General features: G+C 42.1%; 1 protein-coding gene across 3 annotated transcripts; it reads right to left on the bottom strand.

The window, feature by feature from the left end:
• Positions 1-13,928: 13,928 nt before the first annotated feature.
• On the bottom strand, positions 13,929-52,711 carry BDNF (brain derived neurotrophic factor). Of its 3 annotated transcripts, none has more exons than XM_066364105.1 (2): positions 52,480-52,711; positions 13,929-17,558 (listed from the first exon to the last, which is right to left on the bottom strand). In XM_066364105.1, the coding sequence occupies exon 2, from the start codon at positions 17,535-17,537 to the stop codon at positions 16,794-16,796; it is 744 nt and encodes a 247-aa protein (XP_066220202.1). In that variant the 5' UTR covers positions 17,538-17,558; positions 52,480-52,711; the 3' UTR covers positions 13,929-16,793. The 3 variants fall into 3 exon arrangements, with proteins under 3 accessions (XP_066220202.1, XP_066220196.1, XP_066220188.1); XM_066364099.1 differs by lacking the exon at positions 52,480-52,711 and adding an exon at positions 51,366-51,592; XM_066364091.1 differs by lacking the exon at positions 52,480-52,711 and adding an exon at positions 29,078-29,299.
• Between the last annotated feature and the right edge of the window lie 19,378 nt (positions 52,712-72,089).

Genomic DNA, 72,089 nt, shown 5'->3' with positions numbered 1-72,089 from the left:
GTCATGAAGGATTTATTTATGCAGAGGTAGGAGTGTGAGAGGACAGCAAAGGGCCAGCCGTGGGAAGGGCACAGAGTAGCTGGGAAGTGGGCAGTCGGTGGTTAATAAAAGTGGATCCTGGGGTACGTGCAGGGCAGCCTGAAGGTCTGAGGCCTGAAGCTCGAGGTGAAGCCACATCATAGGGAGCTCAAGTTTGAAGTTGTAGAGTGTGCATCTGAAACTGAAGGTTCCTAGCCCTGGCCAATGGTTCGGTTGGTTAGAACTTTGTCCTGAAGCACAGAAGGTGCCGTTTGACCCCCAGTCAGGGCACACACAGGAACAGATCAATGTTCCTGTCTCACTTTCTCCCCCTTTCCTTCTCTCTAAAATCAATAAAAATTAAAATTAAAGAAAAAAAAGAGTGAAATTGAAGGTCCCTAAAATGGCTCTTAAAAAGACCAAATAGAAAAGGAACAAATATGGTCTCTAAGACCTAAGAACTTGAGATATGGAGATTGCTTATCAGTAAGAATTAGCAAAGATGTGAGCTTATTTATCTAGTTAGCTCTCTTCTGAAAAAGTTACCCAGTTTTCAGAAAAAAAAAAGAGCTTTTATTTTAACCACGAAGGGAGCTGATTTTACAAACAACGTACTTGTTCATTTGAAGAGCTTTCTTTCTGAAATGTTATATAATTTTCATATCTGAATTAAAAAAATATATATATATATATTTTTCCCTGACTGAATAAAATATTCCTAGATGTTGAAATTTATTTGTGAATTCCTTCCCTCCTTCTCTCCCTTCCTTCCTTCTGCTCGCATTTGAGCTTGGATCACTCCTTTGCCCTAGACACTAGTGTCTTCTCAATCTTCAGTTCTAAATTTTCCTGCACGTTTTGAGTGTTGGCTTATGTGCAGATTTCATATTAATTGTGACACGAACTCTCAGCTGCTAGGGTGGCCAATGTGCCTAGAATGGCACAGCCAGTTCAAGGTAGACTGGGACCTGAGCTCGTCCCCTGCGCCCCATCCATTCATTCGTTTCAAGGCATCGTATGGGTATGTGTGTGGGCAGGACTTGGGGGAAGAATTTACTTTCTTAGGAGTGGTTCATAGAGACTCAACAGACTTCTCGTGTACTGCTTCAAGATTTGAAATCCATGGAGGGAACCTTAAAATCATCGCATCTAGGGTTCTCCTCTTGACAAGCAGATGACTAAGCTCGAAAGAGGTGAAGGGGATGTGCCCGGAGCACCCAGGCTGGAGAGGGGCAGAGCAAGGGGCCGAGAGCAGAGAGGGGTTCCTACCCGCTGATGCCCAGGTTCACATTTTCTCTCTGTACAAGTTCATTTTTGGTTTCCAAAGTCTCCTTTTCTAGAACACATCTCCTGACCGTCACAGACCCGGAAAGGAATTCAGCTTCACACTGGCTGGAAGAGCTTCAAGTGGATGCATCTAAACCAGGGGGAAGCCATTCGCTTGGTTTTCCTCTGGATGGTCAGTCCTGGTTGCTGCGTGGTGCAGGTAGAGGTGTGGAAAGCTGGCCAATTTGGCTTTAGCAAGTTTTTCGATCTTTTCCACCCAAAACATATCATAGTTATTGATTTCTTGGTGAAACCAGAACCCAAAAGAGTGAAAGTGGAATTGGAAACTGGTGGAGGAATGCCCGGTCCAGCCAAAACCAAGACTACTGATTTGCATAGCACTGTCACAGCCCCCTGTTCCTCATACAAAGCGAACACACGGCGGAAGCTCAGTGGTTAGACTCTGCTGTGGTGCGGCATGTGTGTGTCCACAAATGTGTGCACGTGTGTGTGAAAGCACCATGTAAACACAAACAAAAGGAAAAAATAAAAAGAAAGCCATAACGCTCCCTTTTCCTCTCTTTTCCTTTCCTCTGTTATTGATTAGAACCAGAGAAGAATATCGGCCCCAGCCCTGAACAACCATCCAGTTTTCAGCCTTGCCTGTCCAGCCAACTCACCCGGGAACTTTGAAAATAAGATACATGCCTGAGCTCCTCCCCTAAAGATTCGGATTCACTTGCTCTGTGGGATGCTGTGTGGACATAACGATTAGGAAAGAATTCCCCAGCTGGCTGACACACAGTGAGGATGAAGGAAGGATCGCTCAATTGGAATATCCAATAATGTTCCCGGACTGCTAGGATCCCTCCCTTGGGCTGCTAACTTTTTTCTAGTCACTTAGGGCTACCCGAACTTAACACATGGTGTTACACTGCATCCTTCAATTGAACAGACACTTGTTGAGTGCTTTCTGGCCCATGACCGAACGGACTGAGGTGGGTGCACAGATGAATGGACATGGTCATTGCCCTAGAAGAGTGTAGGGTGAGACAGGGGGCTCAATCACCTATGTAAATATCTGCTGCCTGGGAAGGGAGCAATTATTTTTTCCTGGGAAAATCCTAAAGGCCTCATGGAATTACCTTCAAGATTCAATAATGTGCAGGAACATTCTTCTTAGATTCTTTTGTATGGAGAGGCCCGCCTGATTGAAAAGTTGCTTTGGTAAGTCCACCATGGTGACCAAGGCAAAAGACCTTTAAGCCAATGTCTGGGTTGGGAAGATGGAGGCTTCTTTGCACAGTAGAGAGTGGGATCAGGGGAGTAGCCTGGATGACGTGTAGGGAAGAGGTAAAAAAACACTTGGTGTCCTTTTGACCAAGAACAGAGGCTCATAAGGCAATTTTTCATAAATATTTTTAGACAAAGTGTTAGGTATTATGGCAGGTAAATCCTATCTTCATATTTACAAAGAAACTTGCAGTTAAAATATACCCTGTTCATCACTGATTTGATAAGAATAAATTTGGTATGGAAAATACAAAGAATCGCCAAATCCCAATTTGGGATGGGCAGTCAGACCAGAGGATGCACATGGACAACAACTTATGGGAAGGGTTGCCAGATTTATCAAATAAATTACAAGACACCAAGTTAAATTTGAATTTAAATGAACACAAACATATATATGTATATATTTGTGTGTGTGTGTGTGTGTGCGCGCGCGCACGTATTTTTCTGAAGTGGGAAGCAGGGAGGCAGAGAGACAGACGCCTGCATGCACCCAACTGGGATTCACCCGGCATACCCACCAGGGGGCGATGCTCTGCCCATCTGGGGTGTTGCTCCATTGCAACCGGAGCCATTCTAGCACCTGAGGCAGAGGCCATGGAGCCATCCTCACTGCCCAGGCCAACCTTGTTCCAATGTAGCCTTGGCTGCAGGAGGGGAAGAGAGAGATAGAGAGGAAGGAGAGGGGGAGGGATGCAGAAGCAGATGGGCGCTTCTCCTGTGTGCCCTGGCCGGGAATTGAACCTGGGACTTCCACATGCAGGGCTGATGCTCTACCGCTGAGTCAACCAGTTAGGGCCAAATAATTTTTTTTTTTTTTACAGGAACAGAGAGAGTGATGGATAGGGAGGGACAGACAGACAGGAACGGAGAGAGATGAGAGGTATCAATCATCAGTTTTTTGTTGCGGTCCTTAGTTGTTCATTGATTGCTTTCTCATATGAGCCTTGACTGCGGGCCTTCAGCAGACTGAGTAACCGGTGACCTTGCTCGAGCCAGTGACCTTGGGTCCAAGCTGGTGACCTTTTTTTTTTTTTCGCTCAAGCCAGATGAGCTCGCACTCAAGCTGACGCCTCGGGGTCTCGAACCTGGGTCTTCCACATCCCAGTCCGACGCTCTATCCACTGCGCCACCACCTGGTCAGGTAGGGCCAAATAATTTTTTAATTTAAGTTTGCTGCAAGCAGTTTTTGAACATACTTACATTAAACAATTATTCACTGTTTATCTGAAACTCAAATAAAAGTGGATATCCTGTGTTTTATCTGGCACTCCTACTGTGGGTTAGGTCGGGTGGGGTTTTTATGATCAGAGAGGGAAACAGGAAGTGAACAAAAGTACAGAGGAGAGAGAGTTCAAGGTGTATTTGGGGAATAGGGAGGGGAAGGGAGGGAATGCAGTAGAGGGAGTGTTAGGAGTTGTCTGGACAATGAAGTAAAAAAAAAAAAAAATCTAAAACCACATCCTAGAGAGCCACAAATGCCAACCTCACTGATTTATGCTCTTTTGGAACTGGAGAGCCCTTCACCATGTGAAAGGGGGGGAAGTCATATGCTGCACCCACCCAGCCAACCATCCCTCTCTCCATTCTTCTACATCAATGCAGCACATTAGAGCACACGTCCTCTGAACTTATGTTCTGGTTCTTCTATGAACTCACTAAGTGATGTTCAGCAAATCACCTAGACTCTGTAAGCCTCCGTTCCCTGAGAAATGGGTATAAATAGGTCTTCATCTCATACTTCTCATCATGATTATCATTGAGTACTTATTTGAGGACTTATTTGAAGGGCCCAATGCTATGTGTAGCGACTCATTACCCTTGTTACTCTAAAACAGTCTTTCCAGTCTGTTCATTTCATCCTTTTGCGAAAGCAGCGGACTTCATCATGGTCCAGTGAGTAAACTTGCATCCTTGTCTCCTGCCAAGTCAGTGCATTTGTGTGTAGGTGGGTGTCGCTGTTTGTATAATGTGCCACAAAGCACTTTCGCATTCATTATTTCCATTGTCCCTTCAGGGAGCTCATTCTGCTGTCATGACAGATTCTGCCATCATAATGATGGGAGGACAGATGGGGGTGAGGGCAATAGATGGGACATAGTGAGCCCACCAGAAGACAGCTGTGAGAGTCCAGGCCAGGTGGAAGGACCGTCTGAGCCAGAGTAGTGGAAAGGTGAGCTAAAAATAGAAGGAGTGAATGAAAAGAAATAACAAAAATATAAACAAAGGGAAGTTCTGACACCTGCATTTTGGCCTCCTTGACATTGCTTCCATTTCCTCTAGGGACATGTCCTGGATAAGCGTGAAACCAGATGCTCCCTGGAAGTTTCAGGTGACGCCACCCCTAACTTTCCATTGGATAATGAAAGGCCCAAAATAGCCTCTGGTCCCACAGGCTAGCGATTACTGGGACTCAGATTCCAGTTTGGAAAACACGAGGAAGAAGCCAGGCACTTGCCCACTTACCCACTCACCAGCTGACCTGGGGCATTAGCAGTCTGGTGCCTGCTGACACAGAGCATTTGCCAACTTCGATTAGCCCCGTGGCCTGGCTAAGCCGGGCATGTCCTGCAATGCCGTGAAAAGAAGCCTCCAGGAAGGGGCCATGAGACTAGAGAAGTTTTTTTTTTTTTTTTTTCCTTGCTAAGCGTCAATCAGGACTGACTGTTTGGCAGTTTGAGGTAGGAGTGGGGAAGAGAGAAAAGTTTTAGAAGGAGTGGAAGACAAAACCAACTGTTCATCTAATGGTTACTTATAAAAATAGAGAAAGCATTCCAAACAATCCGTGTGGATGACTTGTTTTTCTTCTCTTTGTTTGAACGTGGTCAGGTCCTTTGAAGGCCCGCAGAATAAGCCACGCATTAGTGAGATGTGTGGAAGCTTGTCGCTGGCTCAGAGCCAGCTGGTTGGAAGATGGACAGGTGACGACCTGCCTGCTTTCTGGCCTCTGCAACTCTGTTCTTGGCCCCGCTGGAACACTGGACCCACCTCTATAGGCTGAGCCCTCCTATGGCAGGCAGCGCCTCTCTTGATCCAGGGAATTTAAAGGAATTGGAGAATCCTGGGTCAGGATTCACTGTTACATTGAGCTTTGTGCTCATCCCATTCTATCTCTGAATGTTTATGTTAGTATCTAGAATTTGTTTTTCTTGATGTGTGGAAATCAAATACTTCTTGTATTTGATTTTCTCTAGGACTAGGGTCCTGGCCGGTTAAGCCCCAGCATTAGAATCCAGTGCTCAAGTCCTGGCCACCTACATAGGACCCTGCTTCCCATGAGCAGAATTTCCTGTTGCCTCTGACTTGTGTTTACCTGGAAAAGGAGTCCAGGGCAGTGGTTCTACCCTGGCTGGTCAACAGAACCACTGGAAAGCTTTAAAAAATACAGACACCTGGACCCCACACTCAGAGATTTTGATTTAAGTCATCTGTGATGGAACCTGGGAATAACTTTTTTGTTTTTATAAATGTCCTAAATGATTTAAATGTATAGATCAGGATTGAGAGTCACTGCTCTAGTGGTTAAGATTGGGGACCTTGGTGTTTGCCACAACATGGATGGATCTTGAGGACATGATGCGAAGTGAAATCAATCAGACAGAGAAAGACAAATACTGATATCGCTTATATGTGAAATCCGAAAAAGCTGAAATGAACATAGACTAGAATGGCAGTTGCCAAAGGCCGGGGGTGGGGGTGGGGGAAATGGGGAGATACTGGTCAGAGTACAAACTTCCAGCTACAAGATGAATCAGGTCCAGCGCTCGACTGCACAGCATGGCAATTATTAATAACAGTGGATTGTGTACTTGAAAGTTGTTAAGGGAATAGCTCTTAAACGTCCTTACCACAAAAAGAAATGGTAATTATGTGACGTGACTCAAGTGTTAGCTAACATTATGGTGGGTGATAATTTTGCAATATAGAATATTAAATCAACATATTGTACACACCTTAAATGTATATGATGTTATATGTCAATTAAACCTCACTGAAACTGGGGGAGAGGGGGCAGTTGACAGGGCAGAAAATATAGTGTCCTGCTAAGAAAGTCTAGAGATTATTAACCTAGAAGCAACAGTAAATTTACTAAGGATTTTAGGTAGTATTTGAGCAATTTAAGGAAATAGAACAATGCTAGTTTTAAAAAAAGAGGTTGAGAACCTTGTGATTATACGGACGCAGCTTCAAATCTGACTTTACCATTTGCTAACCAGGTGACCTTGGGGCAAGTTATTTAGGTTTGTGCGTTGTCAGTTTCCTTGTCTCTATAATTACACCTGTCTCGTGGTTGACATGGATTTTAGGCAGCATGCGAAGCATCTAGCACGGCATCTGGGACAAAAAGAGATGTCATACTATTGACTGTTGCCAAACTGTTTTTCACGTGCTCCACGTGATTCCTAGAGCAATCGCCCCTTACAGGGCTTCTTAAATTGCATTATCTGCCTGTAGCCCTCAGATGCCTCTCTCTATGTACATGTCTGTAGAATATTCTTTAACCCTTCAGGCCAAAATTCTTATTGCATCCAGTCCTCAACACCTTGACTTTGCTGCTCGATCTAGCCCAATACCTATAGGGTGTCTTCTTGAGAAACTGGGGAAACTAGGGTAGCAAGCTGAGTTCTTCTTTTGGGTCAGTTCTAATCCATTGGCAGTGACTATACAGAGCGCAACCTTGAGGGTTCTGAGGCTGAACCTAAGCTCAGTTAGCATTTATTAGTGACGTCCGCCATCCACGGGACAGTGGAAAAGACAGCGTCCCTCTGTAAGTGCTGGTGTCCAGGACTATTGCAGACCCTGGGCACTGGGTCACTGCACTTTCTTTCCTCCACCAATTCCAAACACAAAATAATAAGGTAAATTTTTGACCTAGGGAGGATTGGGCAGTCCTGAATTTAGTAAGTAGTTCCAGAACACTCCGCCTGTCTACCCAATCCTAGCTGCTCACAGGAAGCCCTCGTGATCTGCTACGAGGCTGAAGGGGTGACAGCTGCCCCATTTCCAGGTATTGCAAACAGCTGGCACAAAGCTCTAGAAGCCCTGCCCTGGGATTGTTTGGCTTAGCAGTGTTGTGCCAGCTTTTGGAAGGGCCTCCCTGCAACATGAGCCTCTTTGCATGTTAACCCTTAAAAGAGCAAGCCAGTGTTCTCTAGAATGCTAGAAAGTGCAAGCACCCCGGGTGCTCCTTGGTTTTGATGGAAGCTCAAATCTTCTTGGACACGTAACCATTGTCCATTTCTTTTGTTTTCATATTTTTCCAATTTCCTACTTTTTCCATTTTGCAGTGGTTAACAAAGTGGTTTCATATCCAGACTGCACGGATCCCAGTCCTCTGCTACTCACTAGTACTAGAGCTTTGGCAACCTCATTGAACTCTGCCTTAGTTTGCTCATCTCTAAAATTGGAGTACAAAGACTGCTGTATAGACTATGGGTTGTTAGGATGATTAAGTGAGTAAATCTCTACGAGGTGCCTTGGACAGTACCCGTTCACAGTAAGCACTGGTCATTATTATTGTGTCATGGGCTGGGTGACACGCAGCTGAACGGGGAGGTAGAACCTTCCTGACGTGCCATGGCTATCTTTAGAAATGTGACTGAGACTCCCGGTTTCTCTTTCAGACTAAGTGGGTTCATCCATTCCACCCTGGCTTCAGTCACTCTTCCAGTCAGCTGGGAGGGACACTTAACGGATAATGGGCTTCATTGGAAATGTACAGTCTAGAAAGAGGTCTTTTGTTGTAGTGTATCTCCTTCTCCATTTGTCTAAGTGTGTGTAGCCACCACATCTTAACTGCCAAGGAGTATTACTAGTGGATAAACAGGAGTTGCCTCTTGGTGTCTTCCAGAGAAGACAATGTGGCCCTGGGTGCTGAGGAGACACAGATGAATGAGGTCCCCTCCAAGAGTCAGAGATGTTGGAGCAGAGTATCTGACTGGGTAAGCCCAGCTGCTCTCTGTCAGCAGAGTCAGAGTTTGTAGACACTTTTTGAGACTTGTCCGGGGGACCCATCACTTCTCTAAGTGCTTATGTGTATTAGTAACTCATTTGATGCTCACAAAATCCTATGAGGTAAGTGGTAATATTTTCTTACCTGTCCTTTACAAAGTGAGGAAAGTGGGGCACAGAGAAGTTAAGTAACTTTCCCATAGTCACACAGCTCTAGAGGCAGAGCTGGGGTTCAGATTCCAGCACCTATATACTCTTAACTACTACATTTGGCTGCCCTCTGAGAGGTGAGAAGTTGGATCCCTAAAAAAAAAAAAAAGGCTGAGGTCAGCGGGAAGCAAAGATGGGCATGAACTGGGCACCGAACTGCACCGAGCTGGAAAGAAAAGGCAGGTTTCTCAGGCGTTCAAGCCCAGAGGGCCAGGAGTAAGTCTAAGCCAGGTGGCTGGAATAAGAACCCCAGAATCTGCTACGCCAGCAAGGCCTGTGCCCTGAGCTGGCCGAAGCCATTCAGCACAGCCTTCCCTACAGGTCTGCTCTGAAGAAGTCCGCTGCTGGGTGTGGTGTTGCCATGACTTATTATGTGATACCCCTGTCTTCCAGGCTATTGTCTCGAGAAAGAGGATATATACAGTGTTGGGAATAGCAGTGAAGCAAGTTGAGAGCCGCATGTCATTGATGACAGTATGAATCAAAGAAACTGAGACACAGGGCCCCTTTATTTCAGATGGACAATGACTCTACAGGATGCAAGTCCCGTGGTTTGGTCCAGGCTTTCCTGACTCTGCGACTCAGCAACACACTGGATGGCCCTTTGCTGGACACCATGCAATATGGAGTGACATGAAACAAAGGCGAGTGGTGTCTGGCTTTGAAAGAAGGTTTAGAGCCAAGCAGAAAGAGTTTGCACTGAGAAACTTTGGACACTCCCCCAAGGCATTTTCTGCCTGATTGTCAAACAGCTGGTAACATTTTCATAGTTATAGAGGAAGGACACCCTTGGGCATGTCCTCTGCTTCCCCAATTCCCATGCTGACCCAAGTGCCTCCTGATTGCAACGCTGTGACAGTGCCCAGTAGTAAGAGCGTCGATGACAAAGGGAGGCAGAAGATGACCAGTGCATTCTCAAAATGTTCCCTAGACGTTAAGTGCTTGAGAAACCTCTTTCATCTCTATAGAATGACAGACTCTTCAAGCCGAAATTTACCTCCACCACCACCATTCAGTTTGGTCTCTTCCTATGACAGACAAGGGCTGGAGGCTAAGACCAGAAATGGCTTGGCCAACCTAGGTAATGCCTGAACTTTCAGGACTCCTGGCTCCTAAGGTAAGCTTGTCAGAAGTCAGGTTGCCATAGTCCCTAAGAGATGGGTAATTTGAACTCCCTCCATCCCAGCTTGTAAACAGAAAATCTTCAAATACAGTTTGCAGTGTCTAAAATGTACACACACACACACACACACACACACACACACACACGCACACAGAGATGAGATGGGGTGGGGTTAGATTATTCAACTGCCCTTCGTCCAGGCACCAGTTCCTCCAATCAGGAGGCCACAATCAGTTCCTCCAAGGTTGGCCACAAACACTGGAGAAGCCCTTTGCATTTACTATGTGGTCATCCTGGTGGGGTGAACATAGTACTCTTCCGCTGGACGTTAATGGCTGATTAATTCAGGAAGCTTATTTGATTTGTGACCAATATAGCTGTTTCACAGAGAGAGGGCTGTGCCGCCAGGTGCAGAGCCCAGCTCCCCAGATGGAGTAATCTTTTCCTTATTAATTTGCTGCATGTTGCTTCTCATTTCTCGCAGTTGTTCCAAATGTGTTACAAACGACTACATGCTCTGGGTCCTGAATCCACTACTGCAGCACTTTGAAAGGGAAGGGGGAAAAATGTAGACTACACACTGCAGTGCATTTCTCAGCACACACATTTCCACACCTGCCTTTAAATCATAGTGCACACTCGACGCTGAGCACGGTCCAGCTGGGGAACACCCATTGCTTCCTCTTGTGCCTTTTAGGAAATGGAAATCTAGATGGGTGGAATGTGTCAGGGCCTCAGAAGGAGATAGTGGCATGGTGAGAATTGGAATCACAGTCCCAATTTCTTGGGCTGCACTATCTTGCTATTACCTAGGGTACATGCAGGCTGATTGACTACTCTCCATAGTATGTTGATTCTTGAACTTGTGTGGGCATCAGGGTCCACCTGGAGGGCTTGCTTAAAAACAGCAGGTTGCTGGGCCCCCAACCCCAGAGCTTCTGTTTCCACAAGTCTAGCGCGGGGCCTTAGACTGTGCATTTTTAACAAGTATCCAGAGATGCCGTGAGAACTAGTGCATGAGTCCAGTTAGAGGAGAGTGAGGGTGCTGCTTCCACCAAGTAAACACTGCTTGGTATCTTTTGGAGAAGGTCTCTGTTTTGTTTGGTGTCTTTTTTCTCCCGCACCCCCATCTACATTAAATCTCAGTTTAGGAACTTTTAAAATATATACATATATATATTTGGGCTCAATGGAGAATGTATCTTGACTAAATACATTTGAATGTGTGCTGCAGTACTTGATACAAATTTTTCCAAAATGTGAGCACTTGAAGCTAGACAAAACTATTTCCCCGGGGTTCAGCCATTCTACACAGACCAGCCCCTGGTTTCTAAGGAACCATTTAAAGAGAACACAGACTGAGTGCAGCGTGCTGCAGAGACAACCTGAGGATGATTTCTAAATGTAGGGCATGCCCCTCCATCGCAGTCTCTCTACCAACATTTTTTCATCACTTACAGGTTTGAAGACATGCCCTGTCATCAACTACAGTTTTGTGGAGGGTATTTTAGGACAAAAGGGCTTGTTTTTCCAAAGAAGTACTTTTACTTTGTCAGATATAAGAAATTAGCAACCAACACTTAAATATATAATGAATGCAAAGATCTTATTTTGTGCGTGTGGTTGGAGGGGGGTTAATTCATTGGAAGAACAGTTTTCACAGTTCTATGCTACCGACATTTACCAGGTATATAGAACTGTTATTCAGACAAGCAAATGCCAGGTTGGGGAGCTCCTGATCTTGTGTTTTGTACCTAGTAAGTAATCAGAGGGGTTGAGGGAAAGGCCTATGGAAATCCTACAGTGTCACAGAAATGTTTTGTTTTCTTTTGTTTAATGGGGAATATAATGTGTTAAATCAATATTTTTATGTTACTATTTAAACATATTCCTCAGGCAATTTACTGCATCTATTCACATATCAAAAAAAGTAAAGAGGTTGCCTTCTTTTCCTTACAAAGAATTAAAATTGAGGAAATAGATGGAGATACCCAAATGACTCAGGATAGACATGCAGGTGGCTCGTGTATTAAGCAGGACGCACGTAAACACTGGCTGGTTGGGAGTGGCTACACCTGCTCTAGTCACTGAGTTTGGGTCTTTGGTGGGGATTCACAGAACCTACCATCACTTAGCTTAGTAGAGATAAGAGTCAGATTCCTCACTAACCAACCAACCAACCTACCTTTATAACAAGTGAAAACAACCCACAGCTTAAAAAAAAAAGCCCAGATATTCCACCACTAATTTTTCTGTTCAACATTTTGAGGCTGGATCAAATCCACAGATGACTTATAGAGAAGGCTTGGTGTGAGAATATGGAGAAGACACACGTTTTACTTCAGCCAGCAGCCCCAATACCGCCAGGTGCTGGCTGAATGGGGCCAGGTCGGAAGACTTTGGCTGCAGTTCATTAGGTATCTGACATCCAGTCTAGTGACCACCTAATTGAATAAGGGGTCATTTAACACTGATCCATTCTGAAATTTAGTTTCGCAGTCTCATCCAGAACTGTGATAGTATTCATAGAATTAGTACAGCTAATTATAAGAAAACTTCATAGACACTGCTAATGACCACAGTGGTGAAAAACAATAGGTCAAAGCAGCGGTCTGGGTTATTTGCAATCATCTTAATGATTGAACAGGTTTAACTGCTTGTACTGATGAACAGGGTACGAGTAGGCTGCTTCCATTAGCCTCATGTTGGCTAATTTTGTGGATGCCTCCATGTTTTTGTTTCTTTGACCTCATCTTCTAATGAACATTTATTATGTTTACTGAATTCCTCTAACTTCAAGTAATTCAAATGTCACATTTTAGGCTCATTTTTTTCTTACCCTTTCAACAGTGTTTTACTCTTCCTTGACAATGAAGATTGTTTAGCCTAAAGTTTACCAAAGTTCTAATTCTAGGGCTGGATTCCTGCTTTGATGGGTAGTCAAGGATTTGTCTTAAAGTTTAGAGTACGTTGCAAACTTACTGGACAGATTAGGATTGACTAGTTCATCTCATTAGATTTGCTCTTCCATGTATACAACACAAGTCAATGTTTGTTATGACTTTCTTGATCCTTATTTATAAGACAATACAAGAGGAAACCATGTGTGTATGTTTGAAATAGAATGATACATTGCACAGATATAGTTCACCACGTTCTGGGATGGGTTTACCGTTCAAATGGGGAGTCGGAAGAGTAGTAACAGATGCTGTTTCCCCTCCCCCTCAATGGCTCTTTCTTTAATTTAAAACCCTTCCATTTATTTCCCTGAGATTTAGTGATAACTTTAAAAACATTAACTAAATTACCCAGTGGCTTGGCAGCCATCACAGAGGCAAATCTTTTTAGAAATCCTAGCAATCTGTTAGTTCGTGGGTACTGTGATATAAAATCTGTGTGACTCCACGTACAGAACTTAAGTCAGGGCAATGGACAGAATGCAAACGGCACCACCTCCAAACTGAGGGTACGCAACCTGCCTCTAAATATTGAATTTCTCTATATTTTTTTCAGTCACTGACTTTCTAAATTTGGGCCAATTTATTCTCATTATCCCTAAGTAAACCTACTTTGACTTTTTTTTTTTTTTTTAACAGTTATCTTATAATTAAATAGAGCCAGCCCTGGATCCTGATGTTGCTAGGATACATAGTTTGCTACTTGATGAAAGCACATCACATCAAAGGAGAAAATTTTCAAGTGTCCTGGAAAATGACATTCCCGTCTTCCACTGTGGAAGACAGGCCCAATCCTGGAGCTTCTTGGAAGCTCACACTGCAGGATTGGCCTCCCATGCTTTGAAATAAGCATCCTTTCTGGAGGACTATGCAATTGCTAAAACCAGTCAGGATTGGTCTTAAAGCAAGGAACACACGTATTTATAATAAAACACGTTTTCATGTTTGTTTTACAGTGAAGAGAAAAAAACCCAGAACCCCCAGATTTTATGTACTTTGAAAATATATTTAAAAACATTAAAAATTCTATATTTAAAACATATATTATATGTTAATTAGTACACTTAAATAGAACTTGTATTTACAATAGGCTTCTGATGCGGTTAAGTTTTAATGCCAATTTTTTTTCAATAACATAATTATATAAATATACTAAAATACAATAAATATTTTTTTTTGTTTTACATGGTGAATAATATCTTTACCATAGAGAGAACAAGGCCACAGACATTTACTTACATTTTCAATGGGAATCACCATAAAAAAGCAACAGGCCCGCTGCCATGCATGAAACACTTCTGCCACAAAGAGACCACAGCAAGACTTCAAAATAAAAAAACAAAACAAAACAAAACAGAACAAAAATGAACAGCAACAGAGAAGGATCTTAACAAAATAAATCTTAGGTCAACGTAAACTACCAAGCGCGTGACTGTGATGCGTCTTATTGGGTAAGAGAGAGCCACTGACCACGCAATTGCTGAATGTCCCCTACTCAACCACTTCAACAGATCGGGTCTTTGCAGGCAGCACTTTGGGACTGTGTAAGGGACTTTTTATTTTTAATAATTTTGTCCCTCAAAATGGAGCTGCAAAAAGTTAACATACAGTGGATATTCCAAGTACTCATTACACGTTAAAAAATAATTACAAAGACAGTATTTTCAAACAGTATAAAACAAACCTATGCTACATAAATTCTTCTTTCTTTTAATGACAGGTATTCAGGTGGTACTGTAAAAGATAGGCTTATTCTAAATGAAAGACTGAACGAAGAGAAATTATTTGCTGATGGTATCTTCATTCCCTGGGTCTCGGTGGACATCCTCTTTTGCTTATCCCTTGCTCTGCTAAGATAGAGAGATTTCTTGAGGCTTTCTGATACTCAAGGACACTGGTCCAGGACACTTTCGGATTTGGACGGTGGGCTTGAATGGGTGAATAGGCTTAGCTCTAACTTTCACCAGGGGCCATTTTTCACAGGGCCACTGTACCAGGCTCCCAACTTGACTTCTCCTTACCCAAGATGGCAGAGGTGAGGCAGGGACTCTCTCCATAAACTGATAGGATGGGCAGGAAGTTGCTGTGGCCTTCACTGGGAAGCAAAACCTTGCTAGCTCTGTCCTGGCCTCTTCCATTGAGCAAGGCCCCTTTAAGTCTTTGGTGTCCTAGGTATGCAGACACCTTTCCCAAAGTCTTATCCCTGGACAAGTTTTTCTCTTGATAGCTTTGATCATTCAACCTGAGTTTGGGGATCTTTTCCTGTTCCCTTTCCCCTTACCAAAAATTCTCAAAAGACAAAACCCTGGTTTCCTCAAGTCTAATTTCAAAGCAATAAGTGTTCACGTAGCAAACATCTTATATCTTATTGCATCAATTTCATAATCACAATGCCATGGTTTGGTTCTGAACCTGCTCCAGGCTAATCCAGCTTTCTGCATTATCCAGGGGAGGAGGGCGTGGAGTCGGCTTGAGCATGGTCCTCCAGCGAGAACCTCTTAGCACAGTTAGATAATGTAGGCACTTAAAGCATGAGGTCCAAAGCAACTTGACACATGGCATTCCAGAGCCACCTCTGAAGGGTCCTTCAGAGGCCTCCCTTTTGGAATGTCTCAAGTACCATCCCCCATCCCCACCTTGACCTCAGGATGGCCACTCAGGAATTCCTCCTGCACCCCTCAAAAATGATACATCAGCTCCACACAGCCTCTGGCTGTTCAGTCTCATTTAACTGGCAGTGTGGGCTCCTGTTTGGATCTCGGCGTTTCTGGGTCCATACAGAGTTCTCTCTTTTGCTCGCAAGACATTTTTAAGCCTTACCATGATTATTCTTTTAAGCCTTACAATGATTTGCCCACATTGTTTACCTCTTATTAAAAAAAAAAATATTTTTTGGTTGTTCATTTCCTTGTCAGAAAAAGATATAAATCATTGTTCTCCATGCTTATGAGTGCCACGATGTGACAAAGTGTGTTCACTCATTCACAGCAGTGGTAAAATATTTCAGAGCACGAACTGAGTTTTCTTCCTTAAGAGAGAAAAAAACAAACAAAAACAAACAAATAGGGAATCAAAGGGGGAGGGGGAGAAAGAATGTGCTCTAAGTAAATGTAGATTTTTGCAACAAAAGCAGCTCTCCTTGACCCAGGACCAAAGGGTGAGTGAGAGCCTTGCAGGTGCATCATGGGAACTGAAGTGAGCACTTCATTTCGTTGCCTTAATTTTTATTCACTTTCCAGTCATCTGATTGATATTGCAAACATCTTTACAACATACAAATGAATCTTATATCAACCAGAATATATACTGATGAAATTCTTTCCCCATCCCTACTCCTTGTGGGAACTTAAAAGAAAAAGGAAAAAAAAAAAAAACAAAAACAAAAACTAACAAACAAAAAAAATAACACAAAACAAACAAAAATATACCCCTCCCATCCCCCATCCCCTAAGCCAGTAAAGCCATGACAACAGCACCTTGACATTGTTTTAATTCCAACGCTATCAGAAGTTTAAAAGCAGTAAAACAGATATAGTACTGACAAGAACGAAGATACTTACTGTCTAAAATGTAAACGGAATGTTTTGGTTCAAATTTTTGTTGTGTTTTTTTTTTTTTTGTCTGTTTTCTGAAAGAGGACAGTTTATTATCAATTCACAATTAAAGCAGCATGCAATTTATTATATTTTTAAAACTTTTTTTACGTTTTCAATTCTTGGCAACGGCAACAACCACAACATTATCGAGGAATGTAATGCAGACTTTTTAAAAGTTGTGCGCAAAATGACTGTTTCCCTTCTGGTCATGGATATGTCCAATAAATAGATTGTAGAACCACTGTACTGTATAAACTTCATTTATACATGCAGTTCATAAAATTATTTTTTTTTTCTTAACTGAATAATTTACCCTGTTATGTATATATACAAATAGATAATTTTTGTCTCAATATAATCTATACAACATTAAATCCACTATCTTCCCCTTTTAATGGTCAATGTACATACACAGGAAGTGTCTATCCTTATGAACCGCCAGCCGATTCGCTTTTTGCTATCCATGGTGAGGGCCCGCACGTACGACTGGGTAGTTCGGCACTGGGAATTCCAATGCCTCTTGTCTATGCCCCTGCAGCCCTCCTTTGTGTAACCCATGGGATTGCATTTGGTCTCGTAGAAGTACTGCTTCAGCTGGCCTTTCGATACCGGGACTTTTTCAAGGACCGTGACCGTCCCGCCCGACATGTCCACTGCCGTCTTCTTATCCGCGGCCGTCACCCACTCGCTGATGCTGTCGCACACGCTCAGCTCCCCGCGGCGGGCCGGGTCGGAGTGGCGCCGGACCCTCATAGACATGTTTGCAGCATCCAGGTAATTTTTGTATTCCTCCAGCAGAAAGAGAAGAGGCGGCTCCAAAGGCACTTGACTACTGAGCATCACCCTGGACGTGTACAAGTCCGCGTCCTTATTGTTTTCTTCGTGGGGCCGGACTTTCTGGTCCTCATCCAAGAGCTCTTCTATCACGTGTTCAAAAGTGTCAGCCAGTGACGTCAGGCCTCTTGAACCGGCCTTGGGCCCATTCACGCTCTCCAGAGTCCCATGGGTCCGAACACCTGGGTAGGCCAAGCTGCCTTGTCCTCGGACGTTGGCTTCTTTCATGGGGGCAGCCTTCATGCAACCGAAGTATGAAATAACCATAGTAAGGAAAAGGATGGTCATCACTCTTCTCACCTGGTGGAACTGTGGGGAGAAAGCAGAAACAGGACGTGAAACTGGTTAGGGCTTTCTTTTGAAGGGATACAATACAGCACATGTGCCTGTAATTCCAGGCCATTCTGCAGGGTCGGGTGTTTTATGTATGGGTGGTGATAAACGCCAGCTGCACCAGACACGAGTTAATGTCAGTAGTGTGCTGTATGTGGTTTAATATAAACCAGAGGCGTGCAGTGTTTTCTCCGAGATTTAGCACATAAACCTGAGATTAGAGGGCATCTAAGCAAGTGAAAAAAAATTATAGCTTTGAGTTTTCTTCCTTCCTCTCACTTTAGCAGCTTTGTAAGTTAAATTTTTAATGATCTCTGCTCAGGCTGTCACCAGAAACACAAAATCAGCAATGTTACTAAGCAACAACTGTATGTGTAATAGTAAATTTTTTTCAAGTTAGCAACATGGTCCTACTGCAGGAGTGTGTGGCCTGGGGGTGGAGGAAATCTGAGGGGGCCTTTCTAGCTTCATGATAAATAGACATGAATAACAGAATAAAACATGTCAGGGAGTTATAAGAAGCCTTTATATTGCCTTTTTCTTTCTCCCATAGAGATAATTTATTACAGCCAAGAAGATCCAGCATTCTGTTTTACAGATAAAGAAAACCAAAGGCCATAGAGGTCTTGTCTTCTGTCATGAAGAAAGATTATATCAGAATTCGGGGTTCCCAACCCCAGCTCCAGTGTTTTCCTAAGACACCTGGGTGGTCAGAACTAAAAATGTTTTGCTTATTCCCAAACAGTGATCGTTTTCTACACATTGATTTTAATGATGTGTCTGTGCCTGGGGCTGATATCATGAAAACAATGTGTCTGCTTAAGAGAGCACTGGGGAAGTCAGCATTCAAAAGGCACTCAAGTCACATTCAAATGCCTCCCATATGCGGATCCACATTTATCTCCATAACTCTCTGATCCCCTCACCCTTTGGCTTTTCTGGATCACATATAGAACCCATTTAAGAAAGCGCAGCTTCTCTTTTCATTGGAAATGAAGTCCTCCATGTGTGTGTGTGTGTATGTGTGTGTGTGTGTGTGTGTGTGTGTCTGAGTTTATCATACCTTTAAGAAGCTGAGTGGCATTTTGCACAGTTTGGAGAAAGCAGTCAGTGCTTCTTTCTGTGCTTTTGAAGTTTCCTGGGAAGTCCCTTAACAGCACACCACAGAATTAATCTTTTCCTGTTTGCCAGAGGGTTGCTATACTCTAAATTTGGCTCTGCATCTACAAGCATGCTCTGGGAAGCCAATTAGAATGAATGAACAAGCAAAATGAAAACATACCTATAGACCAACCCAAGGTTACTGTCGGATGGTGAAGGACTTTAGAACCACTTACCTGAAGCATTCGTCCCTTAGAAGTAAGAGAAGTATCCCCCCACCCCACACTCTAACTTTATTCCTACTTTCAGTTCCGAAGTATGGACTTACAAAAAGACACACATGCTACTCTTGGCGCGCGCACACACTGTGCCAATCTGTAGGAAAAAGATTTTTTCTGTCCATGAAGCATTACTGAATAGGAAGGCAACCTGCCTCCACTCAGTACGTCATAGTGCAGAAAAAGCTAAAAACTCTGGTCTTGAGGGCTAAATGTTTCTTTTCTCCACTTTTACAAGAGAGCACATTTTCTTCCACTTAACACTTTATTATCATCCCCACACACCACCAAATTTTCTTGTAGATTCATTCTCCCTTTGCCCAAAGAGCAACCATGCTCAGAACTGCTTGGAGTGCACAATAGTAAGTGATTAGAAAGGGTGCACTGGTTTGAATAAAACACTGATATCCATTCTGCTAATACTTGGACTTTTCTGAATGTTCTGGATTCTGCATCATCAAAGAAATGGATCCTCCAAGGAGGTTTCTATTCCTGGCAGGCAGTACTTACAGCGTTGAATGAAAATTCTTTCTCCTAATGTTCCCAGTCCAAATTAAAGTAGCCCAAGGGACACCTCTAATGTAGGTCGATGAAAGAATGCAAATTTAGAATATTTTACTCTAGCACACTGGTAGAGATTTGCTGTAATCAGCTATTTTTTAATATGATATTTCATTAAATCTTAAGATACTGTCATTATAAAACACCATTTTATGTACCACTAAGAAATAAAGAATGCAGCCAATTATACTGTTGTTTATTGTATCACTTAGAACTGTTGTCACATACTTACTCAAAAGAGTTCTTTGAGACTTATTTGGATACATTTATCTTATGTAACTTTTGTACATATGGAATACACAAAATTAAGCCAAATGAACAATAAAATGACATTGCTGTAAAATACAACAATCCAAATTCAGAAATGCTAAAGAAAAAGAAAATGTGCCTCTTAGAATGAATGAAGCAAAGTTTAATAAATGTTTACTAAGTGCCTACGCTAACTGCTTAAAATGGCACATAGTACTGAGGCATCTTACATGACAGACTTGTAAAATCAGTTTATCATCACTAACATAAGTAATGGGTCTTTTTCTTTATCATATTTTAACTTTTTTTGGAACGAGTCTTTTAATGATACCTTTTTTATATATATACTGGACTTAAGCTTATCCTGCCTTTCACTGATCTTGTTTTTCTTTGTATTAATAATTGTTTGATTAGAAAAAGGAGTACTTCATATATCATGTTCTCATCAGTCCCACAAGCAAATATTTTAGAGAGACAAATGGCATCTGAGTAAGTATTACTTGGCTTTCATCCTGAAGCCTAACACAGGCATTCCTCAAAGCAGAACATCTGCATAGATTTGGTAATTAACCACCAGGCGAAAAAGGCCAGCTCAGGCCCCCTCTGAGCCTCTGAGTGACACTTCAGTGCTAACTGCCTACTCACTCACAAGGCCTTGACGTCAAGAGCATCTGACACCAAGCTCACCCTTTTTATTAGAACAATGTTGCTTCCTAACTTTTCTGTTTCTGACAATGGTTTCTTGATACTTTTGACCACCCAGGCTAGAAATCTTGACATCAAGTCTGACGATACATTTCTTGTATAGCCTTCAAATCTAGTCAGTGGAGAGGTCCTGCTCATTTTCCCTGTAAAACATTTCTCCTGTCTTTCCATCCCACTGCCATTGTCTTGGCTCAGTCCTTACTGTCTCACTGTGTGACTGTCATGTCCCTCTGATGTACTTGACATCCTTTCTGTTCCATTCAACTCTCATCATCACTGCCTGACTAACCGCTCTCCTCTTTCTCTCACACAAAAATTTAGTATGCTTTCTTTTCTCTATCAGATCAAATCTAATCTCTTTTATCTGGTATTTAAAATTCAGCCTCACCCTACTTAACTAACTTCATTTATTACTCAATGTTTCATGTCCTCGGCTCTGATCAGGCCAAAGTCCTTCACGTCCCATAGACATTATTGCCTGCCAGTGACTTGTTCCATTCTTTTGGTGAATTCTTTTCTCTCCATCTGACTAAATCTTGCTTATCCTTTATGACCTATTCATATATGCATACCTTCTTCTCTAATTACTTCAGCACATACACTCTTTCTACTTGTCCAGAATTCCACATGACATTGCCTTCTGTATGTCATTCACTACTAACTTGCTATTTGTTCACTCTATTTGCTGATGATGCCCAGTCCTCAGCTGAATGATAAGCTCTCTGAGGGGATGGATCGTGTCTGATCCCCCATAATGCTGAATACAGAATAACATAATAGAACTCAGTAAAAACTTACTGATGAATGTATTAAACCACAAGAAAAGACAGTTCTGACATTATTTCCTGATGTCATTTGGAAAGCATCGGAGAACTCACTGAAATGATTAGGTCAAGTAGAGGCTCGGCTAAACCCACATTATAAGTTCTAAGAAATGTAATGGATGGCCATGTGCAATCTCTGGAATTTCTTTAACAGGGTTAAACTTTACTTGAATAACTAAAGAAATAACACTACAACATACTAACTGCCCCTGCTACATCCTGTGTAGCTGTTTTTCTAACATCAATAGAAGACTTGGACAATACTCAGTAATAATCATAATAGTAAAATTGGGGATTTTCAGTCTTTTGACTTTCCCTATTTAAAATTGACCTCTTCCATAATTTTATATACTGAATATTAGGAAACCATAAATATTTCAAGAGCTTCCAAGACAATTCTTGCATTTTAGCCATTCAGATGAGTCTTTATTACAAAAAAGACAGAGGCTGCACAATATTGCTACAAAGATCATTGGTTTGTACATCTGTTTATACATAATAAATTCACTGGGGCTCTGTAATTCTGCTCTGACCCTTAAAACAGTGTCCAATTACAGTCAATTCAGCCACATCTCTAATATGCTAGGAAGGTCTTCCTAGCTCAGATCTCAAAAATTAAATATGGTATTGAAGGCTAAAAAGGATCAATGAAGATGGAACAAAGATTAGTTTTAAGCATGATTCACAAATCTTAAAACATTCAAGCAGATTACTATCTGAGACAGCATGCTCTCCTGCTATAGTAATAACTTGCATTTGTCTAAAAGTCTATAGAACATTCATAAGTCTCATCTTATTTGGTTGTTACAAGGAGATAGAACAGGTATTTTTCTCCCTATTATACACAGATAAGGCAATAATGGTTCAGTGAGGTTAAGTAATTTGTCAGATAGCACACAGCTAACAGGTCATCTGTCCTCTTGTCTAAGCTTTTACCATCAGGACATGCTGGTGGTTTTAGAATATTCAACTCTAGGAGTAGAAGGAGGTTATGCTACAAAGAGTGGTCGAAGAAGGAGTTTATACAACACAAACATAGACACAGCTTTCTACAGTTGTGTGTATCTTGGAACCCAATTTCTAAAGGCAGCACTGTTCAGATACTTCTCTGTAGTACTAGATTAATCAGGACCTTCAAGACCCTTCAATTTAAAGGCTTGGTTACTTCCATGAATGGACTTTTAGACAATGCAATCTTCTAAAAGGAAGCTTTGCAAAAACTTAGACACATTAGAACCAAGATTTCATGGCGAAAGCAAAGAAGGAGAACCAAACAACAGTACAGATAATTCAGGCATACAGGGAAAAAATGCAAAACTTTGTTCCTAGTCCCTTTCGCTTTTGTCAATGAACATGTAATCAAACATAGTTTAAAAATATGGATGCTCATCTTAGACAGTCCTTTGAGCAACAAGGATAATGGTAATGTTGAAGAAATGATCAATTAACACGTAATTCTTATCTTCCTTCCTTTCTTTTTTTTTTTTATTATTAAGTGAGATGCATAGAGGCAGAGAGACAGACTCCCCCATGCTCCCCAACTGGGACCCACCTGGCAAGCCCCCTAGGGGGCAGTGCTCCATCTGTGGCCATTGCTCTGTTGCTTGGTAACCAACCTATTTTAGTGTCTGAGGTGAGGCTATGGTGCCATTCTCAGCAGCTGGGGCCAACTTGCTTGAATGAGCCATGGCTGTGGGAGGGGGAAGGAGAGAAAGAGATAGAGAGAGAGAAGGGGGAGGGAGAGAGGTGGAAAAGCAGATGGGCGCTTCTTCTGTGTGCCCTGACTGGGAATCAAACCCAGGACTTCCACATGCCAGGCCAACACTTTACCACTGAGCCAACCAGCCAGGGCCTACTATGTAATTCTTAATGAACATGATGCAAGCCTATCAAAATACCACCTTAATGAAATCTCACAAATCAACATAATCTTTCATTTGTGTCCAGTTTAACTATCTACATACATTAGCCTACTTTTGTTTGTTCATTCATCAGACATGTAATTTACTTTTCAAGTCTGATAGTCTAAGGGGAAGGAAGTTAGGACATAAATGTAAGTAACTAAAATATCGAGGTAGAAGTGACCCAGGAAAAGTATAGCTAGAAGTCTATAAAGAGAAAGAGCTTACTACCTGTTAGAGAATGAATAGTTTGTGAAGAAGACTGCAAGAGATAGAAAGGATTTAAATACATCATAAAAGACACTGGTGGTTAAAACAATTTGGTTAAAAGCATGGCAGCGCTAAGCATGGAGTCCATTTCTGAAGAGAAGAGTTCAGGCACGCAACAGTGAGACAACAGAGTGAATGACTGTCAGATTTTGGAAGGCTCTGAGAAAGATGCTAAAGAGTTTGGACGCTGCCTTACAGGCACAAAAGAGCCTACAAGAGTTTCAGAGCAGAACGCTTCAAGAAGCCCAGTTCATCACCATGTGTAGGAGGACGTGAAAGAATGATAGACCGGAAGACACAAAGTAACTCATTAATTGTATTCTCAGTGGCTACTGAACTTTAACAGTAAGCATTAAGTAGTGACTTAAGTGTGGGTTTGGGGTTAAGTGCCTAGCTAGATCTTTCAACTTAGTTCATTCATGCATGCATGTATTTATTCATTTTTTAGGCTGATGTGAGTTTCCAAAAGAAACATGGTTAGAGAGAGAAGTAGACTGGGCTGAGTGGCAACCGCGAGCAGTGTTTGGGTGGGCTGAGAGGACAGCCTGGAGGAAGGGGACGGGAAGGCGGGAATCTGAACTTCCGTTCCAATTATAATTCCACTGAACTCGGATTCCACTGCTCAGCACTTTTAATTCAAGGATCTCCAAACACTTTGCAAATATTAAGTAATTAAGACTCATAGGACCCTGGAGATGTAGGTAACTATAATTATCCCCATTTCGTACAGGAGGCAAAAAAGGACCAGAGTTTTTAATCAACTCATCTACTCGCTGTGGTTCCCCTGATAGAACAAGGTCAGAACCTCAGATTCCAAAGGAAAACTAGGCCTTCAACTACAGGCGCTAGATTCTTCCATCCCTCTGCATAATTTCTGTAGTCTTTTCCCACTGGGTATAGATTGCTTAGCCAAGAAGACTAAACACGAAACAAAACAAAAACACCACATTCCTCAAAGAAAGTAAGCGGTAGTTAGAATCCATAAACAAAAGGGGGGATGTGGGGAGCTGATGGTCATTACAGATGCTCACCTACTTACCTGAATGACCAGCCAATTGAAACTAATAAATATTTTAGTAAATGTTATCTGATAATGCAACTGTTCCAAAGCCTTGAAGAAAGTGCCTTTAAAAATGTTGTTTTTAACCATAATGTAGTTTATGTCCAGGGTATCCAATGACACTTCCTACAAAACAGTCCATCATACTGGAGTACTCTCTGACCCCTGGCTACACTCATGGTGTTGTCACTTGCAGTCCTTACTCAGCCTCACTAAGAGTGCCAGAGAGATTTGCTGGTTCATAGTTCAGAGCCAGAGTGATACATACATGTAACTACCGGAAAAAAAAAAAAGTATATTCTCTGAATCATAAACTTGATAGGTAGACTTACGTACATTTTAATAGAAAGCTCCGTAGCTCTGTTCCTCTGTTAACCTCCTGTATTACCCCACCCCATACCTGAAAGAATAAGGATTTTCTACTGGTCAGAAACCTATCTTGACCCAAGAGTAAAACTAGACCATATTCTCTATTAGGATAGGAATTGGGTAAAGTGAGCTGTGATGATGGAGTGAATCTTGGACTAGGGGTAGAAAATACCTGGCACAAGGACCAGGTTTGGGCAGAGGACACCCCACATGGCATCCCAACCCCAGGTACAGCAGCCACCACTGAAAGGTCTCTAAGTGCTTCCTCCATCACTACTTCCTTAGGAAACCTACTTTCTTCTGTAACTAAGGAATAATCCCTGAAAGTTACAGCCACCAAGAGCTGGCAGTCCTGTCCACATCCTGACCCCTTCTCCTCTTCTTCAGAGTCCACACTGCCCAAACTATAGACTAGACTCGCAGGGGTCTCAAACTCGCGGCCTGTGGGCCGCATGTGGCCCGCCGAACAATTTTGTGTGGCCCGCAGACTAATCCACGAAGTTCAAAATATTTTGGATAAAATTAAGTAAGCCTAGGGGCCTACTTGTATTTTTCATTTCTCTAGCATCCTAGCTAGATATTAGCTTAGTTAACAGCAGTTGTGATGCGAACTACAGTTTCTGGTCGTTTTGTGACACTGAGTAAACTGCATGTACGATTGTGCTTGTTGTGCTGATTTTTTTTTTTGTTTTCAACTGCACTGAGAAAAGTGTTGCGTAACAGTTGCCTTTTGTAGACCTAGTGCGGCCAGCCGAACGGCTGTGATCTTGCTCTGCGGCCCACATGCTGAGTTGAGTTTGAGACCCCTGGACTAGAGCATACGTCTAGTCTATAATAGGAAAGTCTTAGTATCATGCATATACAAGTCACTAGCCTATAAAGTAAGTTGTCTGAAATTTTTAAAAATACATATTTTAGAACTACTGTTTTATTGATTACAAGAACTAAATGGCAGTATTTAATTAAAAAGTCTAACCTTTTTAATGACAATTCTGTTTTCTTTAGACTTTCAGGTGGGATTTGTTATAATGAACTAAAGTTTAGATTTAACAATGTTCTAACTACTAAATTGCCAAAAATGATCAAGTAGACTGTAATTTTAATTTAGAGGATACTATTTACCTGGGTCCATGAAGTTTCAGTAGACTTGGAAAAATTATCAAGTATACATTACATTTAATGATAGTGGCCTGACCAGGTGGTGGCACAGTGGATAGAGCATTGGACTGGGATGCAGAGGACCCAGGTTCGAGACCCCGAGGTCGCCAGCTTGAGTGTGGGCTCATCTGGTTTGAGCAAAAGCTCACCAGCTTGGACCCAATGTCACTGGCTCGAGCAAGGGGTTACTCGGTCTGCTGTAGCCCCACGGTCAAGGCACATATGAGAAAGCAATCAAGGAACAACTAAGGTGTCACAATGAAAAACTAATGATTGATGCTTCTCATCTCTCTCCATTCCTGTCAGTCTATCCCTATCTATCCCTCTCTCTGACTCTCTGTCTCTGTAAATAAATAAATAAATAAATAAATAAATAAATAAATAAATAAAATAATGATAGTGGGTGATGTCTACAGCTACTGGGAAATCATGGGAGGGGGCTTCTACAGAAGAAGAATGACTTTAGAAGTAGTGAGCAGGGAAATATAAACATCACTGTAGCACAGGTATTTTCACTGCATTTAAACATACAAACTTTCAATTTATAGAAGAATTCCAAGTGAGAAATTCATTTCATGCCACCTAAAGTCTCAAACTTCAGGTATTTTTTTGAGTGCTACATTGATAAATTAAGTGTATAATGCAAATTCAAATTTGTTACTAAGTATTGTGGTACATTCTGAGCATACTGTATGCTTACCTGTCATCCTTCCTCCTTGGTTTCAACTTGTTTTATTAAGGCATTTATTATGTAGGAAGATTTTTGCTTTTGTAATGCTATTATGTAAACTCTGGGTTTCCTTTATGTCAACTGGCTTTTCCACTGTTGTGCTTATACCATGATATGCAGGATACCTATACACGTGATGGGCTGGATGAGAATTTATAGAATAACATTCATCTAAATCTGGACTACCACTCACTCATTTTATCTCCAGGCTATAAGGCCAGGGCAAGCAGAATTGGCCTCCCTGATCAATCACACAGCCTAACACCACTCACTCAATCAGAATCACAATTGAAATGACACAACCAGCTATAATGGGTTGTCGGTTTCCAGGCACATTAATATTATTTGCAGCCAGATATCTCTGTTCCTCATGAGTTCTTTCTGTCCTGAAATGATGAGACAGAGGCAGGGAGAACTGACTCATCTACTCAATGGAGATTATTTTATTTCTAGACTTGTCCTAAAGGAGATCCACATATCTCTTATCAAGTACCACGAAATTAAAAAAGAAGAAAAAGAAAAGTCACAAAATAAAACAGCCAGAGCAACAACAGCAACAGAATCTTAAAATATATTAGTTATAAGTATCAAGCATCAAAATCCACTCTCCAAACCTAACCTGTCTCTACACGCATCTCAATTTCTCAGCTGGGTTCCAACCTTTGGGATCAAGACTGAAGTAGCCAAAATAGTAAAAGGAAAAAAACCAAAAGCTAAACTTCCAAAGAAAAGTATAAACATTTCTGAGTTGAACAACACTATGAGGGAGTTGATGGGGCAGTTCCATAAAACAGAACTCGAAACTGGTCCCATAAGCATTTCACAAAAGACTGCAAAGACAAGCTAGTTTCCAAACACTGAGAAGTCACCATGCTCACCAGTACAAATGCCAATGACTCCTAGTGGAAACCCCATTAGTGTTGCTCTGAAATATTTTGCAAGTGGGCAGGGCTGAGATGACACAGAACACTATTTTCCCAGGCAGTATCCCAAGTATTACTGGGTTCCCACCTTGAGTCTCACATAGTACAGATGTCAACACAGCTAAATTGTCCCCTCCAAATTACAAGCAAGACACACCCACACTAACAGGGAGGAAAGCTTAGCAGAGCACTGTCTTCAAAATTCCCAGATCTGGCCTGACCTGTGGTGGCGCAGTGGATAAAGCGTCGACCTAGAATGCTGAGGTCGCCGGTTCAAAACCCTGGGCTTGCCTGGTCAACGCACATATGGGAGTTGATGCTTCCTGCTCCTCCCCCTGTTCTCTCTCTATCTCTCCCTCTCCCTATCTCTCCCTCTCTCTCTCTCCCCTCTCTCTCTAATAAAAATGAATGAATAAAATCGAAAAAAGTAAATAAATAAAAAAATTAAAAAAAAAAATCCCAGATCCAAGAATAAGCATGCTTTGGGGAAAAAAAAAAAAAAGCAGCAGCAGCAAGGGTGATGCAACGTCAGTCTTTGTCCCTTAGAGGAGAACACACAGTGACTCTCTGAGACCAGAGGACGACGGGAATCCTTGTAGGAAGTTTCCCATACTGTGCAGATTGGGACTCTGCCAGAACAATTACAATTAAATAAAACAAATAAAAAACTAAACTAAGCAAGAAAGTGAAGACCGATCTGTCCTATTTCAATCTCTTTTCCAGAACTGGCAACTTGAAACAACAGGTTGTTTTTAGGGTGTTGCTGGACATTCTGAGTTCCTGCCATGCGTTGCTATGGGAATTTTGACAGCTATGAGGCTACACCCACTAAACACCATCAACACACACACACACACACACACACACACACACTCACACACACACACACACACACACACACACACACACACACACACTGAATGGACCCCAGAGCTGTGGCAAAGCACGCCCTTCTCAGTGTTTCCATAGGTGGTGCTTCCGAAATTTTCCAGAGTCAACGTATTCCTGTGGTTAATTAGTTACCTGAGCAATTTCCATTATAGAAAGCATACCTGTACATAATTAGAGATAGGTTCAAACTGGAAGGCTTCAGCATCGTTGATTCGGAAAGGCTGAAGTGAGAATGGGGTGGATAATTCTCACCTGCAGCAGAGACCTCTCTAGATTGGACCCTATCCTCTGAAGGACAGAGGACATGAAATTGGAAAAAGCAAAAGAGAGGTGAAAATAGGTGGGGGAAAAAGAAGCTGGAAAGATAAGTTGCTTCTAGAGACAAAAGAAGAACATTCCTTTTAAAACTACTATCACTGAACCCTAGGGGAAGGATAAAATTAGCGAGAGAAGGCATTAGCTCTCTGTTGCTCACCTCGATGAGACCATTTTCAGGAATCAGTTCGTTAAAGTCCACTGAAGTGCAAGTGCACACACCACCGCCTGCGTTTCGGGATGCACAGTCACAGCACACAGAAGCGTGTGGGTAGATGCCAGGACATGTGCGGACATGCAACTCTTTCTGCAGAAACTCAACGTTCTGAGACTTAACGAGGATTAACCTGCGCACGCGGAGAAAACGGGTGGTGCCACACATCCAGTTGTCTTTCGGGTTATTTTTGCACCCAACTCTATAATTTCTTTTCATTACTTACAGGCAAGTGCTCATTGTTTGTAGCTTGATGCAGGAGCCACAATAATTGAGTATGTTTGCCTGTTCACGGCCCTACTCCAGCCTCCAACTCTGCTACATGTCTCTGTTCATTTGAATAGTACAAGTAAGCCAATTTCTGGGCCCTGTGCATAATGAGCCATGTGGACCCTATTCAAGAAACCGGCCATGTTCCAAAGCTACTATAAAATACAAGGAAAATACTAACATCTCGGATGACAAAAGATCCATATGGCTGGTCAGAAAATATCCACATCACTTAAGCCAAAAGTATGCACCTAGATGGAGACATTCCATTCAGTGGATCCATGAGGAGTGGGGTTCTGAAAACATCTGTTTGTCTCCATCCCTTTTCACTAAACATTGATTCCTACAGAACTCAAAACACCAACATTTCTAGTCTAAGCAACGGAGTGAGGGCTGTGTTTCTACAATGCACCTATAACTAAGCACGGATTGGTGGTGGGGGTGGTGGTATGTGTGGAGGGGATTCTGGAAGATGCTCTGGGAAGCTGGAGATGGAAGTAATATCAAAGTTCTCTTTGTGTTAAAACAATTAAAAATAATAGCTAGCATATATTAGCTGTGAGGTAAATAATTTAATTATCCACAGTTTATGGGGACGGCTGAGCTCTGAGAGGTTCAGTACAATGCTTAAGACCACACACCCAGCATGTGGTGGAAATGGATTATGAATTAGGGCTGGCTTCCATGCCTCCTTCCAAACGGGGTCAGATGTGGCTGTGGTGTCATATATTTTGAGGGAGGTCTACTTGGCAGAGATATCCTGAAGACTGTAGGCACGAATTATTTATTTAAGCCAGGCATCCCCAAACTACGTACGGCCCGTGGGCCGCATGTGGCCACCTGAAACCATTTATACAGCTCCCGCCGCACTTCCGGAAAGGGGCACCTCTTTCACTGGTGGTCAGTGAGAGGAGCACTGTATGTGGCGGCCCCCCAACGGTCTGAGGGACAGTGAACTGGCCCCCTGTGTAAAAAGTTTGGGGACCCTTGATTAAGCAAAGCCCCATATGATCATTCTGGATAAGCAGTTGGTTTTACACACTATTTCCACAGAGGTTGAATATAACCCTAATGTTTCTTCTTTACTACCCTCTTCCCGACATTAAGTAATTCTCTCAAGGTACTGATTATGCATGCATTCTGAATAGGGCACCGTGGTGAAACTATGCACGATGGCAATTTATTTGAAATGTCAGAACATTTCTCCTCAAGAAGATCTCTTTGGGCACCGAGACAGACCCACGTATGTTCAGACCAGTAACCACTACTGCCAAGTACTCTTGTGTCAACTCCATGTGAGTAAGAATGATTTCAATGAAGACCCAAGTGACATAAAATCTTTCAATTGTACCCCAACATATTTCCCTCAAAGTCTGGGGTCCTGGTACCCCAGGCCACCCCACTTGTGGCCCATTCCATTTATTTTGTAATTACTGTTCAAGAATAGAGCGGAGGGTCTGAGATGTGAATAAAAGAAAGGAACGGCAAGACCATCTCAAGTTTATTCTGAAGGAGCAGTTCAGACAGCTAGAGAGGACCACTAAGACAGAACAGATGGCCTGCATGGACAGAGCACAGATCCTCACAGACCGTGCCAGCAAGAGCAATCAAGTCAAAACAGCCAAAGAAACAAGGGTCATGGAGTGGACACCTCACGTGGGTTCTCTGCCACCAAACTGGTAGCCAGAGGCCCTCGGTATAAACAGCAAAGGCAAAATGGACCCTGCAGCCAGGCTGAGTTGATGCAAAACCTACACCTGGGCCGACATCCTGAATATCTGTGGCGGGTGAGGTGATGGTGGCACAATAGACAGAACAGCAGCCCTTGGAAGAGAGCAGATTTCTAGAAAAGCAACTGCAAGGAGCCTGAGAACTAAACTGGAAATGCCTGTTGTGAAAGTCTTCACGGGTATTAACAAAAGAGAATGTCCATTTGTCAGTGGCACATCAGCTAGCTCCTGGCAGTCCACCCTGGGGCCCAGGAATTATTTGTGGTGTCAGCCAGATACAGACATCAATGCAACTCCTTAAGTGCAACTGGTCCATATAGCATAAGCGTGGCTTTCCTCCTTAAAGTGGCTGTCACAAATTCTGTGACAGAGAATGTCTGTTTGGGTCACAGAGCCCTTCTGCCAGGTTCCAGTTAGCACTCTTTTCTATGCAGTGAAACTAAGAGTTTTTTTCCCTAAACAGAGTACCCTGTCCTCAGAGAAAAAATAAGGTTGAGAAACAATCTTTTCAATGAGAATGGCAAGGAGTTATGTGAGAATGACCTAGAATATATGCTTTTCAAAATGTAGAGATGCTACATAGTCTAAAAATCATATTTTTACTAGATGCCCTCTTTGTACAAGGTAGGAAGGAAATTGCCTGGCAACTTGAAGGGAGAAGTCTAGTGATGTTGTGTTATAGTTCAACATTGACATTGTACCGAGAGGTTTAATTTATCCTATAAAGTACTAATTGCTTCATTATAAATCTTGGGGGGAGTGCAAAATCATTCTTTAACAGAGTATCCCTTGGGTATGAAAGTTCCAAGCTTAACAAGACTTTCCCTGTGGTGTGTGATATATCTCTTGACCTTGGTCCCTAGAACTAATGTTAACAGCTGGCAAACAAGCACTGAAAGTCTGGTCCACAGTGCCTGGTACAATTGCATTTTCTGTTCCAATAAACACTGTGGTGCTCTTTCAATCTAGCATTACTAGTTAGGTGAATAATGAATGCGTGCTCAACTTTCCACTGCAGGAAATTCTGCAAGTGGCAATGTGGGTCCGTTCCATGCATGTCACTAGAGCTGGCATAAGCCCCTGGCCACAGTGAGGCATTATTTCCATTGGAACTGATACCTGCCCCAGCTCCTGGCACTGTGCTGTATGCCCACCGCAGACTCGGGGCAAGGTCAGACACCAAGACGTCGCACTTAGGCGTTTGCTTCCCATTCCTCACCTTTCAGCTTGACATGCACTCCCTTGGAGAGGCTGTGGAGAAGCAGGCATTCTCATACAGTGATGGGGGCACCATCTGAGCCTTTTGCAAGATAATTAGGCAATATCTACCAAAGTTTTAAATAAATGTTCCTACAGATCCAGCAATTCCACTTCTGAGAATAAATAAATGGACAGATATAGGTAGGTGCACATGTACAAAATTATATACATACAAGGTAATTAATTGTAACAAGATATTTAATAGCAACCCCCCCAAAAAAAAATCCCACAAAAACAAAACACTAAAAATAGTCAAATTTCCAGCCACAGGAAAGTAGATAAACTATAGTACATACTTATTGTAAAATACATATAACTGTAAAGAGCAAGTTGGCTCCCCACATATTGAAATGAAAAGCTCTGTGAAATATATTGGTAAGTGAGCCTGACCAGGTGGTGGCGCAGTGGATAGAGCATCAGACTGAGACGCAAAAGACCCAGGTTGAAACCCCGAGGTCACCAGCTTAAGTGCAAGCTTATCCAGCTTGAGCCCAGGCTCACAAGCTTGAGTGCAGGGCTGCTGGCTTGAGCGTGGGATCATAGACATGACCTCATGGTCAGTGGCTTGAGCCCAAGGCCACTGGCTTGAATAAAGGGTCACTTGCTCCACTGTAGCTCCCCCGTCAAGGCACATACGAGAAAGCAATCGCTGAACAACTAAGGAACTGCAGCAAAGAATTGATGCTTCTTGTCTCTCTCCCTTCTTGTCTGTCTGTCCCTATCTGTCCCTGTCTCTGTCACTATATATATATATATATATATATATATATATATGTAAGTGATAAAAGCAAGATATAGAATAATGTATGTATGAAATACTACCTTTTATTTTAAAATGGGGGGGATAATATATATTCATATTTACTTGTATTTCCATAAAATACACCAAAGGATTCACATGACACTAATACAAATGATCTCATACAGATGGCGTGTATTGGGTGGGAAAATGGGTAGGCAAGATGCAGGTGGTGCAAGGCTTCTCTGTGTAGACTTTTTACTATTTGTTTGATTTTTAAATTATGTAAATAAATTAATAATCAAAACATTAAATGAAAAATAACCAGATTTTAAATAAAATATTTACCCCAGTGCCTTCACTTTTGGCCTCAAAGACTGTCCCTCACTGCTCTGATGTAACAGACTCTTGACAGATTTAGTCCAGTTCCTTTTGCCATGGATCCTGGCGGTGGCTATAGTCAGGATGTCTGGTGGGTGCCATTTCAATTTCTGGAACATTTCCCCGGAAGAAACTGGTACCGGATAGGATAGCTGGGTGTAGAGGGTGGTTCCTGGGGCTGGGGGTTGAAGACCTGAGTTCTGGTTCTGCTTTTCCCACTTTCTATTAAGGTGACCCTCTCCAGTGGCCAATAATCTGCCATTTTTAACCAACCAGTTGGGCTAAATCAGGCATGTTCCTTCGCAGGTGAAACAATCCAAGGGCCAGCTACCTCGTCTCTGTGATGAAGCTGAGTCCTTGCCCTGCCTGCCTCTCAGCATCTTGCCAACGGTCACTGACACATGAAAACGGGCTCTATAACCATTGGTCAAGGAAAGTCTACAAACACCTGCTGTGGAACAGACCACCAGTCTGAGGGGCGACCACGGCCAAACATGGAAGAGGAAGAGGCTCATTCCCAAAAGTGTCTGAGACACTGAGATGTTGGGAAGGAAAAAAAAGCTTCTAAAGGATGGGCTCTAAACATCAACAGAAAACAAGGGCAGGCTGGCAAGGAAAGACTTTGTGGTTTGAGGAAGACATGTGGTTAAATGACTCCATATGTGGTCATCTGCAACTGAATATACTGCAAATTTGGCAAGCTGAATAGGGAACTTGGAGAGACATATATAGGAGCAAACTTTAAGGATACAGACTTGAATACAAATGTAAGATCCATGTCCAATAAATGATCCAAAACAATGGCCCTTATTCCTTGTGATCAGTGTAGTTGTTGGAGACATGTGCCTGTCACACACAGGTAAGCCTCCAACATTCCTCTAAAATCAAATGCAAACTTCAAACGCTTCTGAAAATGCTCCCTAAAGGCCCTTTTACCACAAAGTTAGAAACTGAATGAAAAACTACCCTTTGAAAAGGCTAAAGTAAAAAACCAAACCCAGAGAACTTCTCATCTCCATGTGTACAGTCATCTGGAAAGCAGACTTCCCATTAAATGGATGGTCAAAGCTGAACTGCGATGCTAAACTCATCGTAAAAATCCAAGGGTGGCTTTCCTCATCTTCCTGAAGTGAAACATTGCAAGAGGAGGGAGATAACCACTGACGGAAGTTCGTTGGAGGTGCCCTAAGTGAGCACTGCCATCACCATGCCTCGTTAGGCAACCAGCAAGGCTCTACAAGAAACTCAGAAAAAGAAAGCCAAGAACTCCTTTCTATTGTGAGTACGGGAGGCCCTTGTGCGAGGTGTCTGGCTCAGGCTGGGTCTAAGTAGTCTAAACGGTGCACTGCATTTTGGGACTTCCTCTAAATAACATGATGAGGCTTGACTTGGGCCAGGTTGAGACGTTAGCTCCATGGACATTTGGGGTCAAATACAGCGTCCTCTCACCTCCTGCTTCACGCTTCGCAGCAGACCCCGTTTCCTTACAACAATTTATCCAGGTGACTTAATACCTTACATTATTTCAGGTCCATGTCTCCTCTGGCACAAAAGGCTTCTTAAAGCTATATCTGATTAAAAATAATATGTTATGTTTTAGTTAGATTCCTGTATTGATCCAGTAAATGTTATTAAGAACTTACCTGGTTTAGATGTATTTTGTGTTACAAAAATTATTTTCAAGCCTAGCGTGCGGAGGACCCGGGTTCGATTCCTGGCCAGGGCACACAGGAGAAGCGTCTATTTGCTTCTCCACCCCTCCGCCGCGCCTTCCTCTCTGTCTCTCTCTTCCCCTCCCTCAGCCAAGGCTCCATTGGAGCAAAGATGGCCCGGGCGCTGGGGATGGCTCTGTGGCTTCTGCCTCAGGCGCTAGAGTGGCTCTGGTCGCAACATGGCGACGCCCAGGATGGGCAGAGCATCGCCCCCTGGTGGGCAGAGCATCGCCCCTGGTGGGCGTGCCGGGTGGATCCCGGTCGGGCGCATGCGGGAGTCTGTCTGACTGTCTCTCCCTGTTTCCAGCTTCAGAAAAATGCAAAAAAAATAAATAAATAAATAAATAATTATTTTCAAGCCTGCTTTATGTAAAGTAGGAATAAATTAACTTGGTAATTCTTAATGGAGTCTTTGAGTGACTGAACCCTGAGATGAAATCATCGCTGATTTTCAGGTAGAGCAAGAGAACCAGAGACGTATGGAGATGAGTACACTCTCAGCTAATTATCCATCGCTTTCGAGGGGAGTGTTTGAGTCTTATTCTAAATGGTCAGTTTTACACGGTTAACCAGAGGTTCACAAGATTGAAAACAGTTCTTTAAAAAAAAAAATGTTTATGGGAACACAGGGATAATAAACTGACACTTCCAAGGTGTAGGTCAGGGTCATGGATACAAGCTCATGTTTCATCAGCAGAGCTCTGGTCCCTCTGTTGAAGCTGAAGGTCATAACCAGCTATGTTTCTGTCATTCCCTCATGTGGAGAAAACTCAGGTGTAGCCCATATTTATTCCAGGAGAAAAAAAAACCCCACAAATGTGTTTAAAGCTCCATTTCTGCCTCTTCGCCCTTTGTAGCTAGAAAGGTCGCCCGTTCTTCCGTGGTTGGGTTATCTGTGAAAGCCTTTCATTTGGACGTCAACTTGTCAGACTTCCAGCTTCGGATGACTATGACTTAGCTTTCTCCCAAAGTTTACCTTTTGATTTTTCCTTCATTTAACAGACATTCTCTGAACACAGATACCATGGGCACTAAAATGAGTGAGACAGAATCCCTGCCTTTGGGGACTTCACTCTTAAAAGGGGTTCATGGAGAGTGGATTAGACACATAAGCTGACAATTATCATTCAAGGTAGTATATGCTGTAATTGACCAAATGCACAAGGGCATTCTCAAGAGAGGAAATGAGAAGGGAGGGGTTGGTGACAGAGGAGAGACGTTCTCCAGGATTTTGTTCATTACAGATCTTATTTTGTAGAGTAAAAGATTATATTACTTGCTCTGCTAACTTCTTAGCACCTACAATCCATAAAGCATGACAAAGTACCCACAAAAAGTTCAATGTTGGTGAGCTTTTGGGACAAATAAGCTGGAAACCAAAAGGTTTATTTATGGCTATTTATCTAAAACTGACTTCCCATTTAAAGTGCTTTCCTAGCTAAATATGGTAATGCTGAAATCTGTATCTTTTCCATGAAGGAAGGACATACTCAATTATTGAGCAAAGACGTGTGGTGCCACTACTATGTATGTGTCCATCAGTTATCTCTGCACTGTGCAGACAAAGATAATACAGGAGGCATAGTTTTTGCTTTCAAAGGCATTTTAATTTCAGAGTTAAGACTAAAAAAAAAAAAGCTAACTTATGAGACAGCTTCTTTGAGACAAAGAGCGCGTTTCATTCAAGTGTGAAAAAAAAATGACCATTTATTCAGCTTCCTAGTAGTTCGTATTTGGGGTGAGCATGCCTCCTCCCGTCAGGATTCTGAAATGAAGTCAGAATAGACACAAGCTGCCAAAAGGGAATCATAATACAGTGTTGGCCTCATGTTAGCAAGGCTGTGTTAGCAAACACAGTGGGGTCGATTTCTTGCTATCTCGAACCAACGCCCTGGAGCCCGCACAGTTGGAGGGCAGGAATACGGCAGCTGAGAGAGCAGAGATCTTGGCAGGGTCTGTAAGAAACGACCTCTGGGTTTACTGCTTAGTGCGGAATGAGGAGAAGGCCCAGAAACTACCGACATGGATGTGCTGGTCCTGACAGAACAAGAGAGAGGTGGGCTCAACGTCAGAGCCACGGTCTGTTGCGTTGGTTTACATGCCATAGGGTCCTCTCCTAATGTAAAGGAGCAAGTAATGGGGGCAAGAGAAGGGCGCAGAATGCTCTTCTGATAGTGTTCCCTTTGAGGAGCAAGTCCTCTTGTGGAAACACAGCACGGGGGAAAGAATTTCCCTTCACATTGTTCCAGACATAGACAAGAGAAGTAACTTGCCCCAAATCACAAGTCTAGTAAGCGGTGGGCCTGGAATTAAACTTAATCATCAGGCCCTGAAATGCAGGTACCAGGCCTGGGCTGCCTCATGAAGTTTCTACTTAGGAAATGTTTCTTTAAAGTCAGACTATCCTGAGTAAGATATTCCAGAATATTTTTCTAGACTAGAACATCATGTCCACAGTCACAGAGAAGACACCCAATAATGATTTAATGGTTGTGCAATTGCTAATATAATTAACTACCAAGTTTTGAGATCTAGACCACAGATGATTTAGGAGCTCAGATAGGGCAGGTTTATTCTGGGCAGGAGTCCTTCTAGAGCAGGAGTAGTAACCTTTTTATACCTACCGCCCACTTTTGTATCTCTGTTAGTAGTAAAATTTTCTAACTGCCCACCGGTTCCACAGTAATGGTGATTTATAAAGTAGGGAAGTAACTTTACTTTATAAAATTTATAAAGCAGAGTTACAGCAAGTTAAAGCATATAATAACAATTACTTACCAAGTACTTTATATCAGATTTTCACTAAGTTTGGCAGAATAAACCTTTATAAAACAACTTACTATAGTTAAATCTATCTTTTTATTTATACTTTGGTTGCTCCGCTACCGCCCACCATGAAAGCTGGAACGCCCACTAGTGGGTGGAAGGGACCAGGTTGACTACCACTGCTCTAGAGGAAGTAGAGTTACATCTGGGTCTTGCTGAACCAGTAGGATTCAGACCAATGAAAGAAGGAGAGGGTCATGAATAAACAAATTAGACTCCAAGGAGTACAACAAAAACAGTTTTGGCCTTGTCAACTTTGGTACAAAGTGAAACAAATTTAGGCATAAAGCATGCTGAGAAAGTTTTGAATTATCTTGATAACAAGTCATAAAAGGGGCTTTTTCAGGGCTGGAAAGTGCCAATAATGACAGTGGCTGAAATCCATTAAACATTTACTATGCCAAGCACTGGTCTAAACACTACTTTACAGGGATTAACACACTTAATCTTCACCACTACCCTGTTAAGAGGTTGCGGCAGAGATTTGAAATAATCTGTACAAGGTGACAGACCAAGTAAGCGGTGGGCCTGGAATCCAACTCGATTCTTGGGCCCAGGAATATTGTTCTGGGCCTTTTGCTCACATATGGAAGTTTCTGATTAGGAAACACCTTTTAAATTAGGAAAATTACTGTTAGCAGTGCTCACTCTCAAAGTCTCTGGACTTCTGATTATTTACAAGGGTGCAAATCCCTTCTAACCACACTCTAATCTAAGTCTTGCAACAATAAAGTAAATGATAAGTGTGTCTAACTCATAAGATATTCAATTTATTTGGCTTCTAGTGCAGCAATTCAAACTTTCCTGCACGTATGAAGCACTTGTAGAAGTTTCTAAAGATAACATATGCTCAGACGCTCATGTGAATGCCCCAAGGGGGCAATGCGGTTTCTTTCTTGAACACTGCAGGTCACAGTTATAGACAGGCAGAGAAATGGTAAGAAGGCTGGGTTAGAAGTCACTGGGCTGTAAACCTCACTTTGGCTCTATTTTTGTGCATCTTGGATCAAGTTATTAAGCTGCTCTGAGCTTCAGTTTCCTCATCTCTTATATAGGAACCTGCTCAATCTTTTCTTCAAAGGTTATTTATATGATCAAATGGAATGAGATATGTGGATGCATTTTTTTTTAATGTAAGGAACACTATACCTTTGGACAAGATTACTATTGAAATGTGCCATCTTGTCTAGATATAACTTTAGCCAATAAAATGCAAGAATGTTAGTGATGACAAACCAACTGAATTTTGGTTTTACCAAGGCTCCTGGGACATGTCGCCAGAGCAAGACCTTGTAACCCCTGATAGTGCTTGGGACAGCCATGGTGAGAGTTCCTCTAAATTTCTACAGGGGACTCACTCTGAGGAATAATCACAGGCTCTGTAATAACAGACACCTCCAAGTCTTGAGAAAGTCATTGTCAGGGATGTGAGAACAAGAAAAAATATATGGGTACTTTAGAAAAAGCATTTTAAAATTAATTTTACTAATGATGATAAATTTTGATTAATAAAATCTGAAAGATTGCATCTCAACCACTAGACATCAAAATAGTTCTAAAAATTATGCCATGGGAAACATTTCACATAGAAGTATCTACTTTATCAGGTGACCATTTGCGAGTACTCTCACCACGCAGATGACCACAACTCTCAATGCCAGAAAGTGACCACAGTACAGGTAGGAGGACTGTCATTTTCGTGGGAAAGAAAAGAAGATTTAAGATTTTGGGATTTCTGCTTGTTGACTTTTGATCTGGAACACTACTTCCCAACTGGGTTTTTACAGGATGTCAGGGGGCCTCTTGCAAGGGTCAAAATTGGGGCAAGGAGGCAGGATGTGGTGCTCCTACCTGCAGTTTAACTGGAACAGCACTACTTATTTTCACTTTAACTATTGCAGTTCCATATTAGATTTTGTGAGCGGAGGGAACAGTCACACAAGTTAGTTATGTATATTTATACCACTAATTTGAAGGTTGTGTCTGTCCCTCCGATTTTGTCTCAAAGAATGAAAAATGGAAAGGCCTCTGGCATTATTTATTTCCGACTAATTCTTACCACCCTGCCCAGGAGTGAAACAGAAGGCTAGGAATGGCTATAGGTTCAGTATTTGAAGGAAAAGTGGACCTTTTACAACTTCCTGTGTTCTGTGATTTTTTTTTTTTTTTTTGAGATTCACAAAGAACTATGTGAACAATCTGCTTCCTTGTTGTATACCAGGAGGTGAACCATTTCTGAGTTGGTGATGCCAAGCCACGCTCTAGCTTTATTGACATATTTACTGCACATGATCCACAAACACCGTGTATGGATTCTTCCTTACACCACAGACTTGAGCCAAAGCACCATCTGAGTTCATAGTGAAAGGAAACCCAATGGACTGAAAAGTGATTTTCAGTAAACTCTAAAGAAATACCATTACAAAATGTACACATTTTGACTAACGTTTAAAGGCAACATAGTATTCACTAAACTGATTTTTTGTCTTCTTTTCCTTAGTATAGTCATGAAACCAGCTTCCAGTCAATGAAAGCAGTCTCACAATTTAAGTTCCGTTAGGGGGAAAACACACAGGATTTATAAACACTGTCAAATGAAAGACAGATTCCTGAACACTAAGAGGCCCCAACACGTTCTTGTATTTAAGTTAAAAACTCCATCACAAAATCAGCAGTCCAGAAGTTCTCTTTCCACTGTGGCTTCTATGCCGCATCATTACCAGAGTTCCTTAGGAAGTATCCTCAGAAACAAGCTGTTCAAGACAATGTCTAACACAGGGGTCCCCAAACTTTTTACACAGGGGGCCAGTTCACTGTCCCTCAGACCGTTGGAGGGCCGGACTATAAAAAAAACTATGAACGAATTCCTACGCACACTGCACATATCTTATTTTAAAGTAAAAAAACAAAATGGGAACAAATACAATATTTAAAATAAAGAACAAGTAAATTTAAATCAACAAACTGACCAATATTTCAATGGGAACTATGCTCCTCTCACTGACCACCAATGAAAGAGGTGCCCTTCCAGAAGTGTGGCGGGGGCTGGATAAATGGCCTCAGGGGGCCGCACGTGGCCCGCGGGCCGTAGTTTGGGGACCCCTGGTCTAACAAGTACTTTCATTGTCTTAATTTGACCACAAAAGAATATCTAGAAATTAGAGAGATAAAAAAACATAATCTCTTAAAAGAGAAATAAGTTCTTCCAAAATATTATAGTCCATTGTGAGAGCTGGAAGTTCAGAAATAACTTAGAGAATTTGTTCAGCAGAATTTTTTCTAAACCAGGCCACTTTTGAAGCCAGTCTATGAAGAAGTAATGGAAGCTCTACGTGGAAGAATCAATGGAGTTCCTTATCAAGTAGCAGCTGAAGACAGATGGCTCCACACAGGGAAAAAATTAAAACAGCCAGCCCAGTGCCTGGTCTCCACTGGGCACTCAATTAATACTGGTGAATTAATGAATAAAAGTCATTTCCTGTGTATAACACCTTTACTTCTTTTAAAGAAAACTTTGAAACAGGAGGAAACATGCATGCAACAATATAAACTATAAGATATGTCGTGTCCTAAAGAGGATGTTAAATAGTAAATTGTTTGCTTTGCCGACTGACAATATGAATACTTGAAAGCCATCTGAGAGGCCATAAAGAATAAATATCCGTGGGTACTTGGATGGCTTGTGCATCTTAATGACATCTCCATGTTGGTTAACCTCCACCTGTTCTTACAGAAGAGCAAAGTAAGTTATAAGTTGTAAAAAAGTAAGTCTGTCCATGTGCAAGCCTGATGGGCCTGGGGGAGGGGCCAATTTCTTTGATAGGTTACATTTGAAAAGAGAAACTCTTTGGAAAACTGTAGTATCTGAGCCCTGGCCGGTTGGCTCAGCGGTAGAGCGTCGGCCTAGCGTGCGGAGGACCCGGGTTCGATTCCCGGCCAGGGCACACAGGAGAAGCGCCCATTTGCTTCTCCACCCCTCCGCCGCGCTTTCCCTCTCTGTCTCTCTCTTCCCCTCCCACAGCCAAGGCTCCATTGGAGCAAAGATGGCCCGGGCGCTGGGGATGGCTCTGTGGCCTCTGCCCCAGGCGCTAGAGTGGCTCTGGTCGCAACATGGCGACGCCCAGGATGGGCAGAGCATCGCCCCCTGGTGGGCAGAGCGTCGCCCCTGGTGGGCGTGCCGGGTGGATCCCGGTCGGGCGCATGCGGGAGTCTGTCTGACTGTCTCTCCCTGTTTCCAGCTTCAGAAAAATGAAAAAAAAAAAAAAAAGAAAAGAAAACTGTAGTATCTGAAGCTTTTATGGTTCTCAGAGAAGAAAGTGAATTTTGAAAAGGTTTTTGGTTTTGTTTTTTAGTTCTACTGCTGAACTCTCTAAAATAATAATAATAATAATAACCTAATGTCAAAAGTTAATTCCTTGAGCAAGTCGGGCATCTGAAGCTGATCAGGATTTTTTTTTTAAAACATTCCCTTCTGCCTGACCCAAACTAAAATCACTACCTCTGAGAATCCATATGTAAGTACTGGAAGAATTTCTGAGAGCCGATTCATGGCGCTGCGTATATTTCAGATAGAAGACCCAAAGACAGAAATACGTAATTGTCACCATGAGGCCTATATATATGTGAACTAAAAGTAAAGAGCATACTTATGACATCAATCTATTTGGAACGCTTAGGCTTACAAGGTAGAGTCCAACTCAATCCAAATTTCCATGTTGGTATATAATCCTTTCTGAAAGGTTTTCAGTCGCTGTTTCAACATCTATAAAACTGACCATATGCCAAAGAAACCTCCTTTTTTCTTTGTTAGATTATAAATCCCCTTAATAAAATGCTTTGCATGCAGTAAGCATTCAATGTTTGCTTAGTCACATGAAAGTAAAAGTTCTAGATAGTACACACAGTACCAAACTGATACCACTGGTCCTAGATCCCTTCTTAGGGGCAACACAAGACACACGTTCTCCCTCTCCAAATGCCAGTTCCTAATATTTGTGAAGGCTGTCCTCTAAACAAGGATGCCAGTAACATATCACACTTGCTGCTCCTCTGCCCCCCCCACCCCCAGCCAAGGTGGTCATTAGCAATCAGTTAAAACATTCTTTCTCACTGAACTCGGACAGCTCCAGAGTTCTTAACCCAGCATTGCAGGTAGTGACCATCACGTGGTTAGTGTTTCTAAGAGAGACAAAAACCATTTGCCACTCCAGCCTAAGTCTTCTTGTCCTGAACCACCCAGTGCCAGTTACCAGTTCCCTCAACCATGCCTCAGGGCAGTGGTTTTCAAACCCCCTGTGCATCTTGGTCACAGTGATCTCAATATAGACCAATCTGTCCATGAGATACCGAAAGCAACCTACTTCAGACCCTTGAACTGAACATAATACTCTTTAATAGCCTACTTAAAAAGTGGAGGAGAGCCCTGGCCGATTGGCTCAGTGGTAGAGCGTCAGCCTGGCGTGCGGAAGTCCCGGTTCGATTCCCGGCCAGGGCACAAAGGAGAAGCACCCATCTGCTTCTCCACCCCTCCCCCTCTCCTTCCTCTCTGTCTCTCTCTTCCCCTCCCACAGCCAAGGCTCCATTGGAGCAAAGTTTGCCCGGGCGCTGGGGATGGCTCCATGGCCTCTGCCTCAGGTGCTAGAATGGCTCTGGTCGCAACAGAGCGATGCCCCAGATGGGCAGAGCATCGCCCCCTGGTGGGCGTGCCGGGTGGATCCTGGTCATGCGCATGCGGGAGTCTGTCTGACTGCCTCCCTGTTTCCAGCTTCAGAAAAATACAACAACAACAACAACAACAAAAAAAAAAATGTAGGAAAATTATTAGCTTCCCATTTCAGTACTATGCTTCTGCCAGAACAGACCAGTAGCTATATTTCAAGGGCTGTAGTCACATCACTGCCTCATACTGCACCTGAAGCTATGTTTCCTTTCTACAGTCTGTTAAGTCATCCCCCCAAAACCGGTTATAATTCCCTATTCTATCCTAGTTATACAATTGATTTTTAACCCAATCATAGTAGTTTACATTTAAGGGGATATAAATGATCCAGATCCTATCATTCAACAGAGTGTCTGCGGGCTTTATGTTTCAATTTGATAAGCGTGTGGTCTGTGCTTTCAGCTACATTATCAGCCAACAAGCGGATGCTGGGTGTCCTCTCCCAAACGTTGCCTAAGAGAGAACACCTTCAACAGTTGGGTCTAGGAATGCGGCCTGGGGCTCCGCCAGGCAACTCTTCCAGCAGCGTGAAGCCACATTTCTCAACCTTCAGCTTCTGCATGATGTGAAAGAAAGTTATCTGTGTTTAAAAACACTCCCCATAATTCAAGAAATAAATGAACATGTGAAAAGGGAGAAACTTGTTTTAGTTTGGGCACAGTTTCAGTTTTCGAAAGCATCACAAAATCCAGCAAATGCTGACGGCAGCGGCTCCAAAACCAAGACTCATTTAGACTAAATCCCATGTGGCAAACATTTTATTATTCAATGCATTTCCTTCTTTCTCCCTCACCCCAAACCCGTCTTCCTCCCTCCTCTCTCTTTTTAGAAACTTTTTTTCCCTGAGCAATAGTTTTCTGCACCTGATCGCTTCTATGGATGACACAAAGTCAGCCGATATGATGACTTTTTTTGATCCTGTGCTAACCAAAAATTGGCACAAACGTCACATTTCCTGTTTTCCATCTCCTGAAGCATAACAACTGGCATCCAAAAATTTGAAAACATTTAAATGAAGATCTATCAGTGAGTTTATACTTAGTACTGTCTAAATCAATGTTAACATTTCGTATGTTCCAAATAATTCTGGGAGGGAACTGAATTGGGCATAAAAAGCTTTAGAAGTAAGCAGACTAAGGGACTTTTATCGTAAGTACTAGGGGAAAGAAAGTATTATTACATGCACTTTTTCCAATTCCTGCCTTTGCACCTGCAAAGCAAATAAGCATTTTTTCTATAATTATGAGGTTTCTTTATTGTCTACATTGCTAGTCAGGATCGGAAGCAGCTATTAATCAATCTATTTGTTCATTTAATAATATTTGTCAAAGTGTCTCCTCTACAACCAGCTTTTTAGATGTCATTAGGGGAGCATACAAAAAGGAATTAAATACAGATTCTGTCATCAAGAAATTTTAGCTAATTTGTAATTATCGGTTCTCGGTGCCATTACTAGTTTTTGGTTCCAGTCTAGATGTATGTGTTTAGCTAGTGTAACTTATAATTTCTATCTCCTAGACCTTTTTCTCCTTACTTGTTTTGGTGTTGAAAGTTTTGCTACAGATAGGACCATTTATTTTACTGTTAAATCTTATCAAATTATTAAAGTTAAAATTACGATCATAGATCAAAAGAAAATTCTTAAGATCTCTCTACTCTATTTATTTGGTGTTATTACCTCTCAGAGAGTGCAATGAATGGCGGTAGTGTGTGAGGGAACGCAGAATCTTTGCATGCAATGCTGCAGCCCATAGCCTTGAAAACAGTACGTGTTAAAAAGGAGACTGGCCCTTACTCCCGGGCAGGCTATGCCATAGTCAGCAACTCTATTAAAATGCTAGAAGGCCTTTGTGTATGTATTGACTTGTGGATCTGCCTATTTTAGATCTCATATACAATCCCAAATGCGTACTAACCCCCCAACACACACACACACACACACACACACACACACACACACACACACACACACATTCTCTCTCTCTCTCTCTCTTTCTCTCTCTCTCTCTGTCTCTTTCTCTCTCTGTCTCGCTCGCTCTGTCTCTCTCTCTCTCTCTCTCTCTCTCTCTCTCTCAACAAATCTGAACAGGATCTAGTAACTGTTGCCTTGGAAAAACGGTTCACAGGGCAAATAAGCCACACGGCTGGTAGAGATGGCGATTCTGTTCTCTAGGTGGCACTATTACTTCAACTTTTGATGAGCTGCTTAAACTACTTGAAAACGCCTGTTTCTTTTCTCTGTATGGTCATGGCAAATATCTTAGTTTCACACATGATAGTTGTAATTTAGTGACAGGATGCCTTCTAGTTTTGTTTTAATAAGCCACTTTGAGGCTTAGTGACTTAAATATAACTACATTTCTTAGTTAGATTGTCTGAGAAGTAAGGGTTCTTCTTTTGCCTACGCTTCTCCCTCCAGAATGCAGAGGCATGTCAAAAACACAGAAGGTCGTCATAAACTTCAGTCCGACCAAAGGAACCAAGATAAAAGTGCATTTAAGAGCAAGTTGGTTCTGCAAGATTTCAAAATCAGGACATTACTACTGTGACAACTAATGAAATGTCCTTCAAGTGAACCTTTGGGGGGGGAACTGTAGGACATTCGTTACTCTGGGCACTTTAAAAATAAACTTTTACACTTGGGGTGGTGAACACATAATACAAGGTAGATAATATGTTGTAGAATTGTGCCCCTGAAACCTGTATAATTTTGTTAGCCAGGTTTATCCCAAAATTCAGTAAAAAGAAAACAAATTATTAAATAAATAATATCTTCACTGAAGCCTGAAATTTACTCATGCAGGATATTTGTTCATATTTGTTTCACCAGCAGCATAAATGCCTCAGAGTTTGTACTTGAATTTGAATACTTGCATTGTGTTTTTCCTTTTCTTTTTTTTTTTAATTTTTCTTAAAGTGCAAAGTGGGGAGGCAGAGATATACTCCCACATGCGCTAGATCAGGATCCACCCAGCAAGCCCCCAATGGGGAGATGTTCTTCCCATCTGGGGCTGTTGCTTGGCAGTCAAGCTATTTTAGCACCTGAGGTGAAGCCAAGGAGCCATCCTTAGTACCTAGGGCCAAGGGCCAACTTGCTCAACCCATTAGAGCCTTGGCTGCAGTAGGGGAAGAGAGAGAAAGGGAGAAGGGGGAGGGGGAGGGGGAGGGGGTAGAGAAACAGATGGTCACTTCTCCTGTGTGCCCTGACTGAGAATCGAACCTGAGACATCCACAGCCCAGGCCAACACTCTACCATTGAGTCAACTGGCCAGGGCCATTTTTATTTTTCAGTTACAGTTGACAGTCAATATTATTTTGTATTAGTTTCAAGTGTACAGCATAGGTGTTAGACAATCATATACTTTACAAAGTGTTCCTCCTGATATCTCCAGTATCCTCCTGGCATCACACATAGTTATTACAATATTCTTGACTATTTCCTGTGCTGTACTTGACTTCCTCATAACTATTTTGTAACTACCAAATCTGTATTTCTCCATTTCTTCACTTTTTTCTCCCATTTGCATTTAAATGAAAGCTTCCATACTTCTTATATGACCATTCATGTTTTTTACAGAAACAAGAATACCTTCCTGTTCAACTCAGAGAACATACCAAATAACTACTTCCTCACCCTAAAAAGTTTTCAAAGTCAGAGTAAGATCCTTGTTTCATGTTTACCATCAATAACAATTCCATATATTTAATAATTGGGTCCATGACTTTCCTAAAGCTTTAGTATAAGCAGCATAAGCATTCTGGAAAGCCAGAGATTCATTTAAATTTCATAAAATTAAATAGAATTAAACAAGTCTATGCCTTAAGTGAAAGTCTAAGGGAATTTTGAAGATACAAATGCCTAAGTTTAAGATACTAAAGCCTTCGTCTGTTTCCAGGGTTAAACCCCACATACAAATGACATACGGATTTCATTTGCCAGCATCATTTATTGCTTAACATTATTACTCCAACCAAACAGAGTAAGTGGATGCAGAGTGTAATTGGTAAGTTTGCTCATTCACTTTTGAAGCCCATCTGGTCATGTTATTCACCCTAATGAAGAGAATCTATCACAACACAACTTAATGTGATTCTTGTTCAAATTATTTCTTCCTCCACTGAACAACAGCCAGCATTGAAACCTAGAATTCCCCAGAATTCTCTCCTCCATTCCTATTTTAAATGCAATTCACAGCTTGAGATCACAAAGCCTGCCAGTGGCTGAATGACTGCACTAGATGGCTGAGAGTCCTTCAATTAAGCAGCAATTTTGCAATTAGTGGAAACTGAGTGCTTCCTAACAATCGTTTGGAAACAAGTTGAGACAAGTCAGCAATTACCCTATTAAAAGGATACATTCACTTGCATTGGGCTAGGCTAGCCCCTTCACGCAAACTGAAAGCTTCCACACAGAGAGATGCCACTTGAAATAATGTTTTGAGTATCACAATAAATTCAGTATTAAGGACATCTGAAACGAGAGTGCCTTTCATTTTAAAAGATATCCAGAGTTTTGTGATCATACACTCTATACGCTGTTTTCATTCAGGAAGTGTAAAATTGCTCTTTTCTCTACTCTGGGACCAACTTCTTAAATCTTAAAACGTTAATGAACTACTTATATATGACCTTTGCGTTGTGTACATCTTAAATATTTCTTAAGGTTAGTAGATTACATCTATGATTGAGACCCAAAGCTGCAGGCTGTTTGTTACATTCTACAAGTTCTCTACCTGGAAATGTAGAGGGGTGAGGAAAGTGTGTTATTTACAGAAGGTCTTAAAGACAAATGTAGATAAAAAAAAATGTGAACAAGCTCTTTGCTATACTATCAGGTGGGAGTGCTCAGCTTGCTGTGTGAGCTGAGCTACAAACCAGAGCTATTTATGTGTGAAAGAAATGGGATTATCAATCATCTGCATTTTGACTACTGAAAAGCTGGGACTCAAAGCTTCCAGGAAGGAGGGAATAACTTACATTTTAATGGTGTCCTATTAAATAGAAAACCCAAGAAGAGCCAGGATTTTAGAAAATTGCATTATTTACAAGAATCCTCCCTCCTAGTGAATGAAAATGAACCAGCAATGTTCCAGCACCTCCCCAACCCTCTTTGGCCATTATAAGATTTAGGCAATTAACTCATAGAGTATAAATGAGTCATTTGAAGTGATCATTGCATACCAGGCAAATTACTTTCTTGGTTCCTTCTGTTTGCAAGTAAAAGTTACACTTACTGAAAAAACTAAAGCAGACTTCCTAAATGCTTCATTTTCTCAATACTTTAATGTTGATTTATCATACATCTTAAATGACCTTAAATATCACTTTAAACAAGATTTCCAGGCACTTATTCAGCTCTGAATGAGCTATGAAAGGCTCCAAAGGTATGTGAAAAATTACTGTTATTTTGCTTTAAAAAAATGTGATATCTAAGTGTGTCTGCAATGTTCTAATGTTTCAAAACATGTACGTAAGTCTTGTTTATCTGGAAATCATTTCTTTCTGCTTATATCATTTATAAATAGGAAACATTCTGTAATAACCTAAAATAGCTCTACATACATAACACTTTTCCTGTCATAATACTTATTATCGGTCTATATTTACCAACATTTATCACACTTTGCAAAATAAAGTAGAAGAAAGGACGACGACTTTATGGGCCTGGAATTCCAGTAATGGTGAGCAACATGTTTTAAATTCCAGTAAAGGTTATGGTTACATTTCAACAAGTGTCTCTTTCCTTTCTCTTACCTCTACCGCTAGCCTAGAAAAAAAATCTTAAGCAAGGTATTTGCAAAATCAGAGAACAAGAGTTAGTGATTATTTTAAAGAGTTGCCACGTTCCCAGGACCAAAACTTTGTAGTGTAATTTTTATGTGCACCATGACCTAATGTTTAATAACTTTGAAGCAGTATGCATCATAACCTCAGAAACCTCCAACATAAAAATGATGTTACATGAGGTAAACACTGAGGGCTCCCATGTTTAGACGAATTAAATCTGTAATTATACTGTAAAAAATATATAAATATAATTTTATAACCAAAATGATTTTTGATCTTACAACAAATTCATACAAAAACAGATTTTTTTGCATAAAAATGAGTTATTTCCCAGGAAATTGGGCCAGTTTGAAGGTTTCACTTAATAGAATAACATGTTTTACATACAGTTAAAAACCAGCGTTCCCCAAAATATATTGCTTTGCTTCAAAAGATAACTCCACTAGGAGAATTTTTATAAACACCCAGAAATATGCTTTTCGTTGCTTCTGGCCAAGAACATTCCTGCATTCTTGTCAGAAAATGTTCACTGGGTAATGCTGACATTGAGGAGTAACTGTAAGACACCTGGAGAACCCTAAAATAAGATCCAAGAAATCCTACCACCACCAAAACCGTAGTCTGTCAAAGCTCCACCCCCGGGGAAAACTTTTTTGCATTGGAGCCAAAAAGGCGCGGCGAGTCAAAATTCATCCGGGAGTCAGAAAGCATCATTCAACAAGTCCCTCCTACCAGCTCCTGAAGGGATCCAGCAAAGCCATCGCTCACCATTTCCCCACCCCCAGACGCCTGCCCCCAACCGCTGCTCAGGACAGCTTGGCCGGCAGAGGGCACCCTCTACCTTCCCTAGCGCTGCTCTCCCTGCCCCCTTCTTCTCCTCGCCCCTCCACCCGCGTCCCTCCACCCCGCTCCACCCCAACACACAAACACAGCATCCTCCGACTGCGACTCGAGTCATCCCAGTGGCCGCGAGTCTTTTCTCTCCAGGGTATGCCCCGTCTGCAATGCTCCTTCTCTGCCCGTCGGGCATAAAGCCCCCAACCCTCGGCTATTTCTTTACAGGCACTCACTCACCCATTCCCCAGAGACCCACCCGAGTCAGGACATCCCCCGCACACATCCTATCCAGCCCCTCAAAGTAAAAACTTTTAGTTCCCTGGAAGGTGACCCAAGGGAGGGGCGCAGGATGAGGAGAGGTGTGGGCACAGCCAGATGCGGAGTTCCGCGGCCCCTTAAGGTTCGAGCTGCGAGGGTGTCTGAAGTTTTCCAAGTCACAGTGTCATTGGACCTGTACCAGTCCTCAATGGTCTCAACTCTCGTGAGCAGGTGACAGTGTGCGGCCGAGATGGAGTCCTGGGGACTGGGATGTGGAAGCAAGGGATCCCCCAACATCTGGGCGGGGACAGTCCAGCCCACGGGGAAGATTCATATCCCAGTCTTGACACCATCACCTCAGTTACGGTCCCCGACAGTTGACGCCCTAAATCTCTCTCAGGACCTATCCTCTGCTGGGGAGGGTTTCGGGGATCCCCGGAACGCCGTCTTCACTCCCACCGAGCAGCTCGGTGTCTCCCCTAGGCTTTTCCCCCCACCTCCAGGGTTTCCGGGACCCATCTCCCTTGGGAGTCCTGGCTGCGCCTCCCGGTCCTGTGATGGGAGGATAAATGCGCAGGAACAACTTCACATCCCCCCGGTCTCCCGGAGGGGACGAAAGTTCTGGCCTCTTCCCACAACTTCGGGGGACCCCACTCAACTTTCCCCCGCAGACGGGCGGCTCCCGCGCCAAACCCCGTGCCCAGTGCTCGCCTACCTCGGGGTCCACACAAAGCTCACGGGTCCCCGGCGGCGGAGTCACATCGTTGTCCCGCTCCTGGCCGCAGCGCCCAGACTCGGTCCCCGTCGCGGAGCCGCTCTCCGCCCGCCCCAAAACAGGGGTGACAACAGCAGTTCAAGTATCTCATCAAAGCTTCACTAGGAGGAGGTGGGGGGCGCGCCCAGCCGGCTCCTCGGCCCCGCCCGGGAGCCCGCGGTTCGACAGGGTGCGCGGGACAGCGAGCGGGCGGGTGCGCCCGGGCGCGGCGGCGGCAGCGACCCGGAGCTCCAGCCTGCGCCTGGAGCTCGGGTCAGACATTATTTAGCCCTTCGGTTGAGCTTCGATTGGTCAAACGGCGCCGCCCCCCGCCCCCTCCCCGGCTCCCCCGCGCCACTGATACCGATGCGGGGCGGCCGCTTAAAGGGAACGCCGAGCCTTTTCCTCGCCCCGACTCAGCCCCCGGGACTCTCAGGGTTTCCCGGGCCCGCGCGCCCCGCGCCTCCTGTGCCCGGGGCCCCGCGACGTAGCCCCGCGACTCCCGCGCCTGCCTGGGGCACCTCGGCAGGACGCACGCGCGGTGCCCGCTGCTACCAGGGGAGCCCTAACCCCCCGCCCCGGGGAACCCCGCGTCCCGCGCCCTCGGCGGAAACCCCCGCTGCGCGCGCTGGGGCAGGAGAGAGCCAGAGCAAATTCCGCTCCCCCGGGGTCTTGCTCCCCTCACTTGAAACTCCCTGCGCCCCATCCCAGCACCCAAGTTCTGCGGGAGAGGGCGTGCGTATCCCCGGCCACAGACACACCTTCCCGCACCACGGAGCTTGCAAACGCGAGCACACAATGAAATCGCACAGAACGGGGGGGTTATTGGTTTACTCCTCTGCCTTAAACACGCTGGCTTAACAGGAGTTCGCGCACTGACCTCTTCGGAGTTTGCCTAATAGGAATTCAATCAAGATAATAACGGCATTCTTTATTAATGAACGCCCCCAGATAACGTTACACCAAGTTACTTGTTCCAGTCAGGAAGCCGAGGCAATGACAGACCTCACTAAAGCCACAAGCTTTCTAGCCGACCAGAGAAAAACGGAAAGAGAAAGAAAGAAAAGAAACCCACCTTTTCAGTCACTACTTGTCAAAGTAAACATCAAGGCAGCGGCTCGGGGGAAGACTTCGGTCCCAAAACTCCCAGACTATTTTTTTTCCTCACGTTCCCTTTGGTTAAAAAGAAGGGGAGGGGGTGGGGGCGAGTCTTTGGTGCCCGATCTGTACTCCTGTTCTGCAGCAAAGAAGTTAAATTATTGATAGTGGAAATTGCATGGCGGAGGTAATACTCGCACCCCCTGAGCGAGGAGCTCCATTTGATCTCGGCAGAGGCAGGGAGATTTCATGCTAGCTCGCCGGGGGGAGCGGCAGCGCCAGCAGCCCTCTCGGCAGTGAATGGGAAAGTGGGTGGGAATCCACGAGAGGGCTCCACGGTGCCTTGACGTGCGCTGTCATATGATACCTCTGCTGCCTCGAAATAGACACTCTAGTGCACGAATTACCAGAATCAAAATTCAGCGCATTTAAAATGATACATCTTTTATTAGAAGAGTTCCGTTCCAGGCATTGCATGGTTTTGCAGATGTTTTCAGTTCCTTCTCTAGCAAGCTTACACACATAAACCAACCCTTTTAATAATGAACCTAGGCAGCAAAGATAAATAAAAAGCCTTCTGTTCTAACGTGGGGGGGGGGGGGGGAGCAGTTGGCTCAGTTAATCCTCCCTTCATCCTCCTCCTCCCAGCAGAAGAGCAGTCTTTCTGGTTCATACGTGCCAGTAGTCGAGACCCTTGGAGAGAACTTAAGTGGCTAGGGTCTAGAGGATCATTTTCAATTTGCCACTGGATGAACGGTGTCAACCATCTACCTAGGTTCCTACATTAAAACGGAAATTTCTTCCTGTTAGTTCCACCGATTCGTGCGCACTAGAACAGACCTTAAATTTTAGAACAAGGAACAATATAGCAGTACCTAACTTTGAGTCCTTGGACCTTCTATGAGCATAAAACTACCTGGGTACCTGCTAAAATGCAGATTTCTCTTTTCAGACGTGTTGATTTGGTAGGGGCAGGCAGGGTCCAGGGATTAGCGTTTAACAAGCGCCTCAAATTCAAATGCAGAAAATCTGAAGTCACACTCTAAGAAATACTATTTTAAGGGATGCATAAATTGTTGTCAGAGGATTCTCTCATTCATCCCAAATTTGGGTAGGCAGTTTTGTGCGTATGTGCATTTTTCTGTAACCTTAAAGAGGTTTGACCTAATAATTACTGTAAGAATTTCCCTAAACACTCCAACATTAATTAGGGGAAAGGGTAAAATTTATAAACAGTTTTCTTTCCTGGACCCTCTGTGGTTTTCAAGAATGTGCTGTTGAACTGAATATATATATGTTAATATATACTCAGTTCAATTTACCTAAGGGTTTACAGTTAACAAAATGAATTCACTTTTATTAGCTGATTTAGAGCTTCTAAAGACTAATAACAGAAAATATTATTCTCATTTTGTATCCAAAAAACCAGAGGCTCAGAGCCACGAATGAATGTGTCTAAGTTCACACAACTAAGTGCCAGAGACAAGATTTCAATGAACCCAGGAACTCCAGCTAGAAACATCCCTGCCTCCCCCACTCCAAAATAGCAGAGCTGTCTGTTCCTTGGAAGTGTTATCAGGATGTGTGATCATTCAGAGCATCTCTGCAAATTGTTGGACTGAATAGTCAAATTATTCAAATATATGCATATTCTTAGAGTGTCACACATTTAGCTTTGCACCTCTGTCAACTTGACAGAACACATGACCAATACAAACTACCCTACTGCACAGATGGTGAAGTTTATTGTGGAATATTTAATGTATGTGAAATATGCAGGCTAGCCAGAAGCAGTAAAGAACAGAGGGCATGAATCTGGGCGTGGCCACCTCAAAGAACCTCTGTATTGATTCCCAGGGGTGTAGGTTGAATGCAGACAGAATTTCTTTTACTATCGCAAAGTCAATTTAAGAGGCTAGTTTAATAAATTAAAAAAAGAAATACTTGTACTACTTTAAAAAGTACAGAAAGAGTTCTACCCTAAACTTCTTTATTTTAACTTTATGCTAACTTTAAACCGATGTTTTCTTTCCAACTTAAAATTTGCTTGGAAATGAGTTATTTCCCCAGGTTTTTAGGCTCATTTGTAATTTACTTCCTTCCTGAAAGATATCTGGTCAGTGAATGTCCAGAATCTTAGCCATCTTCTCAATGGGGCTCAGTTAGAAATGATGGCAGATCTGTCTGTTAAATTCATATTGCCTCTGCTGAGGAAACGTGGTCCCATTTCTGAGACTCTGATTGTGTCTGTGGCCAATCTTCATATTTCTACTCCCCCTTGACATGATACAAATAAATGTTTGTATCTCTACTTTCCAGTGTGTGGTGCAGTTTTACTGAGCAAAAGACAGAAAAGTCAGAAGGAGCAAGAATATTTAGAAATAAAAAAAGATCAAAGGCCAATTTAGATAAACCCTCTGAGGAATCCTTCTGACCTCCTGACACTTCTGAACACCTCCCACTGTCTGACTGGTAATTGTCGCATTACCAGCTTCAAAACATTTCCTTCTTGCCTTAAATGTACAACTGCCATTCAAAAACAACTGACACCAAGATGAACTAAAGTCGTACTGGTGCCTTGCATGGAATTTTAAGCAATATTTTGATTTGTTGAATTCAGGTAACAGGTATAGTGTTTGAGGTCTCAGATCAAAGTTTTTACACAATTATTTTCCTATTGTGACCATGAGTGATCCTAAAGAAAAGCTTCATTGCTTGAAAAGAAAATGCCCCCATTTCACTTTTGTTTATTAAAATTAATTTTAAATTTTGATTTTTTTATTATAGCCTAATACTATGTCAACCTAGTGTTCTAGAAAGACAAAGTTCAGAAAGAAATGTGAACTCCCATCTATTCTTGTCAGGAAATATATACTTATCTTCATTACCCAAGTGGGAACAGGGGTAGTAGGCTCAGATTTGACACTGACATACTTTTTTCTATTAATAGTTTTAATTGGCTGAGGTAAATTCTAGTATTACTATCAGCATCTATGTTTAATTTTGTTTATTTAGGCTTCCTAGTTACTCCTGCCTTCAGTATCCTTGCAAAAACCCCCTACAAAAAACAGACGTCTAGAATCAAATAAATTGACCTCAAAAACTTCTGAAAATTGAAATAATTAGCATAAGGAAAACAATAAGTAAACAAAAAAACTATCTTGCTAAGCAGAGTGGCAAAGGTATTTTCAAATGCATGCTGGATGCTGTCAAAGGCCCAAAGGTCCAGTCCAGGATTGAACTATGTCAATCACAACCCTCCAAGTTATTGAGTAAGGCCTGTTCTTTGAGAATTCTCAAGGGAGAAATGTCCTTATTCATTAGATGGCACCAAAATTTGAGGCCTAGTCCTTTTCCACAAGCTTTTCATGAGCCATAAGAATAGCTCTATGCCATCCTCAAATGTATCCACATTGGTCAACACCTGTCACAGGAATTATGTAACCAGGCATGGCCATTAGTGGCAAACAAAAGAAAGGGACCTTAGTAAAACATCATTAGAAGGGCCAAGATTAGGAGATTATAACAAGGTGAAAAACTGGTCCCATCTGGGAGTAATATTTAGTTGGATAAAGAAAAACAGCACAAAGCCATTACAAAACAACGGAGACTAACCCCCAAACACCTGAGAGTCATCAACTTGTAGCCCTCCATGTGACCAGATTATTCTCTGAAAACACTTAAAAATTAATGGTAAAAAATACATTGGTTTACTTGCTGTGATGTTTCTATATGCATAGTCAAAAGCGATGTGATTGTAGATGCTGGACTCAAATTAGAGCTGACAATGATAGCAACTGTGATATTTGGTTTCATAGGAAGAAAAGTATGGAAAGAATTGGACCAAAGGGTTTCAGGACATTGAAACTTTGTAAGGAGCAGATTCTCTTATTTTTTAAGGTTTAGTTATTGAGCTTATGTGGTGATTGGGGTGAGAGAGTTTCTACCATTAACTTTTGTATTCTTCACGGGGAGATTTAGAAATGCTTGTAAAAAGATAAGTTAAAAAAATAATCACTGAACTTCCCAAAGTCATATTAAAGAATCACACTATGAATTCAGCCAATTTTCATGTGATTCTGAATCTACATAGTGCTTCTCTTTATATATATATTATGAAGGATGTGGTCAGGATGTGCAACTGGCTCTCTTGTCCAGGTACTCTAGATAGCATAGCATTGTGGAAGTAAAATCTTCAGTAGCATACGTGTGGCAGCAAAGATGAGCCTTTGGATTTGTCTAGTTACCCAGTCATTTGGAGACATCTGAAACTCTTGATTTTTCTCAATGGCAGTTTACCTTCAGTTTATTACCTTCCAAGTTACATTCATTCAAAAGATGAAAACTTGCTAAGCACCTTCCACCGGATCCTATTCTATAATCAGATGATAAAATACACTTCAGCCCTTTGGGTGCTCAAATTCTAGAACATAAAATTTGTTCTAATCTATTTTGGCCACTTGAGAATTAGTAAAAATTGGAATTTTGTTCTGTTTTGTTTTGCCACGAGTATGGTGTATAGAAAGATGAACATTACCATGCCCCTAGCGGCCAGGGGGTAGTAGTGATGGACAAGAAATTTGTTTCCAAACCCTGACAGGCACTTAGCAGCAGGGGAGGGCCTACCCGGTGGATCAGTGCTCTAGCTATTCTTGGTTAGCAGTGTTTGACAGAAAAAGACAAAGTACAAAGGGGCTGGGGTAGAGGGAGTAGTAGAGAGGAATGAGACATAGTCTGAGCAAATAATTTTTTTTCTGAATATGATTAGGTAGACATAAAAGATCCACAAGAGATCTTAAGAGACTATCTCATCTTCCTCCCTACTTATAGGCCTATCATTGCAGACCAGAGAAATAGACTACTCATCCTTTTTCTGAGGACCTTTCTAAAAATCCAGCAATTCTAGTGCTTGGAAGTAACAGATTTTTGTTCTCGTTGTAATTGATATCTTATTTCATTTCATCCAACCTTAGTGAAGATGGAGAACAGCTGCTTTCTAACCTCCCTATGTTATTAAGTCACCACTCAGACTTTTCTCATAGCAAGAAATCAGATCTCACAACCTTTCTTCATAAACTCCAACTTCTAATCCATTAATCTTCCCCTTGGTCTACCCTGGACCTCTTCCAAGATCTCCATATTCTTCTGAAAATGTGGAGCCCCAAGCTAGACATGTGTGTGAAATTATCCAGGGCTCAGGAAACATGGGAGTCATGGATTATCTGAACACAGCTGCTGGGAAAAACTAAAGGACAGATTCAATCAGATTGACAAATTTTCTTTTGCTACTTGGAGACAGAAGTGGTTGTTTCATAAAAAGATGAGCCTTCATGTCAAAATTGTATCTTCTATCCTTAGTTTTTAGAGTAAGCAGTTTTCAAAAGAAACAGATCTTAATTAGGACATTTAATCTTCCTTCTTTTACTCTCAATAAAATTGCTTAAGAACAAGTGATTTTTCTGTATTCCACATAGTCCCCCAAGTTGTGGACCTTTAACTGTTAAACTGTGACAGTGTTTATTTTGCTGTAATTTTAATGTAATTTGATGTAATTTTGGTAGTGTTTATTTTGATGTAATTTTCTTCAGAAGGTAAAGTCTATGAAAGACCACACTACTTTTGAAGTTTGAACTTTTTCCTAAAGTCATCCATTACCTCTCATTTTGCTTGCACAAAAAAACTTAGCTAGAATAGTGTAAAATTAAGTGTAAAATTAATCATAAAAGAAAATTAACCTAACCTACATGATACTGAGCATTAAGTTTGCCCAACTCTTTCATTTGTTAGGTACAGCTCTGTTATGACCTTATAATCCAACGGGACTAAATCTTTTGCACCTTCTAATGCTCTACAGCCAACCTGAAAGTGTCCGCTCAGCAGAAATACCATTCCCACAGCTCATGGCTGTCTGTTTAGGGCATTCGTTGGAAATGGCAGAATCAATTGGGTGGTCAAGAAGAAATTAGGCCAGATGTGGAACAAAATCAGCACTCTAAAAAGAAACTGAGACCTGTGGTGGCACAGTGGGATAAAGCGTCGACCTGGAACACTGAGATCGCCGGTTTGAAACCCTGGGCTTGCCTGGTCAAGGCACATATGGGAGTTGATGCTTCCTGCTCCTCCCCCTTCTCTCTCTCTCTGTCTCTCTCTCTCACTCCTTTCTCTCTCTAAAAAAAAATCAATAACTAAAAAGAAACTGAGGGGGAGGGGAGAACATTTACTTTCTCTTCATAATATCATTTTGAGAAATTGTCAAGGGACTCTTGTGACCAAAAGAAGACTACCAAGAGCGCTGTAAGCAGGTACTTCTGAAACCTTAGTCTACCAGTGCAGGGCACCAAACAGTGGTAAGTCTAGCTGGACCTAAGAAAGGGTGATGTTTGATGCAGATGGAGAGGACAAAAATGTTTCATAAAAGTTGAGAACAGAGATGGGGTAAAATGAAAAATGATTGGGGGAGCATATGCATTTAATTCCAAGACCCCTTAATCACTTATATTTATTTATTTATCTATCTATCTATCTTAGTCATTGCTACACACACACACACACACACACACACACACACACACTCATTCAGGGAAACTCATCTTTCTCTGTTTGGACAGTAGTCATGCCTTGGAAGAGGGGGCAATGTATGCGAAGTAATAGCATGCATAGCTAGAAATCAAATTTTGGAAGTCAGATGTTGATTCCATCATTCCAACAAATTAAATATATTTCTGGGATGCAAATTTAGACAATGGTTAGCTTTCCTCAAAACAACTTTCATGATGAATAAAGAAAATGAAGACCCCAAACTCTGTGACCAATTTCATGCCTCTCCCAAATGTGGTTTAGCATTGAGGACCTTTTACTTCATATTTTCCTGGGGGCTTTGGGGAGAGTGAGTCAATACTATCCAATAGTTTGACTTTTCCAACAAAGAAGACACATATTTCTGACCTTCTTCATTTAAAAAGCATTTCCAGGATAAATAACTGAAGTTGAGTTGCATCGCTCGTTGCTTTATGTCTATACTGAATGCTAATTTGAATTATCATTTTCACATAATAAACATATTCTTATGGCATTACAACCAGATTGTGGATGCTGATCATCTTAGAACTACTTTGCAAGCCAAATTTCCAGTGCCTTCCATTTTATCTGCACACAAAAACTAATTAAAGTAAGAAAAAGAAGTTGAATTCCGTAAAAGAGAATCATGCTAATTCATCTGCATGACACCAATTTATCTCAAAAGATATGTAGAAATTTGACATATTCTTGACTATTTATTTGCTTGGCTAATTACCGTTTTTCTAATTTTACTTTTTGTTGTGTTTTTGGTAATTCATAGTCACTTATTTATATGATTTTGCCATTGAAAGAATTTATAAAATATCTAATTTTCTCTCCAATTAATTGATGTTTATAAGAGCACGATTTCAGAACAATAATAAATTAATCACAAAAGTGAAATTATATGTATGGATGCTACATGAAGAGTGAAGAATCAGACTTGAATAATATTTTTTTGGAAAATCACATGGTGTTAAACAATATAAAGTTTAAAATAGTAAACATTTTTTAACATTAAAAATTTTAATTTATTGATTGATTTTAGAGAGAAAGAAGAGAGAGAGAGAACGACATCAAAGACACCCTAACCAACTGAGCTATTCCACCAGGGCCCTCCTAACACTTTTAAGACTAGGAATTTTAATGTGTAAAATTACTTTTATAATGCTACCTTTATTTCTTGATCATTTTGAGGGAAATAATTTTTTTTTTTTTTTTTTTTTTTGCATTTTTCTGAAGCTGGAAACAGGGAGAGACAGTCAGACAGACTCCCGCATGCGCCGGACCAGGATCCACCCGGCACGCCCACCAGGGGCGGTGCTCTGCCCCCCAGGGGGCGATGCTCTGCCCATCCTGGGGGTCGCCATGTTGCGACCAGAGCCACTCTAGCGCCTGAGGCAGAGGCCACAGAGCCATCCCCAGCGCCCGGGCCATCTTTGCTCCAATGGAGCCTTGGCTGCAGGAGGGGAAGAGAGAGACAGAGAGGAAGGCGCGGAGGAGGGGTGGAGAAGCAAATGGGCGCTTCTCCTATGTGCCCTGGCCGGGAATCGAACCAGGGTCCTCCGCACGCTAGGCCGACGCTCTACCGCTGAGCCAACCGGCCAGGGCCAAATATTTATTTTTTGTTTGTTTGTTTTGTTTTCTAGGGAAAGAAAGGAGGAATATACAAAAAATTTATGACTGAAAAACAAATAAAGCTGTTGTCAAATCTCAGGTAAGACTCTAGAATAAAATGAAGTAAGTCAAAACACAGGGAATAATAAATGAATTCATTAAAACTTGAGGTTTTAATTCTTCTTTGCTAGTGTCTCAATAATCATAAAGTAAATATAGAGTGCTGAGGAATTTAAAAATATAATTAATTTTGTCCTATCATTTAAAAATTAATGTTTATTAGCATGCCAGTAACATTTTGTTAATTATACTTATATTTTAGTAATTAATCTAAGTTAAATACAAAACACTTCATTTTGAAAAATGAGATAATTAAAATCTTGTACAGACTGTCCATCTTTTTTTTATGTTTTATTGGAAAACAGAAGAAATATCATTGTAATGTAATATGATTTTAAGGCCCATATAGTAGTCAAAAGAATTTGAGTATTAGTTTAAACTCTATCATTTTCTGACTGTATGACCAGGGCAAGTCACTTCAGTAGCCCAAGCTTATTCGCATAGGTACTGTAAATTCCATGGAAGTCCTTGCTGAATAAGTTGAGAGCTTCACTATTGTAGTTGCCCAATCAAAAAACCAAGGTAGTGGGCTGTAAGCTGTGGCTCTCAGGTCTGGAAATATATTCAGACCTTAGCTCAGAAAGAACAAATGATTTCGGTTATTTCAGTGCACTAGGATAACCCAAGAACTGGATCAAATTTAAGGTAATTTTTGCCATGTCAATTTGGACTCTTTCCAGAACGTGCAGATCATTTGGTAAACTAAACACGTAGCTTATATATTATTTCCTCTAAAGTTAGAGCCTGGAGCCAAGGTAAGGCAGGATTCATAGTATTTAGCAATCTCTGACAAGGCTTTAGGTGGACTTTTTCATACACCAAAATGTCCTTTAAGATCATCTTTTTCTGCTGGCTTGGTTTCTGGAACAGATCAAATGAATTATGAGTTCAGGCCATCCTTGCTGCAGAAGTCAGAGTGGAAGTGGGACAAGGTCCCCATGGATACTCACATTTTTAATTCTTTACATGGATTTGGCAGGTCTGCAAAGACTACTGACTTGCGCTATCTAAGAGTTACTTGGTATTCATCCCATCTCTTGTTTAAAACCACATCTTTCTAGGATTTGCTTTCCAGGAGGAAGATGAATGACATTTATCAGGAATATGCCCAAGTAGATGTATAACTTCCTTACCCAGACTATCTCCCAGCTTAGTTTCCAGAGCTGGTGTTCTGATTTCTGAGTTGATGCAAATACACAAAGGACCCAGACACCAATTCTTGGCCTTCTCCTGAATAAGATGCTGTTTCCAGAGAAGTTCCAAGTTTGGAGTAGAGTCTTTGGAGGAAGAACATTGAATTGCACAAGGAAATCCAATAAACATTTTAGTCTCTAACAGGGACAGTAAGCCTTGTAATTATGTTTAGGATTGTGCTTGTCCATCTTCTTCTTCTCTGTATCTGTAAACAACATGTTAGCTTTGGAGATGTGTCATCCACTGTGTTTTTGGAGAGGGCGTTCCTCATAGCATCTGCAGTGCTATAGTAACAATTTGAAAAGGCAAATTTATGAAATGGTCTCTAAACACGCTGAATCCTAATGTAAACAATTTATAATGTTTCTGACTCAATAACTCTCAGAAGTCAATTAACTTGGAACTGCCCTAAATAAGTTAAGAAAGGAGTTAGACTTTGTTCATTGGGTTTATAAAATAAAGTAACTGCAAGGAAGGGCACGCAGGTAAAGAGTTCCAGATACTAATCTTCCTTTTCACTGAGTGTGTATTTATTCTAGACAATTCTCTTTCCTGCTAGTGTTTTAAACATGACAACAATTATAATAATAACAGCTAAGATTGCACAGGGCCAGATAGACTTGGGTTTGAGTCAAGCTTTGTCACTTATTGGCTCTGCTAATTTAGGATAATTGATTAACTTCTGTTTCCTTATCTTTAAAATGAAAATACAATAATCTCTGCTTATAGAGACTGTTGTGAGGGTTTAATAACTATGAAAATGTAGAAGGCTCATCACAGTGAACTCAATAAAGTTAGGTTTTATTATTAATTTATGTGATCCTCACGAAACACTGAAAGCAAATCTGGGTGGTAGCTATTAGATAGAAGACATGATTTTATAATGGACTTTGGAACCAGAAAACTTTAGGTTAAACTTTAGCTTTTCCAATTAAGATTTGCTATATGATTTTGGTAAATTACTTAAACTCTCTTGAGCTCCGGTTTTCTTATTTATATAATTAGAACATAACGTATTTCAGAGAGTTGCCTTGAGGGTCAAATAGTATATGTCAAATGCAAAGCAAAGAACTTGGTGCTAGACAAATGCAAAATAAATGTTATCCCATTCCATCATAGTTTGCATATACTTTTCCATAGTACAGTAATGACAAAAATGAAAATTTTATAGTCTGTTGAATTTAGTGAAATCACATCAGATATCTCTATGGCAATGGTCACTGAGCTAATGATCAGAGTCTAAACTCTTTTTCAGTAGAGTGATGGGTTTCTATGGCAGTGTGGGGTGGTGCTGGTGGTATTAAGGATAAACTAGCATAATAGCAAGCTCAGTCAATGCAAACATGTTTACCACACTCTAACCATCTCATCACTTGATTCTTTCTCCACTTGGCAACTTGTTTAATAGTAAAAGTAAGTTTAAAAAGCTTTTTTTCAAATGCCAGTTTCCGTTTGCCCTGAAGAAAAACTCAATGGACAATTCTGAAAGGCAACAAGAGGCTAAATGAACATTTCTGAATCTATGTTATGTTAGTAAGTTGCCCCACCCAAGTGTTCTGTTGTCAGATATGTTTGGGAAATGCTACAGAAGTATTTGCAGATTTTGTTACCAATAGAAAATCAAAGAACACCTTCATGTCACATGGCAGTTGAACTCAACATTCCCTGAGGATAAAAAATAATAAGGCCATTCTCAAACATTGATCATGGATGTTGTTGGGGCAAAAGAAGTCCTTACTGGAGGAGGAAAGTAAAAGCAGAAGAAACCATTGTTTTCTACCAAAGCAATCAGAACAGGAATGAGCATGGGCAGTAGAGATCAGTCTCAATGGACAAATGGCCTTCGAGAAATACTCACAGAAAAGACTCTTTGATTCAAAACCCCTGTATAAATGCTAACTCTAGTTTGGTTTCCTTTTTTATTTTTCTGCTCAGTTTTCTTCATGATCTCTCTCTTTTCTATTCACTCACTCTGCAACGTTCTGTTTGAAAGGCTTTAGATATTTATGGAGACTTTACAACCACCCAATTTGGGGATTTCTTCTCATAGTCACCTTATTAACTAGGGAGAGTAGGTAGTTGTCTTGAAGCTGAAGATAAGATAAATCAGTTCCAATTCCATATAGTTCTGATGCCTATGAAAGTTAGCATATTCTGAAGAAATTTCTAGAGATTCTGTAATATCCTATCATGCACTCTGGATACAAAAAAGCTCAGAGTTTTTTCTTTTGCTCTTTATGGCAATGGATTAGATTTCTCTTTTCCAGTGTGAGATATTTGAGTGCATTGACCATTCACTCAGAGGTTTAAAATTAGCAGAGTGTGCCCTGGCCGGTCAGCTCAGTGGTAGAGCAACAGTTTGGAGTGTGGATGTCCCAGGTTTGATTACTGGTCTGGACACACAGGAAAAGTGACCATCTGCTTCTCTATCCCTCTCCCTCTCCCTCTTTATCTTTCTCTTCCCCTCCAGCAGCCATTGCTTGGTTGGAGCAAGTTGGCCCCAGTGCTGAGGATGGCTCCATGGCCTTGCCTCAGGCACTAAAATAGCTCAGTTGCCAAGCAACAGCCCCAAATGGGCAGAGTATTGTCCCATTGGTGACTTGCCCCAGTGGATCCCTGTTTGGGCACATGTGGGAGTCTGTCTCTGTCTCCCCACTTCTCACTTAAGAAAAAAAAATTAGCAGAGTACTTTCCATGTCCTGTGGTAGTCATAAAATGCTCATAACTGGTCAAGATGTTTCCTCTAGGCCACACATAGCTCCTAGCTTCAAACTGAACTATTAAACTCTGAGGTCACATGTTACTGAACTGCTGGATTCTTTAGAAACTAGACTAGTTTTTTATTTTTAAATTAATACCTCAAAATATATTTTGTCATTTGTCTAAAATAGAATTCAAGAATGATGTCTGTCATCCCTAGCGCATTGGAAGTTATTTTAAATATGGCATCTTTATAAAAGTCAATAGCTGCCTCATCAAAGGGCAATCATGTCCAGTGTGGGTGGCTGTGCCAATTGTTTTTGAAGTACTGCAGCAAGCTATCCAATCCGAGGGAATGGCTTGCAGCTTTTCTACACCCACATTTTTTCTTAATTATCTCCACCAGGCTAAGTTAGCTAAGGACAGATCTATAGCATTTCCTGGATGTCAAGATGCCCACACACCTTCTGCAATCCTTGGGCCACCAGCTCCCTTTCATGTTTCTCCTGCTTGGTCCATTTAATGGTCTATTATCATATATATGTAATGCATTATACTTGAGGCCCAGACAATTTTAGGACATAATATATTTTACTTTAAAAGGAAATGATATAAAAAATGAGAACTTCTGCTTACACACAGAAAGTAGGTATGTAATAGTGAGTCTCTTATCCTATCCTCTTAAAATATAATCTGCAGAAGTTTGAGATCATTGTTCAAATTAAGATGTTCCAAGTTATCATTCCCCAGAAAATAAGTGGTACAATATCTAGATTCTTTCTACACTGGGTTCAAATAAACTGCTTTAATTTTTCATAATGTATTTCTCAACCAGTTGATAGCATCCAAAATTGTGAATTATCAAAGGCTAAGTTAATTTGGGCCTTAATTTCCACAAAGAAATTGTTATCCATCATATTACCCAAATTTGGAGCTAAAATGGTATTTAAAGTTTATTTTGAGGATATCTTGTTTTATGTGTGAAGAAATATAGATCTAGAGGGACTAACTGATTTTTCTAGCTACTGATAGCTAGTTGGGGGCAAAGCTTGAACTCAGGCTTTTAATATGGTTCACTGTGTTCTGGTAAAAAAAAAAAAAAAAAAAAAAGTAAGATTCCAAAAGTCTGTCCCTTTCCAAGGAACAGAGCAAATTAAAGGACCAGTCATATCTCTACACTACAAGCTCCACTAAGATAGGTACCGCTCAGTCTTGCCCATTGTCAAATCTCCACTGCCACATAATAGGTTGTCAATTAATGCTTATAGAATAAAATTATAAATGTTAAGAGTCTGTAGAAAGTATACCTGTTAGGCCAAGTGGTAAGTGGCCAGTCAAGTTCATGATCCCCACAGGTATCAGAATATCTACCAAGATAAATAAGACCCCAGGCATCCAAGACTGAGATGAAATTCCAGAGGGTTCTAAGGAAACACGCCAGCATGAATTCATGCGTCAGACACGGACAGGGCCATGACCTCTGAGAACCTTCCTTGCTCTCAGATTATATGACTCACATGTAAAAATACAGTGTTCCTTGGCTTTGGCTCTTCCTATTCTCTGTGTTGTTGGGGGGGGGGGGGGGGAGAATAGTGACTTTGTCTTAGATGACGGGTCAGCTTTGAGAAGATTTCTGTCTTCTTTGAGTCTCTAAGTGTGGGAGAATGTCTCAGCAAGGGAAAGAGATAGGCTGGCAAAACTTTTCATTCTGGTCTGCAAGACTTTAGAAAGTCTTTGTAGATCATTAAAAAAAAACCAAAAAACAACAAACCAAAGAAATCAATAGAGAAGGAAGCAATGCCTACAACCCCTCAGGTACCTGAATGGGGTTTGAGACCTTCTGGTGTGAAAAGGCACAAGTACAGTCCTTAAAGTTTGAAGAAACAGATTCTGAGTCAGTCTTCACCTCTTACAGGCATTGTGTTTTGGGGCAATCCTGAACATGAGTTTTCTCATCTGGGAAAGGTGACTGATGATTCCTGCTCCACAGGATTGCTGAAGACACCAAATAAGGAAGTCTGAAAAGAGCCTTTAAAGCACTCTATGCATATAAACTCCTATTGCTAGGAAATACAAATAAAGTCTGCATTATAGTGAACTTCTTTATAGGACTTTTTCAGAATGCTAAAAAGAGAGAGAAAAAGTCTATCTGAATTTAAAAAAACTCTGAATAGACACTTCAGAAATTGCCAAATGAGATTGAAGGTAGGGAGAAATAATTAACATTTTGATTTCTGCAACTGTGGAGTTATGGGGTATTGATCTCCATGGAACATGTGTATCTTTCTCAAGAAACATTTATTAAAGCAGTAGCTTTAACTTCCAAGGGAAAAGAAGAAAGACTTCATTTGTTTAAAATTATGGTCACTCTTAAGCTGAAAGGGGGAAACAGTTTTCTTTTTATCATTTAAGGTGTTAATTTTCCTCCCCTTAAAAGCATCTCCCCCTCTTCGTTTCTATAAGATTGTATAAATGGTAAAGCTCACACTAAATGCTAATGTGGATTATGGCATGTAAATTTAATAGACTGCCTGTTAAATTCACTAGAAAACACAGAGACAAACATGTGAGAGCACGTGCATACACACACACAGCAGAAACAGATCAGCCCAGAAAGATACCAGCCAAAAAAGATAATTTAAGATACTTCTGAGGTAGTGGTTGTAAAATTAAAATAGGCAACTCATTAAATTATCCACAGAGTGAAAAGAAAGCTACAAAAATAGAGATTTTTTTGGCAAGTCAGTACTTTTTAGAACAAATTTAGTTTTAAGTAAAATTTAAAAATCAGATATCAGTTCATATTTGTTAGAATCATTTAAATGGTTGGATTTGGATTAGTATGTCTTAATTAAAAGCAAAGATTAGTTCCAATGGCATTTGGTAGAAGTGTATTTTATATATAAAAAATATGTTCAGTTAGACATCATTTTAACAGACAGATTGCAAGCAATTTGATCGAGTGGATGCTATTTGAGCAAGTGGGAGTGTGGCCCCCAAATCACAGAATTAAAAATTAAAATCCTTTGTAAGTCATGCCTCCATGCTGACTTTTCCTCATTTTTATTTGTTGATTTTTGTGACTGATGATCTATTTCGTGGTCAGCCAGGCCTCTCACATTGCCTGATTTGGGAATGCTGTTTCTTACCAAAGCTTCCCCTAGAGGACAGGCCAGGAAAAGGAAAGAAGTGAAATTCACTAGCTTCTCCTCTTATTAAGAATTTAGATTCGAGATTTGATAGGGAAAGAGTCTGGCAAATGAATGAAGAAGCGTGTGTGTGTGTTGATTTTAGATCTTTTAAAGGTCATTTCCCCAATTTACATCGATAGGCAATTGACAAATGATATTTTGTTAGCCAACAAAAAACTTATTTTTAAATCCCCATGTACTGCCTTGACCATACAAATTAGATATTTAAAAATAACTAGTACTCTGGTTCAATCAAATGAGAACGCTGTATGCTGTATGCAAAGTGAATGTCATAGTGATACCTCCCACTTATGGAGTGTCTGCTTCCCACTTTGTAAAGCTTTTTTCAGACATTCTTTTCTACCCTCCAAAAATTGCTGTGTTTTAGGTCTTACTATCAATGACACTGAAAAAGATACGGGCAGGATGAATCTATTTTCATCTGAATTAATGCTGATATATTCCATTGGGGGAGCTAGACCAAGCTCAACTCTCACACACTGAAATATGCAAGACCAGGGCATACAAAAGTAAGCTAGGTTACCTATTTTTTTTTTTTTTTAGGCTAAAGATATGCCTCCTCCCCCCTTTCTTCTTCTCTCTTCCTTATCACCTTCTAATCTCCGGTCTGATTTCAAACAGGACAATGGAAATGCCCTGTCTTCCTGCTGAGGAGCTCTATGTAAATATACATAAACAGAGACGATCAGGTGCACCATTCTTAAAGTGACATTCATTTCCAGGACACTTTAGGTGAAACCATTTCATCTCACAAATCGAGGTGTGTGTGTGTGTGTGTGTGTGTGTGTGTGTGTGTGTGTGTGTGTGTGTGTGTGTCAGAGAGAGAGGATGACGTGACACTTTTGAGGTTTTAAGTTGTTACAAATCTCGAGGTTAAAAGAATTAGACTGTTAAGCATTTTCCCTCCTTCTCTCCCAGAAACGAAAAATCTACAATTTTCTCACTTCGACTGTCAGATAAATTGGCAAGTCGACTAAAAAGATAATATTCCCTTAACGATGCATTCATTTGAAACCCTAGCAACTGTATTAGGCAGCAGCGAGTATTCGCTAGCAAGGAATCTCGCGGAGAGGGAACTCTACAATTTAGAGTGACAGATGATTTTTTTCTCATCCATCAAGCCGCCTCAAAATGTCACAATATTTACACCTCTTCCTTGGTGAATTGGAATCCAGAGACTGGCAGACAGAAAAAAAAAAAAAAAAAAGATCCTACCGGTTGACGCTTGACTAGGAAAAAGCAAGCGTTGCACCTTTAAATTCTGCCCTTCCATTCTCCATGCCCCCGCCCCCCTCCCTTCTCGGGATTTTGCAATAAATCTCCCAGTTCTGCGTTCAGCCCTGCAGATCCGTATTTAAAACAGCACCATCTGGGAAGGGTGGGTGGCGATGGTGATGCGGACTCCTTGGAGTTCCTTTGCAGCACGCTTGGAATTGCATCAGACTGATCAGAAATCCCCCCGCCCCCAAGTCCTGCCCCTCCCGACTCGTTCCCCTCCCTGCGCGTAGATCTGACTGGGAAAACGACTGGATCTCGGAACAATCTGTGCCCCATTCGCTGCAGGCTCGCTCCGTAAACCCTGCCCTACGCTCTCTTTGTGTGCGGAGCAGCCTATCACCGTCATCTGATCCTAGTGCCTGTCCCCCCCCCCCCCCCTTCTAAATCACCACAATATCCTCGCGTTGCCTCTGAATCCATCCTTTCCACCTGAGCAGAGTGGGGATTCTTTCTTTGGCTACAAGAAGAATCAAGTCTTGAGTTTCGGAAATAGGTTTTCCCTGGCGCTCCCCCCACCCCCACCCCAAGCCCCAGTCTCTTAATTAAGAAGGGCTGATCCGGGAAGGAGGAGTCCAAACCGCCCAAGCGCTGGGCCGGAGACCGCCCGGGCCCGTCTAGGCTGCTTGCTGGAACAAAGGGCCGGGCAGGGGGTGGGCTGGGGGTTGCAGGAGTGTGGAGAGGTTGGTGGCCCTCGAGCAGGGGCGCGCGAGTCCCTGGGCTCCCAGCGGAGAGGCAGGAAGACAGCGCTGCCGCGCGCTCCGGCCGCTCCGGATCCCCTCGGGGCCGAGGCGGGGGAGGTGGAACGGAAGGCTGGGAGGCTCGGAGCAGCTTCGATCTCACCCCTCCCTCCACCCCCGGCCCACCCGTGCGGCGGCGGTGGCGGCCCAGCGGCGAGCTGGCAGCCCTCCGCCCGCGCCTCCCGGAGCCAACTCGCGGCGGCTGGGCGGTCTGTGCGCCGAGCTGATTGGTGGCTCTGTCCAGCCGCCGCACGGACTGTTCTTCTCCACCGCCTCCAGCCGCCCGGGCCCCCTCCCCGGCCCGCTCGCTGGCTCCTCGGCCCGGAAGGGGACCTTCTCCTGCCAAGCTGAGGCCCCCCTTTCCTTAGTTACCCCGACTGACTTGGACCTGAGCTCAGGGAGGCATCCGACCCGGCGGGGGGAGCGGAGCGCAGTCTCGGCGGCTCCCCTTCCCTTGAGAAAACGGGAGCCCTCTCAGGCAGCGCCCGAAACTCGTGGGGAGGGAAAGGAAGAAAGAAAGAAAAAAAAGAAAGGAACCAAGAAAGAAACATCCAGAGAGGCATGAGGGCGACGGAGGGGAAGAGGTAGAATGAGGAAGGGATGGAGGCAGGAGGAGGGGGCGGGGTGGAAAGGGGAGGAGGGAGGAAGGGAGAGGGAAAGAGGGAGGGATACAGAATGAATCCCTTCTCACTAGAAGAGCTGAAATTACCTTGATTCATTTTGTGTTGGAGATTTAGCGTTACCTCCTACCCTTTCCCCAACCTCCACTTCCCTTTCCTCACCGCACACCACCTCCACCGCCTCGTTCTCAATAGTATATACAAAGTCAAAATGTAAGAAATCGAATGTTGTGTAAAAGCTTCATAATTAGTAATGAATCTACTGTACACACGCACACGCACACACCGGCAAAGAGAACGGAAAAGAGGGAGGTGAAGGGGAGGAAAAGAGAAATCTTACATTTGAATCAGACGTTTGTAGGTTCAAGTTAACTAAACTCATTATATTCGCAGTAAGACCTGGACACCTCTCTCTCTCTCTCTCTCTCTCTCTCTCTCTCTCTCTCCCCTTTACCCCAAGGTTCTTACCTAGGGCAATTCAAACTAGGCAAATACCAAGAAACAACCCTCTTTCTCACGCTCTCTTTCTACCTCCTCCCCTCCACCACGCATCCTTTCGGGAAGATCGAGTATCAAAATAGCTCAAGAATTGGGGTTGCGGGGTCTCCGCCCCGGTTCTTACCTTCTTCGCTGCTTACACCACCCCGCTGGCTAGATCCTGGAGATAAACACTTGCATTTCCCAAAGTTAACCCAGTATACCAACCCGGAGCTTGCCAAGAGTCTATTCCAGCCTACACCGCTAGGAAGCCAACTTCAGCGAGCTCAATGAGGGGACCAAACTGGGGCTCGCTTTCCCAATGCTCCGCTCCAAAATCCGACTCTTCAGCCCTGATCTCAGTGTGAGCCAAACCTCAGAAAAGACGCTTCTTGAGGGCGCCACCGGGCTGGCTTGACTGCGGGGCCAAGACGGCTACCTGGAGTACCAGCACCTCGGACAAACCCGCTGGCTCTGTCCAAGGTGCTGAATGGACTCGGATCTCCCCGATTACACACACCCGGCGCAGCAGGAGGAAAGGGCTAAAAAAAAAAAAATCTCTAATTAAGTGATACTTGATATTGCTCTGGACGGTTTCTTCCACTTCCTTACGTTTTGTCACGTGCGGATGGCTTTGCCAAAGCCATCCTGTTAACAGTTGATCACATGTTGATGAGACCCTTTCCTTCTATGAAAGGATTACCCGTTTCATTATCGGCGAAATGCTCTTCTGACTTATTTATCTCCCACCAACCCCACCCCCATTTGCACCCAAACTCTGTCTCTACCCCATCCTCACCTTCACTCCACCCTAACCCCAACCTCTAATAGCATTATTGTTTTAAATGGCAATTAACCCCCTTGCAAATGTCAATTATATGCCCGTATATAAATCATAGAATATGCTCATACACCACACACAGAGAGGCAAAGAATGAAATGCAGAAGGCTGAGAGAGAAGCATCAGCCTTAAAGAGCCGATATAACACACATACACACACCCCTCTACAGCTCCAAGTTTGTTCCACGCAGTTCCACATTGCTGTGTTAAATCTCAAATGATTCCAATTAAAG

Source organism: Saccopteryx leptura, chromosome 1 (genome assembly GCF_036850995.1).
Source record: "Saccopteryx leptura isolate mSacLep1 chromosome 1, mSacLep1_pri_phased_curated, whole genome shotgun sequence".
NCBI lineage: Eukaryota > Metazoa > Chordata > Mammalia > Chiroptera > Emballonuridae > Saccopteryx > Saccopteryx leptura.
This window is presented reverse-complemented; position numbering and strand designations above follow the sequence as displayed.

Excerpts from the sequence above, each read along its gene's own strand:
- BDNF (XM_066364091.1), bottom strand. The coding sequence starts at position 29,299 with ATGTGTGGCACCACCCGTTTTCTCCGCGTGCGCAGGTTAATCCTCGTT. Across the intron at positions 17,559-29,077 it reads CTGAAAATGGTCTCATCGAG|TTCCACCAGGTGAGAAGAGT; the intron begins GTGAGCAACAGA and ends TTCTCCCCACAG.